General features: G+C 33.8%; 2 protein-coding genes and 1 pseudogene across 3 annotated transcripts; 2 read left to right on the forward strand and 1 right to left on the reverse strand.

The window, feature by feature from the left end:
- Nucleotides 1-1410: 1410 nt before the first annotated feature.
- On the reverse strand, nt 1411-5039 carry LOC143075553 (uncharacterized; annotated as a pseudogene).
- A 2744-nt stretch (nt 5040-7783) lies between these two features.
- Nucleotides 7784-15478, forward strand: LOC143075554 (voltage-gated hydrogen channel 1-like). 2 transcript variants are annotated; one of them, XM_076251023.1, is made up of 3 exons: nt 7784-8118; nt 10905-11055; nt 11932-15478. In XM_076251023.1, the coding sequence occupies exons 1-3, from the start codon at nt 8113-8115 to the stop codon at nt 12234-12236; spliced, it is 462 nt and encodes a 153-aa protein (XP_076107138.1). In that variant the 5' UTR covers nt 7784-8112; the 3' UTR covers nt 12237-15478. The 2 variants fall into 2 exon arrangements, with proteins under 2 accessions (XP_076107138.1, XP_076107137.1); XM_076251022.1 differs by having other exon boundaries at nt 7789-8118; nt 10905-11409.
- Nucleotides 15479-24834: 9356 nt separating this feature from the next.
- Nucleotides 24835-57249, forward strand: LOC143075555 (twinkle mtDNA helicase-like). Its single transcript, XM_076251024.1, has 14 exons — nt 24835-24936; nt 32898-33715; nt 36700-36790; nt 40193-40349; nt 40777-40949; nt 41458-41614; nt 42634-42755; nt 43384-43555; nt 44301-44435; nt 49932-50005; nt 50347-50464; nt 51362-51547; nt 53475-53600; nt 54664-57249. Exons 2-14 carry the CDS (start codon nt 33070-33072, stop codon nt 54868-54870), a joined length of 2364 nt encoding a protein of 787 aa, XP_076107139.1. The 5' UTR covers nt 24835-24936; nt 32898-33069; the 3' UTR covers nt 54871-57249.
- The last annotated feature ends 14840 nt before the right edge of the window (nt 57250-72089 follow it).

The following is a 72089-nucleotide window of genomic DNA, read 5'->3' on the forward strand; positions in this document are numbered from 1 at the left end:
CAAGAAAATGCTTATTTGGGCCCTTTTTGGCCCCCAATTCCTAAAATTTTGGGACCAAAACTCCCAAAATCAATCCCAACCTTCCTTTTGTGGTCATAAACCTTGTGTTAAAATTTCATAGATTTCTATTCACTTTTACTAAAGTTAGAGTGCGAAAACTAAAAGTATTCGGACGACGACGACGCCAACGTCATACCAATATATGACCAAAAATTTTTCAATTTTTGCGGTCGTATAAAAATGAAACCATGCCACATGTAGGTTGGATCTACAGAGCACGAGACCACCCCAATTCAGTGGGGGTATTGCTCAGTCTTTAGCTTTCTATGTTGTGTTTTGTTGACTGTCTTTTCATCCTTTTTTGGCATGGCATTGTCAGTTTGTTTGCATGATTTCAAATATCCCTTTAGTATCTTTCTTTGATTTTGATGGGTCAAGTGTGACCAGTGGCAAAGCTGTCCTATTCATCATATCCTCTTACCATTTATTAGTCATCTATGTTCCTCAAGTTGCCAATTAAGATTTATTGTTAATTTACTCTTGTCCTGAATATGAATGAAATATTTGCCACTGGACATTTAACAAACAAATCAACCTGCACCAACATGTCTACGGTCTTTTTATAGGGTTTCAGACTACCTATATGACCAAACTATGTACATGATAGACCCCAGCTGTGTCACCATGTTTGCACTGTGATCAAAACTGAGACAATTGTTAATCCCATTATGATTAAATTATTTGAAGATCAGATTTTAAATCGGCTATTCAGAATGATGAAGTTATAGCCTTGAAACAAAGACTCCACATTGGATATACATTCACAGTAACATAATAACTGTGTCTGAGTTCCTTATTTTAGATGATGATCAGATACAAGATTGGAGTAACAACATGTACAACTTGGACAAGGTTATAGGTGCCTCTAAACCGAGTTTAAAATGATATTTGCCATGTTGTGTCTGACCTTGAAAACAGGATTTAAACTCTTCCCTTGGTAATGACATTTTACATCCTCATGAATGAGGAATTTGTTAAACATTTTAAGTACATTTATGTTGTCATATGTGCTTTTTTTTTTATGTTTGTTTGGATGCTACATGTAGGTGCAAGTATGTATATCCCATTTAGTGAATCAAATAATTTTATTAATGATTTTGAAACCTTCTTTTTTGTCTTCTTGTCTTGAGTTTACAAATGTATGCAGGATTTGCAGGGTATAATATTTGCATGAAAACATTTATTTAGTTGAGTTGCAGGATTTGCTAGGTATAGAATTTGCATTCAAACATTTTTTTTTTTTGGTTCAGTTGTCTTGTGTTGATGCAGGGTTTGAACTTATACATTGTATCATGTATGTAAAATCATTTTTTTCGTATTTAAAAATTAAAAAGACATTAATATTAAATAAAGTCCTCTTCCCAATGAATTTATTTCACAGAGAATTCAATGATTAAGAATAAATAATATATACATCTATATACAAATCAACAAACAAAATGGCTAGTTTATGCTAAGGTGGGAAATAATTCCATGAATGATTCTTCCCATGGGTTGTCATTTAAGTCTCCAGAAATGTCACTTCCATAGGGAGAACACACATCACTGAAATCACTACCGAATTCTGAGTCCTTAAATATAGATGTCTCCTGTCCTAATTTGTCTGTTGATTCATACATATCTGTAACAGAAAGCGGTGACGCATCTTCTGATCTCTTGCGTTTACGATTTAAACTAGTGTCTTTTGTCACTGAAACTTCCTGTTTGCTTTTAACACATTGTCCATTCTGTGAAATAGAATCAAAAGAGTCCTGTTCAATCTGGTCTTGAAAATCTATTCCAATTAAATTTTCAATGTCTTTTAACAATTCCAAATTGATATCATTGAGGTCAGTTTCATTTATCATGTCTATTGCACTTAATTCGGGTTCAGTTTTAACTGATTCTTCTATTGAGATTTCAGTAGGTAATTCCTGCGTAATATGAACATTCACTTTAGTTTGCGAGTTCGTTTTGACAACAGGTTTTTCAAGTCCAGTTTCAACAGATGAGGACTCATGTTTGTAATAAACATGATCAAATTTTATGAGTTCATTGATGGATTCCAACTCTGCTGATGTGGGCCCCACCACGCCAGAGTTGGCAGTGATTTTGGGGGTATTTCCTTGGGCAGTGAGGATTGAAGAGTCACTTCCTCTACTGGCACCATCTGTGTCTGGTTTTGAGCTGATCTGCTGAACAATGCTAAGCAGAGACTGAAAAGACAAAAGAAGTTTACATTATAAATATTTTAATGGCTAAATTCTCATGATTACTGTGATGAAATGCTACTTAAATATCACACACAACTTTCTCTCGCCTTTTTTAACAGGTCGAAAATGAATTTTAAATTATAACTGCTAACACTACATGTTGAAACAATGGAAGTAATCTTACTATGAAATATAAAGATGTTAAACATGTTAAAACTGAAAGCAAGATTTCCAATTTGTAAAAATAATAGCTAAGTGTTTACACAGACTTATTAAACATGTTAAAGAGGCTTGCGTTTCCTTTTTCTTTATTTTAATTGCAACTTAAAAGTCAAGTTTGTAGTGTCAATTAATGTACATGTTTGCAAACTGCAAACCATGACTTTTTTTAAGTGTTTGATAAATTAAAACATGTGGTATAAAATAATGACAACAATTGTGATTGTTTAAGTATAAAATTTGCTTGTGAATTGTCTGTCTCTTTAGCTTTTTTTTTAAATAATTAGGTAAATTAAATGATATAAATATATTTACCTCATTGTCAGAACAGAGGTTGCGTATGGCATCATTGACTGAGACAACTTCTGAGTTTGTCCCCACGGCAGGAGGTCAAAGGATACTGCAGATCCCGAGGACTCAGACTTTCTCTCAGCCAATGAACCAGGTTGGCCCAGGCGTTCTTTAAGGTGTTGATTTTCTGTAATTAATGATGATGACTGTGTTTTGAGTTTTTTATTTTCATCTTGGAGTCGTTTGTTTTGATCCATCAATCTAGTAACTTGCTGTTCCAGAGTTCCCATCAATTCTTTTTTCCTGTCTCTAGCTGTCTGTGCTGCTACTCTGTTTTTTAGTTTTCTGAAATGAACATAACAATGAAATCAATTATGTAAGCATGTAATATAATTTCAAAAGCTAATCAAATATTGAGCATCATGCATGCTCATTGTTGTGTGCTTAATTAGCAGAGAAGTAGCTGCAAATAGTCAAATATCATAGAAGACCAGTGGCGGATCCAGAAATTTTCATAAGTGGGGGCCCACTGACTTACCTAAGAGGGGGCCCGCTCCAGTCACGCTTCAGTGATTCCCTATATAAGCAACCAAATTTTTTCCCAAAAAGGGGGGCCCGGGCCCCCCCTAAATCCGCCTCTGAAGACCTAATTAAGAGCTACATGGTTCTTCAGCTATGCAGAGAAGCAGCATAAACAAATGTACAAATTTTGTTAAGTCCCTGACCTCCCGCACTTCAGGTGAGTATGCAATGGTGAGTAACCTGAGGAACTTTTGATTTAAATGACCACTAAGTCATTAATTTTTATTCAATATATAGTATACACTGTATATTGCACATGAAAGATGATGAAAAAGTTCTGATAGATAGAAAACCCCTTTCCAAAACCACCTCATAACTTTTTAGAAGTGTCAAAATGTAAATATAACTAGATATCATTGAGATGGGAGCCATCTCTGTGGGCCCCGCTGTGAATAATGTGCATTAAAAAATTGTATCTTTACCATAGGACATGGGTTTGTCAACTGAAATCAAAGTTTTTGACCTTGACCTTTGACCTAGGAAGTTGTAAATAAATTATGACACACCCTTTGGTGTTGGTTTATAAACATGTCAAGTATAAACTTTGAAATCATAACGGTTCTCAAGATATAGAGCGGACACGATCTTCACCACAGGACACAGGGTTGTCAACTGAAACCAAAGTTTTTGACCTTGAACTTTGCCCTAGGCAGTCGTTCATAAATTATGACACACCCTCTGGTGTTGGTTCATATACATGTCACGTATAAACTTTGAAATCATAACGGTTCTCAAGATATAAAGCGGACACGCTCTTCACCACAGGACACAGGGTTGTCAACTGAAACCAAAGTTTTTGACCTTGAACTTTGCCCTAGGCAGTCGTTTATAAATTATGACACACCCTCTGGTGTTGGTTCATATACATGTCAAGTATAAACTTTGAAATCATAACGGTTCTCAAGATATAGAGCGGACACCATCTTCACCACAGGACACAGGGTTGTCAACTGAAACCAAAGTTTTTTTACCTTGACCTTTGACCTAGGAAGTTGTACATACATCATGACACGCCCTCTGGTGGTGGTTAATAAACATGTAAAGTATAAAGTATGAAATCATAATGGTTCTCTAGATATGGAGCGGACACAAAGTGTTACGGACGGACGGACGGACAGACAGACGGACGGACTGACAGACGGACGGACAGACGGACGGACAGACTGATCACTATAGGGCGACCCACCTTTGGCGGGGCCCTAATTAATTGTTCACTAAGGTATAAATGTAATCAGCCTACCTCTCCCTTCATCTTGATCAGTGACAATGTGTACTGTTTGTGACTGTACCATAACCATATGCACAGTTACTACAACCAAATTAGTGATTTGACATTAATTAAAATTAAATGAGATTGACACCTAACTGAAAGGATGCATACCTTCTCAACATTTTCTCCTCCGGGGTAAGGTTTGTCAGCCGACGCCGTTTACGTGGTCCTCCCCCATCATCACTGAAAATGTCTTCGACAGCAGAGGCGTTGACGGTCACCAATTTTGGAACATTACCACTAGATGTGGTTATAACAATGGTTCTTGTTGTATTTCCTGACATTATGTCTTTCGTAGTAACCATTTGTAAGGAATGTGTGGTCAATTAGCCGTCGAAGTCGACAAAATATTATTCTTCATTGCCTAAGTCATTATTGTTTTCTTTTCTGTCTACGTTGTAAAGCTGATGTGGTGTTTTCTCATTGGCTAGTTTCATTTTGACGTATCTAAAATTATTAGCTTTGATTGGTCGTGGACTACTTCCGGTTGATATTTTTAGAAAATGACATTGGAAAATCCCTTTTAGCTAATCACATGTTTACCAACAGGGTAACCAAAGGCTGATGCAATTTAGAGGCCCATAAGGGAAAATATGTTAATTAATTAAGAATGGCCCCTTACTTGAAAACATCCAAATCTATGAAATAAAAAAATTAGGGAGGGAGTTAAGTCAAAGTGTTTTTTCCAATATTTGTTCTTGCCCCTCAAGGACTTTTTTTAGGCATTGTGTGTGTTTTCAGGCAACTATGAATTCAGTAGTCTCTGTATGAACCTCTCGACTAAGATATTTTCAAAACAAAAGTTAAATTTAAATTAGATATATATGTAAATGAGATTAAAATGAGGATTTAGATCAATGTTTATTTTATAGGGAATAATATATGATCATGTATGATCCAGTTCAAGTGCTAACGTTAAATATAAAATTGAGAACGGTAATTATTTTATAGGGAATAATATATGATCCAGTTCAAGTGCTAACGTTAAATATAAAATTGAGAATGGAAATTATTTCAATTTTAATTGTAATAATTTACCCCTGTCCGTCCGTCTGTCCAGGTTTTGACATGGTTGTTTGTCCGGCTTTCTCCTCCTACAGTTTTTGAGGTACAACTTTTGTAGGATGCTCTTTTTTTAATACACATGCTGAAGGTTTGGCATGGTCACATGATTTTTATTTTTTACAAATATTTTGAAAATAACAGGTAGTTGGACTTAAGCTGCAAAGAGATCATGGTTTGTTCAGCTATCTCCTCCAACAGTTCTAAAGTTATAGCTTTAATAATTTCAGTGTTAGATGTTCATACACATCATGAAGGTGTGCATTGCAAAAAGTAAAATCACAAAAATTTAAAACGGAAAGTCCCTAATCAAATGGCAAAATCAAAGGATAAAACACATCAAACGAATGGACAACTGTCATATTCCTGAACAGGTATTACAGGCATTTTCAAATGTAGAAAATGATGGATTGAACCTGCTTTTATAGCGCTAATCATCACTGTTACAGTGACGGATCCAGAACTTTTCATAAGGGAGGGGGACTGACTGACTGGCATATACTGAGGGGCCGTTCTAAGCATGTTTCAGTAATTCCTTTCTAAATCAATCATTTTTTTTTCACGCAAAAGGGGGAGGGTCGGGCCACAGCCCCCTGGGTCACCTATACAACATGATTTAGGTTTCTTTTAATGATTCAGAAAATGGCAGGTGGACTTAATTATTTTGGGTACTAGCTGCATAAAGAGATCATGATTTGTCCGGCTATCTCCTCCTACAGTTTTGGACGTACAGCTATAATATTTTCCAGCCTGTTCATACACATGAAAATGTGCATGGATACAGAATTTTTATTTCGTTTGGAAATAAAATTGCCGGAGAAAGGTGGAATGTGTCAAAAAAGACAACAAACCGAACGTAGAGCAGACAACAGCCGAAGGCCACCAATGGGTCTTCCGTGCAGCGAGACTCTCCCGCACCCGGAGGAGTCTTCTGAGCTGTCCCCTAAACAAATATGTATATACTAGTTCAGTGATAATGGACGCCGGACGACATACTAAAGTCTGAATTATACACAAGAAACTAAAATTTAAAATCATACAAGACTAACAAAGGACTGAGGCTCAGTCCTGACTTAGGACAGTCGCAAAAATGCGGCATGGTTAAAAAGAGTCAGAAATTTTTGTACCGAGAAAAAAGTAAAATCACAAAAAATATACTGAAAGTCCCTATAATCAAATGGCAAAACTAAAAGTTCAAACACCTCAAACGAATGGATAACTACTGTCATATTCCTGACTTGGTACAGGCATTTTCTTATGTAGACGCGAAATGGTAAATGAAACAGAGCGTGCATGAATATTCCTAGTGACATATGCGTCTATGTGAATGCTGCTTCATAATAGTATATATTGTTCTATCTGTTGTTTTGTCACATTGTATATACTTGTTTATGTATTGCTATAGCATATTATTTATGCTTTCACAAATAACATATTCATTCATTCATTCATTCGTTCGTTCGTTCGTTCGTTCGTTCGTTCGTTCGTTCGTTCGTTCGTTCGTTCGTTCGTTCGTTCGTTCGTTCGTTCGTTCGTTCGTTCGTTCGTTCGTTCGTTCGTTCGTTCGTTCGTTCGTTCGTTCGTTCGTTCGTTCGTTCGTTCGTTCGTTCGTTCGTTCGTTCGTTCGTTCGTTCGTTCGTTCGTTCGTTCGTTCGTTCGTTCGTTCATTCATTCATTCATTCATTCAAAAAAAAAAATGATGCTGTTGATCAAATTATGTTTTTTCTTTTAAATTTACACAATGAGGTATAGGGAAAATCTGGATTCAGAATATTCCAAATTTTGAAAGGTAAATCTGAGACAACTGTAACAGTAGTCTCAGGGTAAAATAAGCATACTCCATCTTTTTGTTAATCTTTGAAGTTAAAACGCGCGTCTGGCGTATATATACAATTTTAAGCCTGGTATCTATGATTCCTAAGAAAGCCTAAACTATAATATTTTTATGATGGTTTTATTCCAAAAAAGAAAAAAGGGATTTTTTTATATACAAAAAGGGGCATCTTTCTAATGCCCCCTATGCGCCCCATCCGACTTTTCACGTTATCGTTGATATCCGGAAATTTTATCCCGTGTCCGATAATCAGTTTCAATTTTAGTATATTTTTTTTTAAGAAAATAAACAATAGATTTTTAGATAATTACATTTTTTTCAATTTGTGATAAAATCTTACGACTTTTGAAGAAAGATTAAAAAAGAAATGTCCTTTGATTTAAATCTCGACATAGCGGGAAGCATCTACAAAGGCATCAAATTGTAAACAAAGTGGGTGTCATTGACCCTGCGAATGCGAGCAAACAAAAGTCAGCGTGCAGAATCAATGAGGACAAGGATTTGATAGTAGGACATTGCTTATCAATTGCAAAGCTTTTGTTCTCGGAAGTGGTCAGATGTATGAAGACTATACTTAAGACTATAAGTAATACAGAACCAAGATGAAGGTAATATTATACGTCTCTAATATAATCTTCACTCGTTTTAAAGACAAAGAATGACACTTAAATAAGGGGGCGGATCATTTCTGTTTTCAAGAGTGTAGACATTAAAACAAAGAGATTACACTTGTAAGTCTAAAATCATATAATTATTTGATTATCTGACAACTTTCAATGATACAGAAACTCCCTTTCTTTCAACTTATTTAAGGATATATAAAATTTTGATGTTGAGCAATGACAGCATGTTCAGTCACATAAAACACAGTGCCATTGTCATGATGCAACATGATTGTGTATTGTTGATGAGTATTTTCCTTAATTAAGTCTGTTCGCCCAGGAACATATATATTAGATATACTGTTATAGGGATGGCAACGAGTACTCGAGTACTCGATCAGAAGGCTGAGTACTCGAGTACAGTTTTAGTACTCGGATACTCGTTTGCCTGGAATACATCTTGAGATATTTCTCTTCACATTTCCACTCACTTTAGATCTGTTGAAATATCCCCTTTGTTATACTCAATAAAATCAATTAACAACATAAATATGTTAATCATGGGGATACTATTTGATATTTAGTAGTGCCAGCAACATCCTTTCCTTTCGAGGGAATTTTTTTCATGTGCACTACTTGTATCAAATAAGTCAAACAGTCTTTCATCTGAAATTGTTGACCTTATTATATTTCTAATCCAGAACAAAATCTAAGTGACCTGCGGTGAACCCTACACAACTGATTAGAGACATTTTTAACGGTGTTTGTACACGGATCAACACTCTCATGGATAAATTATTAACTCATCACAAGCTGTAAAAACTTACCTTTGTTTGTTAATCAAGACTTCCATATAAACGTGATTGGTATGAGATGTACTTTGAATTAATTAAATTACTCTATATTTGAAACTTAACTATAATTGCTTAATTTACAATTTAAAGATGGGCGAAAGCAACAAGAGTGACATTCAAAACCAAAAGTCGAAAATAAACTGAAAACGTCATTGCTAAAAAACCCAGAAAATCAGACAAACGATAGTGTAAAAGAACACAGAAAAAGACTGAGCAACACGAAAAAGCAAAAGTAATTTTAAAGTCCAATATTGTTGACAAATTAAGTTGTACTATAAAAAATACCAACTCCTCAGGAACAGAATATACTTATATTGTCTATTTTGTCGGACTTAATATGCAAATATTTTGGATTTAATAGGAATTTGGTTCTAGAACACATACACAAACAATAATTGCTATTATGATAGGTTATTTATAGAAACAGCGGTCGGTAATTCATTGTTTAATTGACACAAAAAAAGAGAACCAAGCTATGTTTGTTGTACGTTTGTCTTTCATTGATATGATTATGAAAGGTTATTACAAAAACACTGCATCCAACCTAAAATATAAACTTTTCAATAGACGTTTAAGATGCTTCCGAGTACTCATGAGATATCATGACCGAGTATCCGAGTATTAAATTTCAGAACTTTTGACATCCCTATTAATTAGACATAAAAATATACATGTATAGGGGAAGGGTTGAGATCTCATAAACATGTTTAACCCCACCACATTTTTGCGCCTGTCCCAAGTCGGGAGCCTCTGGCCTTTGTTAGTCTTGTATTAATTTTAATTTTAGTTTCTTGTGTACAATTTGGAGATACAGGTAAGTATATATGGCATTCATTATCACTGAACTAGTATATATATTTGAATGTCTCGCTGCATTGAAGACCTGTTGGCGACCTTCTGCTGTTGTTTTCTCTATGGTCAGGTTGTTGTCTCTTTGACACATTCCCCATTTCCATTCTCAATTTTTATGTATTTATAGAATGGGTATTTACTATGAAGTGTTTAATATATCTAATTGCATGCTAATATTTATTTGATAAATATTAAATAAAAAAGTATACATAATTGACTAGGTTTGTCAGCTTTCCTAATATACCAACGGTCCAGGTTCTCTCAGGCCAATTCAGCTTACTCATGTTCCTCAACCATAACAGAACATGGCAACTACGAAATAGCCAACAAAGCTGAAAGTGGTGTCAAATAGCATGAAATCAATAATCAAAGTCCTAACACCACAACTTAAATTGTCAGTACTTGTTGACTACTATACATAAATAAATTTTTAGTGATGTTTTGTTTCCTGTCATTAAAAACATTGATACTGAATAAAGTATTACATGTAGATACTAGATTCTTAAACAGTTTTATATATATACATGATACATGTATATGTTGATTTTGATTTTTTTCTTGGATTTCAGTGTTACAAGTAACTACATTGTATATAATGTATATCCCATCAGCCCAGGGCTTATAAAGTTCATCAAACTTTAGATAATGATTATTCTACTCATACTCCAAAAATCAACCAATAAATTACCAGATTTTGTGTGATATGCTAAAATGTTGTACTCCGAACACTTAGCATGCTTAGGTATATTTTTATGTCAGAAAGGACAGGCATCACTTATTATATATAGATGTTAATAAAAAGGATTCTTGGAGATGTGGCCATGGTCTGGGATATACCTCAATTAGACATCAATTCAAGTTGAACATAGACCAGTTAATTAAAACAAATTAGAGATAGTATTGGATATTGGCCAACACATTTATAGAGTTTTAAAATATTTTGATGATGTTCAATTTTATACATTTTGTATATCAAAACTTTCAATTACACATTTATATGCAATTATGCATACTGTGTTCTAATATGTATGAAGTGTACATGTACATGTATGAAGATTTTACTAAAAGTTTTTATTTACTTTACAGATTCAAATGGATGGATTTCACAAAATTTATGAAGACCTTGAAAAAGTTATCGACAAAGAAGATACAAACAGTTCCATTACGTCAGACTCTGATGACGCAAAAACTGACCTGAAAACATGTCGTGAGAAAGTTGAATATGTTCTCAACACAAGTAAATTCCAGATTGTTATCGTGTGTTTAGTAGTTTTAGACTGTCTCTTTGTAATAGCAGAACTTTTGATCGACATGGAAATAATCACTCTGCCGAACCACCATGCAAATGTTGCACCAATGGTTTTCCACTACTGCAGTTTAGCTGTCTTGTCCTTATTCATAATTGAAATTATAATACGCATTTGCGCATTAAGACTCAAGTTTTTCAAACACAAATTGGAAATGTTTGATGCCATTATTGTGATTGTCTCATTTGTCCTTGACATTGTATTTAGAAAAAACGAGGGTCCAGAAAGTGGACTAGGATTGTTGGTTGTTCTCAGGTTATGGAGAGTCACAAGGATACTGAATGGTAATTTACTGGAATTTTATTTTGCATGTGGTACTTAATTTTGGAATAGTTATTTAGATACAGAGCTATGATCAAACCACAATAATAAAAAGGAAACATTTGAATGTTCACACAACAGTGCACACTTTAAAGAACTGAATGAAAATAAATGATTACTACAACCAATAAAATTGACAAGATGATTTTGTTAGAAACAAAAGAATAAGAAACAGTAATATACATTGAATTATTCTGGAGTAACCATATAAATATAGGTCCTTAAAATAGGTAAACAAATCCTGATCAGAAGTGAATTTAAAATATTCATTTAAATTATAATATCATTATTTGTAAGTAGCATTTATTGAAACTTATTCTTTGATAAATGCACACAAAGTTAAATTTCTTAAATTAACAATAGCATGAATAGTGTGTTTTATTTTTTACATGACATTAAGCAGCCACCTTTAAATGCATAAACAATGATGGCTCATGCAATTAGATATTTTTGAACTGAATAATGTATGTATTCTTTCCTTGTAGGCATTGTCCTTACAGTAAAGAAACAAGCAGAAAAGAAATTACAGAGAGAAAGACGATTACGGCAGGCATGTGAACAAGAACTGACGAAATATCGTGAATATTGCACTGCGCAAGAACAGGAAATAGAATTGTTGCGAGGTTTACTTCGGAAACATGGGATAGAAGATATAACAAGAATAGACAGACAGCCGATTGTTGTACGCACCATTGATGTTGTTGCTGAAGTAAACCACCTTGCATCGGAAAAGACTTCTAGTACCGATTCTGGTAGTGAAAGAAATTCTAGTCCACCAGCGAGCAGCTGAATTGTTATAACTTGTATTTTATTTTCTTGAAATGTAAAAAAAATAGTGCTTTAGTAAACAGATACACATATGTCATGTTTGTACAAAGTATAACATCTTGCCATAATTGCATAGCAGTAGAAGTATCATTTTTATACACACAAAAAATGTATTTAAGATAATTATGTATATTAAGATCTACAATGTGTCATTGTTAGTTCATATGCAGTTAAATCTGGTTTAACCAAACTATATTTAAACTGGAAGCCTGTTTTACCTGTAAAACACATTGGCATACAATATTTAATTTCAATTTATTCTGTAACAGTAATGAATTGCTTATTAAGGAGAGTATCCAACACCTTGACTATATGTAATTTAAAGGTTGACGTGAAATATATACAAGAAAGGGTTACTTACTCTATAAAAAGTTTGTCTCGATCTGTAATTTTTGCCTTAATGAAGTAGAGTTATAGAATTTCTCATTGCATTGCAGACCTGTTGGTGACCTTCTGCTGTTGTCTGCTCTATGGTTGGGTTGTTGTCTCTTTGGCACATTCCCCATTTCCATTCTCAATTTTATTTAGAGAACGAGAGACTTTGACATAATGTTAGTTGTGGCAATGATTTCCACAATATATAAGTTTATTGTCAAAAAAGTTTGCAAGGAACATTTTGGGGTGAGTTACATGGAGAAGGTTAGCCCAAAGGCGAAGTATATCTATATACTTCCCAGAATTCAACCCTGCAAAAATAGCAGTGGCAGATCAAGGGGGGGGGGGGGGGTGGGGGTTCTGGGGGTTGGAACCCCCCTTTTTTTTGGACGATTAATGCATTTAAATAGGGACATGTGGTTGGAACCTCCCTCTTTATCCTGGTTTGGGACCCCTCCTTTTAAAATGGCTGGCTCCGCCCCTGAATAGAGAAGTATTAAAAAAATCATTTGAATCTCATACAGTTCCATTAAAATTAATTATTCTTTATGTTTTAGATTTAGAAATGACAAAGTGCCATATTTTTTTTACATGTTTGTAAGGCATTCCTGAGCTTGTAGCTATAGCCACTTACGATCATGGACATGTATGTTATAATTTTTCTCATGAAGGTTGTTTATCTCCAATCAAGGTTGAAAAGACAGAAGTCTACTTTCAAAAACAAATTTAAGAAATTAAAAATAGGTTAATATATTCTGATGAAAATGTCTTAAAAAGGGAAACTATAAAAATAAAATCATAAAATATTTAAAGACTGAATCTCATGTTGAAACAAAAAACATTTGTTAAACAAATTTCAACTGGCACAGCTAGTTGAAAAAAGAAGAAAGGATATTGAAGGATTATTGAACATTTTTGTCATTGTAGATAAAACCCTTACCATAAACATGGTATTATATATTTGAATATAGTCACATTTATTTTTAATGGTCAACTTAAGCTTTGATATACCCACCTTTATATACGTTAAATTTTTTTTTATCTGATTTACTTTCTATAATTACTCTCGTTTAAAAATACCATTGAAATTTCATTAATTGAATGTACGGTACTTCAGAAATAATAACTGACTTTAAGTTCATTTAAAATGCAGTTTTAAATTTGGTTTCTGATTTACATTAATAGATTTACTGTTGTGTCATATTTATAAGAACTTATTATCAATGCAAGTTTGTTCTAGTCAATTCTGACATGAAATAAAAAATGTAATTTATGTTATGATAACTTTAAATGTTTTTGTATGTGTCAATTTCAGTAGCATAATTTAGATTTTACATGCTAAAGAGCTGTTCAAGAATTTTAAATTGTACATGTTATTTTGAATAAGCTATATATATTATTTTGATATTTTTAAAATGATTTGTATCTTTCTAAGCATGAGCCATATTTAATTATGATTTTCATTAACAGTATGCCAAATGAAATAATGTGCTTGTGTTCTTGGTAGAAAGTGGAGATAATAATTAAATTTTGATTTATAGTATTATACACACTGGTATATTAAAAAAAGGCTGTTTTCGTATTCTTTGTCAAAAATTTATTGTAAGGGAGACATAAGTAAGAAAAAGTGCTAACCCAAGTCATAAGAGATTTTTTTTATATTATCGAAAGGTATGTATCAACTGACTTAATAATTGCTTGCTTAACCTCCAGTTGAAAATATTTCATGCATATTTAAGACAAGCAGCTAACTTGAAATAAAATGAAAATTAAATTTGTTATTTGATATCATAATGGGTGTTTTGATCAGAAATTATAGTTAGGTTGCATTTGAAATTTTCTTTAAAAATTTAGAAGTGTGGATTCTGTTTTGAAAAAGAGTAGCAGTGAGCCTTATTTATTCCTAAGTCAACTTTTTGTGTCTGAACATTTATTATATTTACTATATTAATACCATTTTCTTTATTTTAATAAAGCATAATTTGATTTTTATGCCCCACCTACGTTAGATTCTACCTTTACCTACACGCTCAATGCATTCTGCTTTAATATGGACACATTCTTGTTACTTCTGGGTTACTCTCAACTGCTTCCTCTCCTGTGAGAGAATTTTCTTGATAGATTAATACAGTGAATTTCTTGTAAGTGGCTCATGTTTAAAAATGCATTATATATCATTAGTGCTTACGTGTAACGATCTGCATAGTGTTGCTTTATAAACCAGATCTGTATTTATTGATACTGTTTACATATGAAATATTGTTTTGAGTTCCTTTGATGGAATGTATTATTTACTGGTTACACATTTTGGTTTTGAAAAATTCAAAACTGTACTTGCATATAGGGCAATTTGTCCATTGGAGTTGAGTCAATCAAAAAACCATTAATAGTTGTTGTTTTTAAAATACTCTTTATTCTAAAAGCACCTTTGTCCCTTCAGATTTCAGCAGTGATAACTTGTATCTTGCTAATAAATGAATATCTTATTCCTTTACACTTTTCTTTATTCACTTTAAAAAAAAAAAAAAAAAAATTTCTCTTACTGGCGGTCTAATAAAAGATATATTTATATAAGTCTGATGCATTGTTATTTGTAATTTTTCGTCTTTACAATTTTTATAGATATTAATACAATGTACCAACAGAAGGAGATATGTATAATGTTTTTGAAGTCAAACATCAGACTTTAATGGTTGAAGGTAGGATATGCCTGGTGATAATACGTCATGGTTCTACTTAAATATATAATCCATATCTAATACATTATATATTCTTACTTGAATTGTACAAATTAATGAATTATATGTACAAAATAAAATATAAATTGTTTTGTTAGTTTATTTATACATTTTATCTTCATATAATTTAATTTTGGAGGTAACCCGTCTTATGATTGAATGACGTTATTTTGTTATCAGCCCGTAGACATAATTTAGTCATGTGACCGTGACGTTGTCAACGTTTTTACATGGTTTTCTACGGTTTAAAATGGAATTTAGAATTAAATTATAAGAAATGACTGTAATATTTTTTCTGTCTATTCGAGGTAACATAAAAAATGTGGTGCACACTGTTAAAAAACCCACTACGCGCGTTATTCAGTGTGCACCAAATTTTTTATGTTATTTCTTCATAGACAGAATAAATATTACAGTCATTCCTAAATGAAATGCAAAGGTTTACTAGAGTGCCAACCTTGAACGATGTGGGAATCATTTTTAGCTCACCTGGCCCAAAAGGGGAGCTTTTCTCATCACTTGGCTTCCATTGTCGTCTGTCATCGTTCGTCACTCTTCATAGGAGTGATTACTCTTAAATGTGAATTTTTTTCACCCTCTTTTGTCTTTTGAGCAAAAACTGAAGAAGATAGAGAGAAACCAAACAGACTACAAGATCAGTAATACAAGATAAAGAAAAATAAAGATTTTTGGCATGAAGTATATTCTTGTCTACAATGTTGAAGAGTGTCCTTTGTTTGATATGCACATAGACCCAGTTGAGCCTTTAGTTACTGCCTGTCTTTGATCAATTGCTTTTGTTTCTTTATGGTAAAGCTCATCAGATGGAATTGGAATTAATCAACAGAATGGTTTCTTTTTAATTTAGTATTCATCATAAAACTCAAATAAACCATTGGTAGTCATATGATATTATGGTGTTCCCATATCATCTTATTTACAAAAAGAAATATTTGACTTCATTGAGTTGATAAATATTATCAGTGTGATGTGGTAAAATCTATATTTCTCTAAATCTTATATGCAGATCATTTCTATTTTCCTGACTTGTTGATTATTTTTTATTATCAACTTGTGAGTTCGATCTTAGTTGTTCCTTGGCCAAAATATACTTACAATTATATCGGTTATAATATCATATATTCCTGCTGTCCTCTGTATATTCTAATATCATATGACGTCATGTAAAAAGGCAACCATGTCTGATGACTTCACTTATAAAGAACACATCTTTTTGAAGATCTGTGACTAATGAATGTATGATCCAAGCCTCACGTTTTAAAGGAGTAGGTCCGGTAAGGACCGATTTTGGCCTCAAATTTCAGGTTCATCTGACGAAAGATTTTAACCACTTTTTAAACACTTAAGTGTCTATTTTATTTGAATTAATTAGTTTATGTGAAAGATTTTAACAGATTTAGTCATTAAAAACGATCCGATTTAAGCTCAAATATGAAAAATCTACCTAATATGCCGAAAAATGTCACTTTTCAGATGGATTTTGGTAAAAATGAAAGTGACCGCATCTGTGTTCATCCTCAACCTTTATATATGTTATGTATTATCATAAAATACAACTTACATTTCAATATTAAGGATGAACACGAATGCGGCCACTTTCCTTTTACACAAAAACCGTCTAAAATTTAACTAAAATGCTAGAATTATGAGGATTTCAGTAATTTAGCATGACTTAATGGTGCTAGTACCGGATATATGTGCATGGTATTGTCAAAAACAGCCCATATTTATGTAGCAGAAGCATTCTACTGTCAAATAAATAACTAAAGGTTTACATTTTAACAATTTTGTATAACTGCTATATTTTGGGGCCAAAAAGGGGTCTTACTGAACCTACTCCTTTGAATACTTAACTGTCTCAAGTGGAGCTACAAATGTATATCTTATCACACTCGATGCAACAATAGAATCTATGTCTTTGAATTCCTTTGTCGAAGGGGATAAATAATAATCAGTACTATATGAACGGAACAGTAAGGCAGCAACCATTTGATTTTCTGGGGGGGCTATGGTTTTTTTTGGAAAAAAAAGTTTGTTTCCAGTTTTTGGAGAAAAAAATAATTTGTTTTTGATTCTGAGAAAAAAAAATTGTTTGTTTCACCCTCAGCTGCCACTATATGTAATGCTAAAATTGAAAGAAAAAAATTGTTTTCGACTTGTCGTGAAAAAAATAGATTGTTTTTCGCCACAGGCGAAAAAAATAATTTGTCCAGAAAAAAAAACCATAGCCCCCCCCCAGAAAATCAAATGGTTGCTGCCTAAACACAACACAGCCATCAAAATATGAATATATATTACTTAAACCTCAGAAATTAATAAAATTCTGATACATGTAAATGTATATGTTTGGTTGTCAATTTCTACCTGATGCCGCTTGTATGTTTATGTGCTTGTCCCAAGACATTAGTTATAAATAAATCACAGCATTTGGATTGATGTCTCATTGATGTATGCTCCATGTTTCATGGTCTCAGTGACTGATAGTCATTCAATCACAGCATTCAGATTGATGTATGCTCCATGTCTCATGGTCTTAGTGACTGATAGTCATTTAATTGCAGTATTTGGATTGATGTCTCATTGATGTATGCTCCATGTCTCATGGTCTCAGTGATTCATAGTAATTTAATTACAGTATTTTAATTGATATCTCATTGATGTATGCTCCATGTCTCATGGTCTTAGTGACTGATAGTCATTTAACTACAGTATTTGGATTGATATCTCATTGATGTATGCTCCATGTCTCATGGTCTCAGTGACTGATAGTCATTTAACTACAGTATTTGGATTGATATCTCATTGATGTATGCTCCATGTCTCATGGTCTCAGTGACTGATAGTCATTTAACTACAGTATTTGGATTGATATCTCATTGATGTATGCTCCATGTCTCATGGTCTCAGTGACTGATAGTCATTTAATTACAGTATTTGGATTGATATCTCATTGATGTATGCTCCATGTCTCATGGTCTCAGTGACTGATACTAGTAATCATTTAATTACAGTATTTGGATTGATAACTCATTGATGTATGCTCCATGTCTCATGGTCTCAGTGACTGATAGTCATTTAATTACAGTATTTGGATTGATATCTCATTGATGTATGCTCCATGTCTCATGGTCTCAGTGACTGATAGTCATTTAATTACAGTATTTGGATTGATATCTCATTGGTGTATGCTCCATGTCTCATGGTCTCAGTGATTGATAGTCATTTAATTACAATATTTGGATTGATATCTCATTGATGTATGCTCCATGTCTCATGGTCTCAGTGACTGATAGTATTTTAATCACATCATTTGGATTGATGTATGCTTCATGTTTCACTGATAGTATTTTAATCACATCCATTTGGATTGATGTATGCTTCATGTTTCATGGTCACATTGACCAATAGTCATTTAATGACAGCATTTACTCCATCTCTCATGGTCTCATTGACCAATAGTAATTTAATGACAGCATTTGGATTGATGTCTCATTGAAGTATACTCCATTTCTGATGGCCACTGTGACCAATAGTCATTTAATGACGGCATTTGAATTGATGCATGCTCCATGTCTCATGGCCATAGTTAATGACAGTAATTTAATTACAATATTTGTATTGATGTCTCATTGAAGTATGCTCCATGTCTGATGGCCACAGTTAGTGACAGTAATTTAATGACAGCATTTGGATTGATGTATCATTGATGCATACTCCATGTTTCATGGTCTCATTGACCAAAAGTCTTTTAATGACAGCATTTGGATTGATGTCTCATTAAAGTATGCTCCATGTCTCATAGCCACAGTTACTGACAGTAATTTAATGACAGCATTTGGATTGATGTATCATTAATGCATGCTCCATATCTCATGGTCCATTTACCAATAGTCATTTAATGACATCATTTGGTTAATGTTTCATTGAAGTATGTTCCATGTCTCATGGCCACTGTGACCGATAGTCATTTAATTACGGCATTTGAATTGATGTATCATTGATGTATGTCTCATGGTCCCAGTGACTGATAATCATTCAATCACAGCATTCAGATTGATGTCTCATTGATGTGTGCTCCATGTCTCTTAGCCTAAGTGACTGAAAGTCATTTAATTACAGTATTTGGATTGGTGTCTCATTGCTGTATGCTCCATGTCTCATTGCCTCAGTGACTGAAAGTCATTGGATCACATCATTCAGATTGATGTCTCATTGATGTATGCTCCATGTCTCATGTCCTCAGTAAACTGATAGTCATTAAATCACATCATTTGGATGGATGTCTCATTGAGGTATGCTTCATATCTCATGGCCTCAGTAACTGATAGTCATTAAATCACATCATGTGAACTTTCCATTTCTAAGTAGCAACATTCCAGCAGCACCTGCATACGGTGTATATATCTCCCAATTGATACGATATTCCCGTGCTTGCATTTCCTATCATGATTTTCTTGATAGAGGGTTACTGCTCACAAGGAAGCTATTAAACCAAGAGTTCCAAATGGTGAAGTTGAAATCATCCCTTCGTAAATTTTACGGACGCCATCACGAGTTGGTTGACCGTTATGGAATAACCGTTTCACAAATGATATCGGATATGTTCCTTACGTCGTAACTACAATCCCCTTCCCTTTCATGAATGTGACCTACCGAATTAGACTATTTACCGGATTTATAATCACATAAGCAACACGACGGGTGCCACATGTGGAGCAGGATCTGCTTACCCTTCCGGAGCACCTGAGATCACCCCTAGTTTTTGGTGGGGTTCGTGTTGTTTATTCTTTAGTTTTCTATGTTGTGTCATGTTTACTATTGTTTTTCTGTTTGTCTTTTTCATTTTTAGCCATGGCGTTGTCAGTTTGTTTTAGATTTATGAGTTTGACTGTCCCTTTGGTATCTTTCGTCCCTCTTTTGAATTGATGTATCATTGATGTATGCTTCATGTCTCATGGTTTCATTGACTGATAGTTATTTAATTGCAGTATTTGGATTGATATCTCATTGATGTATGCTCCATGTCTCATGGTCTCAGTGACTGATAGTCATTTAATTACAGTATTTGGATTGATATCTCATTGATGTATGCTCCATGTCTCATGGTTTCATTGACTGATAGTTATTTAATTGCAGTATTTGGATTGATATCTCATTGATGTATGCTCCATGTCTCATGGTCTCAGTGACTGATAGTCATTTAATTACAGTATTTGGATTGATATCTCATTGATGTATGCTCCATGTCTCATGGTCTCAGTGACTGATAGTCATTTAATTACAGTATTTGGATTGATATCTCATTGATGTATGCTCCATGTCTCATGGTCTCAGTGACTGATAGTCATTTAATTACAGTATTTGGATTGATATCTCATTGATGTATGCTCCATGTCTCATGGTCTCAGTGACTGATAGTCATTTAATTACAGTATTTGGATTGATATCTCATTGATGTATGCTCCATGTCTCATGGTCTCAGTGACTGATAGTCATTTAATTACAGCATTTGGATTGATGTCTCATTGATGTATGCTCCATGTCTCATGGTCTCAGTGACTGATAGTCATTTAATTACAGTATTTGGATTGATATCTCATTGATGTATGCTCCATGTCTCATGGTCTCAGTGACTGATAGTCATTTAATTACAGTATTTGGATTGATATCTCATTGATGTATGCTCCATGTCTCATGGTCTCAGTGACTGATAGTCATTTAATTACAGTATTTGGATTGATATCTCATTGATGTATGCTCCATGTCTCATGGTCTCAGTGACTGATAGTCATTTAATTACAGCATTTGGATTGATGTCTCATTGAAGTATTCTCCTTTTCTGATGGCCACTGTGACCAATAGTCATTTAATGACGGCATTTGAATTGATGTATGCTCCATGTCTCATAGCCACAGTTAGTGACAGTAATTTAATGACAGCATTTGGATTGATGTATCATTGATGCATACTCCATGTTTCATGGTCTCAGTGACTGATAGTCATTTAATTACAGTATTTGGATTGATATCTCATTGGTGTATGCTCCATGTCTCATGGTCTCAGTGACTGATAGTCATTTAATTACAATATTTTGATTGATATCTCATTGATGTATGCTCCATGTCTCATGGTCTCAGTGACTGATAGTATTTTAATCACATCATTTGGATTGATGTATGCTTCATGTTTCATGGTCACATTGACCAATAGTCATTTAATGACAGCATTTACTCCATCTCTCATGGTCTCATTGACCAATAGTAATTTAATGACAGCATTTGGATTGATGTCTCATTGAAGTATACTCCATTTCTGATGGCCACTGTGACCAATAGTCATTTAATGACGGCATTTGAATTGATGTATGCTCCATGTCTCATGGCCATAGTTAGTGACAGTAATTTAATGACAGCATTTAGATTGATGTATCATTGATGCATACTCCATGTTTCATGGTCTCATTGACCAATAGTCTTTTAATGACAGCATTTGGATTGATGTCTCATTAAAGTATGCTCCATGGCTCATGGCCACAGTTACTGACAGTCATTTAATTACAGTATTTGGATTGCTGTCTCATTAAAGTATGCTCCATGTCTCATAGCCACAGTTACTGACAGTAATTTAATGACAGCATTTGGATTGATGTATCATTAATGCATGCTCCATATCTCATGGTCCATTTCCCAATAATCATTTAATGACATCATTTGGTTAATGTTTCATTGAAGTATGTTCCATGTCTCATGGCCACTGTGACCGATAGTCATTTAATTACGGCATTTGAATTGATGTATCATTGATGTATGTCTCATGGTCCCAGTGACTGATAATCATTCAATCACAGCATTCAGATTGATGTCTCATTGATGTGTGCTCCATATCTCTTAGCCTAAGTGACTGAAAGTCATTTAATTACAGTATTTGGATTGGTGTCTCATTGCTGTATGCTCCATGTCTCATTGCCTCAGTGACTGAAAGTCATTTGATCACATCATTCAGATTGATGTCTCATTGATGTATGCTCCATGTCTCATGGCCTCAGTAAACTGATAGTCATTAAATCACATCATTTGGATGGATGTCTCATTGAGGTATGCTTCATATCTCATGGCCTCAGTAACTGATAGTCATTAAATCACATCATTTGAATTGATGTATCATTGATGTATGCTCCATGTCTCATGGTCTCAGTGACTGATAGTCATTTAATTACAGTATTTGGATTGATATCTCATTGATGTATGCTCCATGTCTCATGGTCTCAGTGACTGATAGTCATTTAATTACAGTATTTGGATTGATATCTCATTGATGTATGCTCCATGTCTCATGATCTCAGTAACTGATAGTCATTTAATTACAGTATTTGGATTGATATCTCATTGATGTATGCTCCATGTCTCATGGTCTCAGTGACTGATAAACATTTAATTACAGTATTTGGATTGATATCTCATTGATGTATGCTCCATGTCTCATGGTCTCAGTGACTGATAGTCATTTAATTACAGTATTTGGATTGATATCTCATTGGTGTATGCTCCATGTCTCATGGTCTCAGTGACTGATAGTCATTTAATTACAGCATTTGGATTGATGTCTCATTGAAGTATTCTCCTTTTCTGATGGCCACTGTGACCAATAGTCATTTAATGACGGCATTTGAATTGATGTATGCTCCATGTCTCATAGCCACAGTTAGTGACAGTAATTTAATGACAGCATTTGGATTGATGTATCATTGATGCATACTCCATGTTTCATGGTCTCATTGACCAATAGTCTTTTAATGACAGCATTTGGATTGATGTCTCATTAAAGTATGCTCCATGTCTCATGGCCACAGTTACTGACAGTCATTTAATTACAGTATTTGGATTGCTGTCTCATTAAAGTATGCTCCATGTCTCATAGCCACAGTTACTGATAGTAATTTAATGACAGCATTTGGATTGATGTCTCGTTGAAGTATGCTCCATGTCTCATGGCCACTGTGACCGATAGTCATTTAATCACAGCATTAGGATTGATGAATCATTGATGTATGCTCCATGTCTCATGACGATAGTTACTGACAGTAATTTAATGACAGCATTTGGATTGATGTATCATTGATGCATGCTCCATATCTCATGGTCCATTTACCAATAGTCATTTAATGACATCATTTGGTTAATGTTTCATTGAAGTATGTTCCATGTCTCATGGCCACTGTGACCGATAGTCATTTAATTACGGCATTTGAATTGATGTATCATTGATGTATGTCTCATGGTCCCAGTGACTGATAATCATTCAATCACAGCATTCAGATTGATGTCTCATTGATGTGTGCTCCATGTCTCTTAGCCTTAGTGACTGAAAGTCATTTAATTACAGTATTTGGATTGGTGTCTCATTGCTGTATGCTCCATGTCTCATTGCCTCAGTGACTGAAAGTCATTTGATCACATCATTCAGATTGATGTCTCATTGCTGTATGCTCCATGTCTCATTGCCTCAGTGACTGAAAGTCATTTGATCACATCATTCAGATTGATGTCTCATTGATGTATGCTCCATATCTCATGGCCTCAGTAAACTGATAGTCATTAAATCACATCATTTGGATGGATGTCTCATTGAGGTATGCTTCATATCTCATGGCCTCAGTAACTGATAGTCATTAAATCACATCATTTGAATTGATGTATCATTGATGTATGCTTCATGTCTCATGGTTTCGTTGACTGAAAGTCAGTCAATCACAGCATTCAGATTGATGTCTTGATGTATGCTCCATGTCTCGTGGCCTCAGTGACTGATAGTCATTCAATCACAGCATTCAGATTGATGTCCCATTGATGTATGCTCCATGTCTCATGATCCCAGTGACTGATAGTCATTCAATCACAGCATTCAGATATATGTCTCATTGAAGTATACTCCATGTCTCATGGCCTCAATAACTTATTTACAGAAATTTAATTGATTTTTTTTAAAAGTGGGGAGAGTTTGTGAAAAAGTGTGGTGGTTTTGTGTGGGGCTATTTGTCCTGCTTCCAAGAAGAAGATGTACTCTACATCCAGTAGAAATTTACATAATTCTTCTTAACTTCAATATGTTGAAGATTACAAGAAGTTACATACTATGGATTTTTTTTAATGTAAGATCAGGGACTTTCTTTACTATTAGAAGTCAGTATAGAAAGTCCCTGGTAAGATGTAAGTTAACAGAGACATATAATACAATATCTCTGGTTGTAACTATTAATACATTTTCAAAATTAAAAGGAGGTCTGAAGTGTCGTCATGTATTTAGCAGATCTTCTTTTTTTGTGGGTAAAATCTTCACAGCATTAGCTGCTATCAAGAGGTGCTCCGAATAACGGAGGAATCTACCAGCAAATACAAAGATACATCAACATTGGTTCCTTTCCCCTTCACTTGTATCTCCCTGGTAAAATGCGGGTTTTCAACTTTTTGTAACAAGTTCAACAAGTTTATTATTAATACAAAATCATATTGACATTCTTTAAATAACAAGGTATAGATCCGTTGATAACATTAAGTTTCATAATATTATGATACGCCAAACGGAATATATTTACTCTAACGTCAGTCACGGTACCCAAATAGCACCGTGTACCCAAATTGCACCTGTTTAGCAAACACAGAAGCGGAAATCTTAGAAGATTTCCTAATGACTAAACAATTTGTATATTTATGATTTGATACTATGCACGTCTTTCAACATAGGTTAAAACTATTTACATATACACCAAACGTTTACAGTATTTAACAACACTCAACAGATGAAGTGTTTGCTGAAAAAGCAAACTGTACGTAAACATCGCCATGCGACGTCATCAAAACGTCAACTTTTTTAAATTAGCAAACTTTATACAACATGTTACAAGTATCCATTTCTTAAAAAAAAAAAGAGAAAGCATGGACTTATATCCAATTGTTCAAAATATTTGAAAATAATAAACAAAAGCTCTGTTATTCGACATGAGACAATGTGAATTTAAGCATGGATGCAATTTGGGTACTCCTCATCACAGAATCATTGATGGTTTAGAGGTCAGTTCAGACCAATTTTTCTATGATTCCATACCGGTATGGATTCAAAATTAAATTGGTGAAACCATTAAGTAAATAATGATACACCTACAAAATGAACGCATAAGGGAAACTCTTGCCTGGAGCATAAATAAACGTAGGTTAAAAAACTGTCAAAAATTATAGGTGCAATTTGGGTATACTCACGTTAACATGAGGGTACCCAAATTGAACCTCTTTTGACAGTTTTTATACGACCGCAAAATTTGAAAAATTTTTCGTCGTATATTGCTATCACGTTGGCGTCGTCGTCGTCGTCCGAATACTTTTAGTTTTCGCACTCTAACTTTAGTAAAAGTGAATAGAAATCTATGAAATTTTAACACAAGGTTTATGACCACAAAAGGAAGGTTGGGATTGATTTTGGGAGTTTTAGTCCCAACATTTTAGGAATTAGGGGCCAAAAAGGGCCCAAATAAGCATTTTCTTGGTTTTCGCACTATAACTTTAGTTTAAGTAAATAGAAATCTATGAAATTTTGACATAAGGTTTATGACCACAAAAGAAAGGTTGGGATTGATTTTGGGAGTTTTGGTTCCAACAGTTTAGGAATTAGGGGCCAAAAAAGGGCCCAAATAAGCATTATTCTTGGTTTTCGCACAATAACTTTAGTTTAAGTAAATAGAAATCAATGAAATTTAAACACAATGTTTATGACCACAAAAGGAAGGTTGGTATTGATTTTGGGAGTTTAGGTCCCAACAGTTTAGGAATTAGGGGCCAAAAAGGGACCCAAATAAGCATTTTTTTTGGTTTTCGCACCATAACTTTAGTATAAGTAAATAGAAATCTATGAAATTTAAACACAAGGTTTATGACCATAAAAGGAAGGTTGGTATTGATTTTGGGAGTTTTGGTCCCAACAGTTTAGGAATAAAGGGCCCAAAGGGTCCAGATTTAAACTTTGTTTGATTTTATCAAAAATTGAATAATTGGGGTTCTTTGATATGCCGAATCTAACTGTGTATGTAGATTCTTAATTTTTGGTCCCGTTTTCAAATTGGTCTACATTAAGGTCCAAAGGGTCCAAAATTAAACTTAGTTTGATTTTAACAAAAATTGAATCCTTGGGGTTCTTTGATATGCTGAATCTAAAAATGTACTTAGATTTTTTATTATTGGCCCAGTTTTCAAGTTGGTCCAAATCGGGGTCCAAAATTAAACTTTGTTTGATTTCATCAAAAATTGAATAATTGGGGTTCTTTGATATGCCAAATCTAACTGTGTATGTAGATTCTTAATTTTTGGTCCCGTTTTCAAATTGGTTTACATTAACGTCCAAAGGGTCCAAAATTAAACTAAGTTTGATTTTAACAAAAATTAAATTCTTGGGCTTATTTGATATGCTTTATCTAAATATGTACTTTGATTTTTGATTATGGGCCCAGTTTTCAAGTTGGTCCAAATCAGGATTCCATATCAAGTATTGTGCAATAGCAAGAAATTTTCAATTGCACAGTATTGCACAATAGCAAGAAATATCTAATTGCACAATATTGTGCAATAGCAATTAATTTTCAATTGGAGTTATCTTTCTTTGTATAGAATAGTAGTTGATAATATATGTTGGAAATTTACCAGACATGACTATGATGTCATTTTCTATTTTTATTTGCCAATAACTTTATGTAAATAACTTCATTGGAAATTTGCCAATATAAAATGTTGCTGATGAAGCTTTTTTTCCTTATCTTATCTAAAATGTTTTTAGATAATGTATGTTGGACATTTGCCAGACATGACTATGATGTCATTTTCTATTTTTATTTGCCAATAACTTTATGTAAATAACTTCATTGGAAATTTGCCAATATAAAATGTTGCTGATGAAGTTTTTTTTATTGTTTTATACAACATGTACAATAAACAATGTATATTCACTTTTACTACCAACCAATCTTTACCATTCAGTGATAACAAGCACTTTATTTTACATTTTAATATCTTATGATGTATTTAAAAGAGTAGTTATTGTTGCAAACTCCATTAGAAATTTGAATTGATATCAGTTTTGGAAAAAGGGAAACGGGGATGTGAAAAAAAGGGGGGGGGGGTTAAATTTTTCTCATTTCAGATTTCATAAATAAAAAGAAAATTTCTTCAAACATTTTTTTGAGAGGATTAATATTCAACAGCATAGTGAATTGCTCAAAGGCAAAAAAAAAACTTTTAAGTTCATTAGACCACATTCATTCTGTGTCAGAAACCTATGCTGTGTCAACTATTTAATTTTAGATTTAAAAAGTTTGAAGAAATCTTTAATTGATTTGTAAAATCTTGACATTTGTTTTGTGTAAAAAAAAAAAACATATAATGTCAAAAATTTGATCACAATCCAAATTCAGAGCTGTATCACGCTTGAATGTTTTGTCCATACTTGCCCCAACTGTTCAGGGTTCGACCTCTGCGGTCGTATAAAGCTGCGCCCTGCGGAGCACCTGGTTTAACCTACGTTTATTTATGCTTCAGACAAAAGTTTCCATTATGTGTTTAACTTTATTTTGTAGATCGTATCATTATAAATTACTATATGGTTTCAGCAGGAAAACTTGTAAGATTTCCACTGCCATTTTTGCTAAATAGGTGCAACCTGCCGGTACTGTGATGTTATACACAACACACAGACACATGCACTTGTTTCGATGGGAAGGTCAGCTACCCATAATTTATCATATATATGGATAGTCGATCTTCCCATGGATAGAAACAAGTGCTTGAGGTACTACATGGGTTTGTTACAATTTGCTGTGTCTACTATCCATCTTTAATGCGTAACCTGTAAAGTTAAATTGAGACCATCAAATCACCAATTGATGCCTTATGAGCTCAAAATAATATACAGTTATCTCCTAATTGTAATAGCATAAGATTAAGTCTCTTTGGACGAGAAAACAGAAATTACATCTGATAATGTTGATAAAAAAAATTATTTATTCTTCAACATGTTCAATGCGAAAAAACAAGTTCAGATATATGTAATTATGTATCTTCTTCATAGTTAGTATTTTAGTTTAATCACGTGTTAATCGCATAATCAAAAACACTTCATGAAAGGGTTATGAACTGGCTGTTTTTGTATTGGCCCTGTTATAGATTCTAAATCAGCTGTACTGGCCCTCGACTACAGATAACCTTAAATCTAAAACAGGGCCAATACAGAAATTGCCAGTTAATAACATTATAAAATTTCATAAAACAGTAGCTGTATAATAACTTCATGTTCAAAACCCTTGGTTTATCTACAATGTAGCAATACCTAAAATCATACCTACAATCTTTGCATGTACTGACATAGTCGTCGTTAATTAATGGAAAACCTGATTTTTTTTCTCTCTTATTCAGTAGTATTATTATACGACCGCAAAATTTGAAAAATTTTTCGTCGTATATTGCTATCACGTTGGCGTCGGCGTCGTCGTCGTCGTCGTCGTCGTCGTCGTCGTCGTCGTCCGGCGTCCGAATACTTTTAGTTTTCGCACTCTAACTTTAGTAAAAGTGAATGGAAATCTATGAAATTTTAACACAAGGTTTATGACCACAAAAGGAAGGTTGGTATTGATTTTGGGAGTTTTGGTCCCAACATTTTAGGAATTAGGGGCCAAAAAGGGCCCAAATAAGCATTTTCTTGGTTTTCGCACTATAACTTTAGTTTAAGTTAATAGAAATCTATGAAATTTTGACACAAGGTTTATGACCACAAAAGAACGGTTGGGATTGATTTTGGGAGTTTAGGTTTCAACAGTTTAGGAATTAGGGGCCAAAAAAGGGCCCAAATAAGCATTATTCTTGGTTTTTGCACAATAACTTTAGTTTAAGTAAATAGAAATCAATGAAATTTAAACACAATGTTAATGACTACAAAAGGAAGGTTGGTATTGATTTTGGGAGTTTAGGTCCCAACAGTTTAGGAATTAGGGGCCAAAAAGGGACCCAAATAAGCATTTTTCTTGGTTTTCGCACCATAACGTTAGTATAAGTAAATAGAAATCTATGAAATTTAAACACAAGGTTTATGACCATAAAAGGAAGGTTGGTATTGATTTTGGGAGTTTTGGTCCCAACAGAATAAGGGGCCCAAAGGGTCCAAAATTAAACTTTGTTTGATTTCATCAAAATTGAATAATTGGGGTTCTTTGATATGCCGAATCTAACTGTCATGACTGTGTATGTAGATTCTTAACTTTTGGTCCCGTTTTCAAATTGGTCTACATTAAGGTCCAAAGGGTCCAAAATTAAACTTAGTTTGATTTTGACAAAAAATGAATCAGTTAGGTTCTTTGATATGCTGAATCTAAAAATGTACTTAGATTCTTGATTATTGGCCCAGTTTTCAAGTTGGTCCAAATCAGGGTCCAAAATTAATATTTGTTTGATTTCATCAAAAATTGAATAAATGGGGTTCTTTGATATACCAAATCTAACTGTGTATGTAGATTCTTCATTTTTGGTCCTGTTTTCAAATTGGTCTACACTAAAGTCCAAAGGGTCCAAAATTAAACTTAGTCTGATTTCAACAAAAATTGAAATCTTGGGGTTCTTTGATATGCTGAATCCAAAAATGTACTTAGATTTTTTATTATGGGCCCAGTTTTCAAGTTGGTCCAAATCAGGATCTAAAATTATTATATTAAGTGTTGTGCAATAGCAAGTCTTTTCAATTGCACAGTATTGCGCAATGGCAAGAAATATCTAATTGCACAATATTGTGAAATAGCAAATTTTTTTTTAATTAGAGTTATCTTTCTTTGTCCAGAATAGTAAGCAAGAAATATATAATTGCAAAATATTGTGCAATAGCAAGATTTTTTTTTAATTGGAGTTATCTTTCTTTGTCCAGAATCAACTTAAATCTTTGTTATATACAATATACAATGTATATTCACTTTTTACTACCAACTGATAAATTATAATAAATAACATTCAGTGATATAGTCCGTTTGACTTCCATACATCTTCAAAAAATAATTCTTAAAATTTCATTTTTAAAGATAAATTTTTTTTTTCTTCATGTATGTTAATGTATGATATATACGAACTCTGACTATGCATATCATAATTTTAAACCTATAATCAAAAAAGTTACTCATTAGGTCTCTATGTTACTTCAATTTATTTTAATATAAAATACTCAATGGAGTACGTATGAGTAGTGTAACAGCCTTCCATTCAAAACAAAAACATTAGACATGTGCTCTAAACCTGTTTTATTGTACCATGTGACTTTACTCATTTAAATAACTCTGGTCATGTGATTACTGAGCTTTCTGTATTCAATGAGAAATACAAAAGCATGCACACATGACCAGAGTTATTTAAATGAGTAAAGTCACATGGTACAATAAAACAGGTTTAGAGCACATGTCTAATGTTTTTGTTTTGAATGGAAGGCTGTTACACTACTCATACGTACTCCATTGAGTATTTTATATTAAAATAAATTGAAGTAACATAGAGACCTAATGAGTAACTTTCTTGATTATAGGTTTAAAATTATGATATTCATAGTCAGAGTTCGTATATATCATACATTAACATACATGAAGAAAAAAAATATTTATCTTTAAAAATGAATTTTTAAGAATTATTTTTTGAAGATTTATAGAAGTCAAACGGACTATAACAAGCAGTTTTTTTTACATCTTAATATTTTATGATGTATTTAAATGAGTAGTTATTGTTGCAAACTCCATTAGAAATTTTAATTGAGATTAGTTTTGGAATAAGGGAAAGGGGGATGTGATTAAAAAAATTGGGTTCAATTTTTCTCATTTGAAATTTCATAAATAAAAAAGAAAATTTCTTCAAACATTTTTATGCCCCACCTACGATAGTAGAGGGGCATTATGTTTTCTGGTCTGTGCGTCCGTCCGTTCGTCCGTCCATCTGTCCCGCTTCAGGTTAAAGTTTTTGGTCAAGGTAGTTTTTGATGAAGTTTAAGTCCAATCGACTTCAAACTTAGTACACATGTCCCCTATGATATGATCTTTCTAATTTTAATGCCAAATTAGAGTTTTTACCCCAATTTCACGGTCCACTGAACATGGAAAATGATAGTGCGAGTGGGGCATTCGTGTACTGAGGACACATTCTTGTTTTGAGAGGATTAATATTCAACAGCATAGTGAATTGCTCTAAGAGAAAACAAAAATTTTAAGTTCATTAGAACACATTCATTCTGTGTCAGAAACCTATGCTGTGTCAACTATTTAATCACAATCCAAATTTAGAGCTGAATCCAGCTTGAATGTTGTGTCCATACTTGCCCCAACCGTTCAGGGTTCAACCTCTGCGGTCGTATAAAGCTACGCCCTGCGGAGCATCTGGTTTACATTTTAATATTTTATGATGTATTTAAATGAGTAGTTATTGTTGCAAACTTCATTAGAAATTTGAATTGAGATCAGTTTTGAAATAAGGGAAAGGGGGATGTGAAAAAAAAATTGGGGGGTCAATTTTTTTCATTTTAGATTTCATAAATAAAAAGAAAATTTCTTCAAACATTTTTTTGAGAGGATTAATATTCAACAGCATAGTGAATTGTTCAAAGGCAAACATATTTTTTTTAAGTTCATTAGACCACATTCATTCTGTGTCAGAAACCTATGCTGTGTCAACTATTTAATCACAATCCAAATTTAGAGCTGAATCCAGCTTGAATGTTGTGTCCATACTTGCCCCAACCGTTCAGGGTTCAACCTCTGCGGTCGTATAAAGCTGCGCCCTGCGGAGCATCTGGTTTCTTTTATAAATGTAAAAATGCCATGCACAGGACATACACTGGAATTTAAAACATTCTGTTATTTTTTCTAAATTTGCTTTGTTTCAAAATAACAAGCTTTTTAAAAGGCTAAAAATTGATAGCATAAATTTTGATGAAAATGGTTCTATCTATGTTTTTAATACTAATAACATTTTGACCTTCTTTCTTTCAAATACCGGTAATTATAAAACATAACAAGCATTGTATATTTTTTTTTAAACGGCTTTGTAAACTATATGTTATAAAATTAAGTACAAAACGTAGAGGTTAGCTCAATAAATGATCAGCAATACAAGATCTATTCTAGGCTTATGTTGGAAATTGTGTGATGATGCACATAGACCTCAGTGAGTGACACAGGCACTTATGATTCTCTTGTTATTATTACAAATCTAATACTGTCAATATTTTTCGCATTTATAAAAAAATTGCAATAATATTTGTATTTTCAGAAGTTAATGAGGTAAATACATTTTCCCTTGATAAAAGTAAAATAAAAAAAATACCAAACTCGGAGGAAAATTCAAAACGGAAAGTCCCTAATCAAATGGCAAATTAAAATAAAAATATTATATAATTATTTACCATTTTGATATTCAGAATTTTCTTTTTTATATTTGAAGGAAGAAAATCAACAACTAGCTAAACACTACAACTGTAAATAATAACAGAGTAATTAAGTTCAATTGGAAGGGATGAAGTTTATTTTAACAAGAGTCGATTTTCCAAAAAGATGTACTGTAAGAAGATAATGATCATATCACAACCAAAGATAAAGCATGTGAGAAAATAAACATGATGAACATTAGTTCTTTTGTATTGAGCAGACTTGTACACACTGATTTACGACTTATTATTCAACATACAAAAGTGAAACATTATTCAACATTAGCTGTCAGAATATGTCATAAAAACAGTGCAGTTAGAAATCCGTTAGTGTATGCATGTAGGGGGTTATCTGGAATCTCAGACGGGGGAAATGAACAAAATGTACCAGGAAAGGATACACAAGACAAATGTGGAGATACAACAAATGATGGTAGTGAGAAAAGTTATGAAACAGTAGAAAATGTGAAAGTGGACATTGCTAAAGCAACAAAAAGTTCTAAAATTACAAAAATATTGCCAGAGAAAACAGCTTTGCCTGATGAGACTGCTATCAATCCACAAACTACAAAAACAAAGAGGTCACGAACTTCAAATAAAAGTACTACTGAAACTATAGAAGGAGAAAAGAAAGAGAAACAAGTGAGAAAGAAAAGAGAATCAATAATTGACAATGAAGATCTTTCAGGGCTAGATACAAATGTAAAAAATCTTTTGGAAACTTACAAATTAAGGCGTATAGCTGGACAAACTTGTGTTATCATCAACTGTCTAAAATGTTCCGTTATCAAGAAACCTGTTGTAAGTGATGCCATATATGTCAATAAAACTACAGGTAATAGTTAAACAAGTGAGCTTGTAATTAAATACTGTATAACCTGCTTAATCAAACACACTGGGGGACTAGAAAACAAGTTGCTTTCTTTAAAAAAAAGAAAAGCAATACATGAACCTAAGACTCCTGACGGCCAGGTCACCAAAATATTGTTGCTAAAATTGTGTTTACTTTTGAATTGAAATAATTGACTGTGAATAGAAGAAGCCAGTTGAAAGTATATATTTACAGCTTCGATTTGAATAGTTATTTTAAAGCTCGACTATCATATTTATTACTTGGTAATGTACATATTTTTTCCGATTATAACCCTTTGGCAAATCCCAATTTCTACTAACCGGATGACTTATGCAAATTGCACAAACCTATCTCAATATAAATTTTTTGCACTCAGTTTGCTTTATAATCTTGAATCCTGGATGCATTTATTTTATCTATCATATCTTTATATTCTGTTTCCTACATGAATACCTTTATATTCTTAACTCGTATTTGAAGCTGTATTTACTCATGGTAGATGTTGTATGTGGTGAAAGCTGTGGCATGCAATTGATTGGGACCTCTTAAGAAGAGACTTATTTTGGTCTCATAAAACATCTTAAAAAAACTTTACTTAAATCAATTCAAACATTCTACAGGGAAACTTAGTTTTGCCGAAGAATTTCTTAATTCAGAAGTTTATGAATACCTGTACACACTTTTAAAATAACCAATTTATATTAAAAGGTAAGTAGATATAAAAAGATACCAGAATTAAAATGATGTACGCCAGAAACGAGTTAAGTCTACAAAAAAGCATCAGTGACGCTAGAATGAAAAAACATAAAAGGCTAAAAAATTACAAAGTTACGGAATCTATTCCTTGGGTAGACAATCCTTAGCTTTTCGAAAAGGTCAAAGTCTATAATAGGACAGTGACTCAAAAAAGAAACAAAAGAGAAACAACTCGAGGTCAGAATACCGTTAGTAATGATGAAAGTCACATGTAAAGCTCTTTCTGCCGTGTCCAGAATTTAGATAACAAAAACGAAATAAGCTTTCACGAGTGAATTTAATTGTATTGCATGCAAGTAGTATTTTAGAGCACGAAATAGTAAATAGAAAGCATCTCACTGATACTCAGGAAAATAATACGCATTTGCGTCAGCACATATCTTAATCTAATAGTTGAATTCGAATGTCAAACGGCCTTCATTAAATGTTTTGACTCCGGATTCATTGACACATTTTATCCGGAATTTTTGAGAACGCAAACCGATAGCGTGCTTTTGAAATGTGATCTATAATGTGAATGAATCAAGACGTGTAGGATAGTTGGTCAACACAATGAATACAAAACCGTACCATAGTACAAATATGTAGATGCTATAACTATTAAAACAAACAAACAAAAATAGAATTAAATTTTTATAATAAACTAACGTTCGTGTTAGTAATTTTTTAAAAAATATATATAATATCAATAAACACGAACGTCAAGTATATACGGATGGACATTTTATTTATCGAGTGAATCTATTTTTAAATTCTAACATTCCACTATGTGAATATATTACTACACAAAATATATGCAAAGACTTCTAAATTCATACTAAAACAGTATAAAATAATCAAAATTATGGTTGTAATTAAATTTTGTTGTGATTGTTGTAAATTATTTGTACGGTTGTTGTGAGTTTAAAATCATGCTTTATGAATTGATAACACTCAAGTATTTTTATTCACGACCGTTTAAAATTTAAATATTAATTTTAATAAATTTATCTTACTTTCTGTTTGATGGATATGCATGTATTACAATACAAAAAAAAATTACTCATAAAACCTAAATACTAAAATGGTATGAAATAATCAACGTAGAAATATAATGATTATTGTTTATAAACATTTTTTTTGTATGATGCAACAATTTATTTAGATTTAATTTTTATGTTTCCTTTAAAAATGAATATTTAAAAATACCAAAGCAGAGTATCTTGTCCTATAAAATACTTATTTCTTAATTGCAACTCTGAAAATATTCTGATTTCAATGTTAAAAATACACAGTATCCTGTGGTTAAATCTTCAAACATAATTAGTTTACATGTTATCGAGACAACAGACAATACCATAATTATAATTGACCTAGATACACACAGTGTACAGTGGTCGTTTTAAAACAAATGTAATTGCGTTGTCAAGGGCCATCAAGGGACCATATCAAAGACGTAGATAACAACCTGTTAAGACCTGTATAAATGACAGAAAACTTTCGAGACGTTCCGAGAATTTTCTTCTGACTTCCGGCCGAGAGATATCGAGTGGCCCATAGACACATCCAAAACTCGCCAATATATAAGCATGAACCCTTAGGGGGTTCATGCAAAAAATGTTGAAAGCAGGGTGTCAGAATATACAGGTTTTTTTGTGTAAGGATAGGCATATTTTGGGACCATGAAAATGTGTTGGTTAAAGCAGGGTGTTTGAATACTCAAGTGTGGGATAAGGCAGGTTACACAGTAATAGAATATGATTGATAATGTTATACATGTATAATGTCCCACAGGTTTGAACAGTGAATTAATGATAAATATGATCAACATACGAGCACGGATTTGCTGCAATATAGCATTTTTGTGCTGATTCGGCATACAGCAATGAGCAATTTCCAATCAATCATGTTGGAAATGTCTTTTTGAGTAATAAAACCCAGTAGAATTAAGAGTAGGAAATATAATGATCTTGAGTTGAAAAAGAATAAAGTACCAAAGTATGTAGTCTTCAAGTCCTAGGATAAAAAAAAAGAGAATGGATCAAGTCTTTTAAAATCTCTTGTTTCATGTTTATATGAATTCTAATTCACAGTCATGACATTGAAAAATATTCAATAATGCAATGAAAATTATTTTAAGTGGCAGAGACTTGAAAAGATTTTAAATGTAGCTGTAACCCTAACTTTGTCAAAATTTTATGCTTCAAGAATTTATATATTTGTTTTTATAGGGTATTTTTCATGTTTTACATGTAAAAAACATGGTCCTTTGACCTCACTACAGGAAAACTTTGAAACATTGATAAAGACAAAAGGTGCAAAGTAAGTATTTTTGAGATTCTTTTTTATAACAATGAAATATGTATTCATTGTTGACTGTATAGGGAGAAAAATATATACCTTAGTGTTCTCAGAAATTTCTTATAACACCCTGTAGGTAAATAGGAAATTATGGGATTACTACGTCTTTCTAGAAACCGTAGCACCACATTCATGACACTATCTTAGTACAAAATGTAGCTACAAGTGTATATCATTGCCTATGAGAAACTAAATTTTTTTTTATGCTATAATACTGATAATATCAATTGTCGTATATTGACCATCCTAGATGATGATATTTTATTAAATCTGATAAAAAAATAAACAATCTTTATACATGTTATATATGTTACAGTAAATAGGTGAAATTAGGAATTACACGTAATTACTAAACATTTCAGTGAATACCTGTAATTACTAGCCAATTTAGTAATTACATGTATTTACCAGTTGTTTCAGTGATTACTGGTATTCACTGATTTTCTTTGTCATTTTTACAGCTATTTACTAACTTGATATTTTTGTTTTAAAATTAAAGATATAATCCAAGATACAAAATAAGAAAGTAAAAGGGTAGGTATTTTAGGGCTGACTTAATCAAGGATTAATGAATATAAGGCACACCTTTAGTGGTTGTGAATTGAAACTGAAAAATGGTTGCTTTAAAAGTATCGAAACTCCCTTAATATCATTTGCAGCATGCAAGACAATGATATCAATCCAAATTTTGAGATATACATTTGTGAGAAGTTTATATAGGCAACTTTGCCAGCTCTTTTTGATGATAAACATTTGATAATGCCAAATTTGGTTGAATAATTCTTAAAATCTCATAATTTCTTTATATTGCAATCTCCATCAGGCATACTCTGCTTACTTCATTTGCTTTAATATTTTATATGAAACAATTAAATCAAAATCAATCATATTATGTCCTTTTTAACCTATTTTTAATTTACTTTACATTATGTTTGAAAATTACATTGTAATTGTTCTGCTCATTTTGGGCTCCGTGATTGGCAAATAAAATATTTGTTGTTTGTTGTTGTTGTTGCATATAAACTTGTACAATGACATAAGTCAAATTCCTTTTTCAAAATAGTTTTATTTACTTCTTTTGTCAGACTGTTGTGATAAAGCTGACATTCTTCACAAACAAATTTATACAATTTGATGGTGTTAAGAGTCACATTTCATTTTTTTGTGTTTCTATTTTTTATGAGTTTTTCAAGACCTCCAAACTCCAGCTTATATACCTGCAACAAAATATTATTATCATTTGTATCTGTATAAGAATGATCTTTTGTGGATTGAATAAGCCATTCCTTTTGATTTTCTTTCAAAGTTGTCATTATGATTATGTTTCTTTTTGTCGAGTCTGCGACCTTTGTCGCAAAAGCGAGATACAGCAAACCATTTTGTCGTCAGCATCATCCACAAGTATTCACTATGTGGTTACAGGTCTTTAAATTTGGTAACTTTCTTAAATTATCCAGGATTTCTACAAAACGTGAACAGAAGCTTGACTACAATTTTGAGATAATTTTCAAAAAGTAGATTTTGTGAAAATAAAATCAAGTTTTTCCGAAGTTTACGGACTTATATGCCAGTTAACATTACATTCACATTGTGGTTAAAGTTTTTAAAATTTTGATAACTTTCTCAGAATATCCTGGATTTCTACTAAAACTTGGACAGAAGCTTCTTTATGATCATAAGATAATATCCAGAAGTAAAGTTTGTAAAACAAACCCCTTTTTGTATATTCCTTATAAATGGACTTGTTTTTCCCCCCAGTCAACATTACATACACTCTCCGTTTAATTTTTTTTAAATGTTTATTAGATTTCATAAACCATCCTCTCTTACAGCACTAGTCAAAAGATTTGATATTTTCCCCCATTTTTGTTGAGCCTGTGACTAATAGCTCAAGTAGGCTAGATACTGGGTTCTGCGAAACCCTTACAATTTTAAATCTGAATACATCGGTAACCTATCTCCAGCTAGGTGTTGAAGGTCACATGAATACGTATTCAATGAGGTCCAATTATTCACTTGCAAGTGCAAAAATCATCAACCATGTTTCTCTGCTTATTTTAGTAAAATAGAACCAGATTGACTGCTAAAAGTAAATTATAATTTCACTATATAATTTTCATTAATGATTTAACAAACAAATAAAAATCATATTTAATTTATTTTATATCTCGTAGCTAATGCTGTTATAACAAAAAAAGTACGTTTTAGGCTGATCACTTTTTAAGAGTACTCACTGATCTTCTATAGCTAGAAGGGCGTATGACATTTGCGCCGATTTTCAAAATTTTCATTCTTTCATTTGCGCCGATTTCATTTTTTCATTTGCGCCGATTTTATATTTGCTCCTAATTAGATTTACAGGTAAGTTAATATTTGTACATGTACTGTACTATACCATTGATAAAATCTGGTTGTTTATTTATGTTTAAGTTAGTTTTGATTCATATTGTTCTGGAACTTCGTTGTACATGATGGACATATTACACACTGAAACGAACAGAGGAGTCAATTCTTTAATCATCGAGGGGCATACATATCGGAAGGTAAGTGTCCTGAAACATAACAACATATCTTTCAAATGTACCATAAATCGTGTAAAGCCAGAGTCACCACGGATTTTATTGTCAAAACACTGATCGAGCATAAACATGTGGCAGATGTCCGAAAGACCGAGGTTAAAGAACTACGGGTACTGTCGAGGAAAAGTCTGGAGGTGTATCTTGTAGGCCTTCTTCCATCTCCCCATAATGAGCAGGGGACAACAGTTATATAAATGTTATGATTGACAATTCATTACATTTGTACAAATGGCTAATGGAAGAGGTCTAAAATGATGAATGAAAAATAACATGACTTGGATTGAGAGTTCTCTTATTTGCACTCATACCCTTCTTATATCTATCCACCTGCAATTTACCTGTAAAAAAATCGGCGCAAATGAAAAAACAAATCAGCGCAAATGAAAGAAAAAATCGGCGCAAATGAAATGCAGATCGGCGCAAATGCAAAACGCCGAGCTAGAATTACCATAACTTTTGATCAGCTTATCATATTTACAACATTGTTTTAACAGTTAGTAAATAGGTGTAAAAATTCATTTTAAAATTAGTAATTACAGGTAATAACTGGGGCGTTTCAGGAATTACTTGTATTTACTAAGTACATCGGGGATTACATGTAATTCCTAAATTTCAGTAATTACATGTAATTCCTAATTTCACCTATTTACTGTAACATATACATCGCAAACAACTGAGTTTGAAGTTGATATAATCTTGTTAGTATAATTATAATACAATTATTTTTGTGTAAAACTGCATATTATATTTTCACAATATTAGTTTGTATGTGTACTGTTTTCAGGAAGAACTTTGTGTGTTTTAATGACAAAGATACATACAATGTTTATGATTGGTCAATACACAATGAACAAGCAGAGGAAGCTCTTCATAAAGGTGAACAAATGAAGAAATTCAAAATAGAGGAATTCAAACAGATTGCAGAAATACTTGGATTTGAAGTAAGAAATGATTTCTGGCCTTTTTCAAATGATATATAAATTCAGTGTTCCTGCCTTCCCCAAATAGAAGGACGGCCCACTCTTGGTGCCCTTTACCCTGCCTTTCTGCCCACCAAAGCAAAAGATTTCCCCCTCTGCCTTTTCAAACTGTATATTTTAATGTTGTGGTGTTACACAACTTTTAAGCATTGAGCTCTTGGAAACATTTTTAAACCAACAACTTCTCATAATCTGAATGTGCCTATCTGAAGTCATATTCCTGTAATTCAGTGTTCATCTTTGACCACTGTCTGTTTTGTACATAGATAAGTCTATTTGTTTTCTTGTTTAAAATGTTTGAAATATTGTCATTTCAGAGCTTTTTATACATATTGTTTTTTCAATTAGTTGATAGTAATTTTATACATTTTTAATTTTCTTTCTGTAGAATATCCAGAAGTCCACACTGGAAAAGCAGAATATTACCTATGAGATAGAAAGACATGCATTATTGATTCCCTACCTGAGTCCTGATGGAGTTCTAATTGACTGTAAATGTTTGACACCATACTTTGATGAAGATGGAGAATTTAATGGTTTATCTTATTCCTTTACTAATGGGTAATTTGTTTTCTATAACATATATATGTGTATATATAAATTAGAAGATGGGATATGAGTGCCAATGAGACAATTCAATATAAGTCACAATGTATCAATAGTTAACACTTATGACTTATACTTCAAAGTATGGCCTTCCACATTGAGCCCTGGTTTAAAAGGATAACCACAGTTCTTTTTTTGCCTTTTTGTGTTACTTAAAGCAATCACCCATGAATCAATCAATGTTCTTTCAGAGGGTGATTTAGAGGGGGGCCCAGAGGGTTAATTTAGAAATATACTGTAACAATTGCAAAAAATAACGAATTTAAAAATAAAAATTGTGTCTATCTGGAAGGGTTCATCTGACCTTGACCTCATTTTGGTAGATCATTGATAATGTTTGAAAGTTGATACATACAGTAAAACCCTAATCTCAAGATCTTTTAATTTGAAAAAAATCTGTTACGACCATTTACACAGGCGAGAGCTTTCAGTTTGTATATTTTTGATTTTACCATATATACAGATCAGGTCAGAGTTCATTATTTGGATGGAGAAAAGAAGATGAGGAGAAGAAACAGTTGATTTTAACAAAGACAGAAAAGGATGCCCTTGTGTTGCAGCAGACTACCTCAGACTATGCTGTATTATCTCTCCCTAGGGAATCAAATCTGCCACAGGAGGTAAATAAACAGATGCCTTATGATAACTGTTAACAGCAGACTGCCTCAGACTATAGTGTGTTTCTCCCATGGGACCAAATCTGCCATATGAATTAATATCAACATTACATATTAAGATACGAATTTGAAATGTTTTAGAATTATTAAAGCACAAAAATATTATTTCAGGAAAGGTTTTGATATATATAACATCCAGGCGTCAAATTTCTTCAAGTTAATGTAGTTTTCTGGTAAAGGTGTGGAAGTAAAGATTTTTTAAAATTCTTTTGTATACATCGATCAGATGGATTGTTTCCAAGATGCAGATACCCCTGCTTTACCTCTGTCCATCCGTCTGTCCCATGAATTTTTTTTGTGACATCTTTCTCATAACAAGGATTTCTGAAATTTGGTTTTAGGGTTTATATAAGTCAGCTAAACTGTGTGATGTGTTCTCAGATTCTTCACTCAACAACTTCCTGTTTACGGAACACTTGTAACATTTTACACTTATTATATATAATTAATAGCCAAGTTGAAAACTTTCGTCACATTTTTCAAAAGGGAATACAATACAAGGATTTCTGAAATTTGGTTTCATGGTTTATATAAGTCAGCTTTACCATGTGATGTGTTTTCAGATTCATCATTCAACAACTTCCTGTTTACTGTACACAAATATCATTTTACAGATGACATCCAAGTTGAAAATTTTCATCACATTTTTCTCAGGAAATACATTACAAGGATTTCTGACATTTGGTTTCAGGGTTTATATAAGTCAACTATACCATGTGATCATACCTGTCAACCTTAACAGAGTGAAAATGCAGACCATGACCTGCATTGACGAATCAAACTTCAGGTCATAAGGGGTACAGATTTTTATTGATAGGTTTATGTTATGCTGCAATAACACCTTCCATGAAACAAGCCACAGAACATTCATTGTGCAAGTTGTTTTTTAGGTATTACCATATCTAGAGAAGTTTGAGAGTGTTATGCTTTGGTTTGGTTATGATTAATTTTTGTTTTTATAGGTTTTGCCATATCTAGAGAAGTTTGAAAGTGTTATCCTGTGGTTTGGTGATGATATTCATTCCTGGGAATATACCATCAAATTTGCCAGGAAACTTGGGGAGAATAGATGCTTGGTTTTTAGGTAAGACTATTTTTAAAAATTTGCTGTTTGATCAAAGTCTATATTTGTCTAAAAGTGGGACGAAAGATTCCAGAAGGACATTCAAACTCATAGATCGAAAATAAACTGACAATGCCCTGGCTAAAAAAGAAAAAGACAAACAGATAAATAATAGTACACAAGACACAATGTAGAAAACTAAAGACCAAGCAACACAAATAGGTTATCTGTACAACCCATAGAACATGATCTACAATTACCTTTTAAACTGTAAGACTTTTAACTTAATTGAATAGATGTAAACTGCTGAAATTAACAAAAAAAACAAAAAAACTTTTAAACAAACTGAGTGATCCATGTTCCATACAAAATAGTTAATATGTTGCTTGTAAATACTGATCTTATCTTTTAAGACATTTTTCTGATAGTATAAATCTATTTTGCTAAAAAGAAGTCCATGTCATGTTTGGCATATGCGCACATTTTTAGAATGAAGCTCTTCCGCACTTCATACAAAATGTACTTCGGTCAACGCTTTTACACCCCAATGAATTTACAAAAAGAAGCATTCAATTCTTAAATACATCATAGATTTTAGTTTATTAATCAAATATATACCTTTAAATGAGATAATTATTTCTTATTTCAGACCTGGTGATGAATGTTCAACTCCTCATGAAATATTGAAAAGTAATTTGAGTATATCACATACTTTGTCTAAAGCTAAACCAATGAAAAATGATCACCTGACTTCCTTTGAGGACTTGAGGTCAGAAGTCAAGGCTCAGATAGCCCAACAAGAATTAGTAGCTGGTGTTCAAGTAAGTATAGGCTGTATAAACTTATTTCCACTGTTTGTATTAAGCTGATTTTGTCTCTGAACGACCTTAGAACTCAGGGGTTTCATTATCTTTCATGTTGACTGGTACTTTCCACGTTTCTAGGTGGTACTTTTCAATTTATTCCATGAATATCTTATATAAGAATTTCTACATTTAGGCGGTACTTGTCAATAGCATAGGAGGTTAAAAGTACCGGGTACTGCCTCCTAATGAATGGCCTGAGAACTGCTCTGTATAACCTTCCAACGTTACTCAACAATAACTTTTTAGTTGTGATGTCAAATTTTGAATTTTATTTCAAAGTTTTACAGGAACTTGTGCAATTTTATGCAATGACAGACATATTTTCATACAAGTATAAATACGGCCATACCAAGATATTTCAAAATAATATGGTTGAAAATGTTTGTGAGCGCTCAATCCTCTCCCTGACCTAGGACAGTAGTGCATTAGCACAAGCTGCACAACGTAAGAACAAACTTTAAAATATTTGTTTTAAAAGTTTTCATTTATCAGATCTACACAAAACAAATAAAGCAGAACTAAAAAAAAAAGAGAAATTTCAAATATTTTTAATGGGATAAAACTTGGGTAAAATATATTGAGAAAAAAAGACTTGCAAATGTTTTCCTTCATTTTGACATTATAAGATGCTATCTTTGCACCTAAATAATTATTGATTATGAGTTATTATTAATTTGATTTATAATTTGTTTACTTCTAGTGGAGGCGTTTTGCCCAGTTTAATAATGTGTTGAAAGGCTTGCGTCCAGGAGAACTAACTGTCATGTCTGGTCGGACAGGAAGTGGCAAAACAACGTTTATGAGTGAATACTCGCTGGATCTCTGTATGCAAGGGGTGAGAATATTGATTGCTAAATACAGATATTTATTATCAGATTATTACATGGCATTTTTCATATCTCATGTATTATCAGCCCTAGGTTCAATATCAGCCCAAGAGCTGCATGGCTCGAGGGCTGATATTGACCGAGGGCTGATATTGACCAAGGGCTGATAATACATGAGATATGAAAAATGACATGTTATGATCTTTTTTATCACATGCTTCAACAATGGAGAAAAATAACAGATTCATATATTGATCCTTTGACGTGGTTCCAAAATAGAAGTTTAAATATTGAAAAGTTCACGGACGTCGGAATCAAGATTTAGTACATTTCATATGAAATCTTTCTATCATATGCTTCAACAAAGAAGAAAAATATTTTAATATGGACGAATCGACAAAAAGAATAATTCAACAATATACATAATGAACACTGTTTGGAAAATTCAACTTTTTATACCCCACGCAACGAAGTTGCTGAGGGTATAATGTTTTTGACCCGTCCGTCCGTCAGTCCGTCAGTCCTGTTTCTTGTCATCGCAACTCCTCTCAAACCACACAACAGAATTTCACGAAACCTTTTCAGATAATAAGGACATACTATGTAGTTGTGCATATCGACGGGAAATTGCGATTCAATTTTTTTTCTAGGAGTTACGCCCCTTTGAACTTATTTACTTTAATGTACTACTGCAACAGTTTGTCATCGCAACTCCTCTCAAACCACACAACAGAATTTCACGAAACCTTTTCAGATAATAAGGACATACTATGTAGTTGTGCATATCGACGGGAAATTGCGATTCAATTTTTTTTCTAGGAGTTACGCCCCTTTGAACTTATTTACTTTAATGTACTACTGCAACAGTTTGTCATCGCAACTCCTCTCAAACCACACAACAGAATTTCACGAAACCTTTTCAGATAATAAGGACATACTATGTAGTTGTGCATATCGAAAGGAAATTACGATTCAAATTTTTTTCTAGGAGTTATGCCTCTTTGAACTTATTTGCTTCAATGTACTTCTGCAACAGTTTGTCATCTCAACACCTCTGAAACCACACAACAGAATTTCATGAAATTTTGTAGATAATAAGAACATACTGTGTAGATGTGCATATTGACAGGAAATTATTAGTCATTATTTTTTCTCATTCAATTTTTTTTTCTTACACAAATTTAATTTCTCAAATGACAATGTGGGGACGTGGGGTATGTGAGCGTGCTCACTAAGGTTCTTTAATTTAAATTAACTTTCTAAATTATGTTTGAAACTTTATATTTTTTTTTTGTTTTTTGTTTTTTATTATTGTCCAGCCTTCGACTTTATTCGAAAAAGCGAGACTAAGCGATCCTACATTCCATCGTCGGCGTCGTCTGTGGCGGCAGCGGCGTCCACAAATATTCACTCTGTGGTTAAAGTTTTTAAAATTTTAATAACTTTCTTAAACTATCCTGGATTTCTACCAAACTTGGACAGAAGCTTGTTTATGATCATAAGAAAGTATCCAGAAGTAAACTTTGTAAAAATAAAATTCCATTTTTTCCGTATTTTACTTTTAAATGGACTTAGTTTTTCTGCCAGGAAAAATTACATTCACTCTGTGGTTAAAGTTTTTAAAATTTTAATAACTTTCTTAAACTATCCTGGGTTAGTACCAAACTTGGACAGAAGCTTGTTTATGATCATAAGATAGTATCCAGAGGTAAATTTTGTAAAAATAAAATTCCGTTTTTTCCGTATTTTACTTTTAAATGGACTTAGATTTTCTGCCAGGAAACAACACATTCACTCTGTAGTTAAGCTTTTTGTCGAGCCTTCGACTTTAGTCGAAAAAGCGAGACTAAGCGATCCTACATTCCGTCGTCGTGGGCGTCGTCGGCGGCGGCGTCCACAAATATTCACTCTGTGGTTAAAGTTTTTGAAATTTTAATAACTTTCTTAAACAATACTGAATTTCTACCAAACTTGGACAGAAGCTTGTTTATGATCATAAGAAAGTATCCAGAAGTAAATTTTGTAAAAATAAAATTCCATTTTTTCCGTATTTTACTTATAAATGGACTTTGTTTTTCTGCGAGGAAACATTACATTCACTCTGTGGTTAAAGTTTTAAAAATTTTAATAACTTTCATAAACTATCCTTGATTTGTACCAAACTTGGACAGAAGCTTGTTTATGATCATAAGATAGTATCAAGAAGAATATTTTGTAAAAATAAATTTCCACTTTTCCGTATTTTACTTATAAATGGACTTAGTTTTTCTGCGAGGAAACATTACATTCACTCTGTGGTTAAAGTTTTTAAAATTTTAATAACTTTCTTAAACTATCCTGGGTTAGTACCAAACTTGGACAGAAGCTTGTTTATGATCATAAGATAGTATCCAGAGGTAAATTTTGTAAAAATAAAATTCCGTTTTTTCCGTATTTTACTTTTAAATGGACTTAGATTTTCTGCCAGGAAACAACACATTCACTCTGTAGTTAAGCTTTTTGTCGAGCCTTCGACTTTAGTCGAAAAAGCGAGACTAAGCGATCCTACATTCCGTCGTCGTCGGCGTCGTCGGCAGCGGCGTCCACAAATATTCACTCTGTGGTTAAAGTTTTTGAAATTTTAATAACTTTCTTAAACTATACTGAATTTCTACCAAACTTGGACAGAAGCTTGTTTATGATCATAAGAAAGTATCCAGAAGTAAATTTTGTAAAAATAAAATTCCATTTTTTCCGTATTTTACTTATAAATGGACTTTGTTTTTCTGCGAGGAAACATTACATTCACTCTGTGGTTAAAGTTTTAAAAATTTTAATAACTTTCATAAACTATCCTTGATTTGTACCAAACTTGGACAGAAGCTTGTTTATGATCATAAGATAGTATCAAGAAGAATATTTTGTAAAAATAAATTTCCACTTTTCCGTATTTTACTTATAAATGGACTTAGTTTTTCTGCGAGGAAACATTACATTCACTCTGTGGTTAAAGTTTTTAAAATTTTAATAACTTTCATAAACTATCCTTGATTTGTACCAAACTTGGACAGAAGCTTGTTTATAATCATAAGATAGTATCAAGAAGAAAATTTTGTAAAAATAAATTTCCACTTTTCCGTATTTTGCTTATAAATGGACTTAGTTTTTTTGCCAGAAACAAAACATTCACTCTGTGGTTTAAGTTTTTAAAATTTTTATAATGTTCTTAAACTATCCTGGATTTCTACCAAACTTAGACAGAAGCTTGTTTCTGATCATAAGATATTATTCAGAAGTAAATTTTGTAAAAAAAAAATTCACTTTTTCCATATTTTACTTATCAATGGACTTAGTTTTTCTTCCAGTTAACATTACATACAGTCTGCAGTTAAAGTTTATACAACATTTATTAGATTCATAAACTATCCTGGATTTTTTACCAAACTTGGAAGCTTCTTTCAATCAAAAGACAGTATCTAGAGGGAAATTTTTATTGATGTTTTTCCTCATTTTGTTGAGTCTGCGATTAACAGCAGAAGTAGGCGAGACACTGGGTTCCGCGGAACCCTTGCAAATTTTTAAAATTTAACTTTCTTATACTATTTTGGATTTGTACCAAATTTGGACAGAAGCTTGTTTATGATCAAAAGCTAGTATCTAGAAGGAAATTGAGTTTTCTTCCAGTTGACATTACATTTAGTCTGCAGTTAAAAGTTTTTAAACAGTATTAGATTCATAAACTATCCTGGATTTTTACCAAACTTGGACAGAAGCTTCTTACAATTTAAAGATAATATCACCAGGAATATTTTATTGATTTATTTCCTCATTTTTGTTGAGCTTGCGATTAACAGAAAGAGTAGGCGAGACACTTGGTTCCGCTTTACCCTTACAAATTTTTTTACACAATATACTTTCCAGTATCCAAATAGTTGTTTTGTACACTACTTTGTAATGTTTTTCACTTAAAACGTAGCATTGAGGTGTATTTTCCGGAATTTGCCGAGTATCACCGGAATGCCATGCGATAACGTTACAGAAAGGCATGTGATAACAATCGAAACGTGATAAACTTTTCAAATCAACCAACTAAGCATCAATTCCAAAAATATGGAGTTAACATTAATTTAATGTTATTATCATACAGTAAAAATCATATGTTATTTAGTCTAAGTATATGATAAAAATAAAATATTTGATTTTATTAACTGATTGATAATCCTTCCTTTGCTATTACTTGTGATCAGTTTTTGAATTGATGTAATGGGCATTGCATTTTGATCAGCATAATCAAGAAATACTTATTAATTTGTGAATGAGTTATCTTGCTTTAAATTTATGTTTAGTATATTGTAGGAGTCTCTGTCTGATTTAAAACAATATCTATTATAAATATTTCTCTGACACATTCCCCATTTCCATTCTCAACTTTATTTAAGGAATGGCTGTAATATTTTTTCTGTCTATGAAGAAATAACATAAAAAATGTGGTGCACACTGAATAACAAGCGTAGCGGGTTATTTAACAGTGTGCACCACATTTTTTATGTTATTTCGAATAGACAGAGAACATATTACAGTCATTTCTTATAATTTAATTCTAAATTCCGTTTTAAACCGTAGAAAACCATTGAAAAACGTTGATGACGTCACGGTCACATGACTAAATTATGTCTATTGGCTGATAACAAAATAACGCCAGCCAATCAGAATACGCGTTACATCCAAAATTAAATTATTTGTCATAGCTCTCTCCACCTTGTTTATACAATTAAAGCATACACCAATCAATCAATGATCTGACAAGAAAAATAGACCTGATATCAGTGGAATCTCATACTTTCATCATTTTCATCCTGAAATATTAAGTAACATTTTACAATAGTAATGTATTTAAACCATTGCACAGGACATGTAAATGTTTAAGACTATTCCATGTCTGTGTGATGGTGGGAAGGGAAGTTAAATTATTGAATGTTGGTCATGGGCCTTTTTTTCAGTATGTGTGCTTCTATTACCATTACGCAAAATTATCTTAAAAATGGTTCTTGGTTTAAGGGATAATTTGAAAGTCCCTTCCTACCCTCCCAAATACATTTTAATGGAATAGACCTAAACTTGAGAATCATAAAATGTACTCATTATTTTTCTTCTCTTGGCTGATTTGAAGCAAACAATGCTTGGAGGTACTTATGTTTTCCTGTTAAAAAATTATGGTCTTCAATTCATTTATTCTGATACAGTGAGTTTATTGATTTTGGTTAAGTATGCATTTTATCACTGTGATATGGCTTGCACTGTTCTAGAGTTATGTTCCTGTATAAATTTAAACATTTCATAATTTGACAAACTTTATTTTGCCTCAACAAAATGTTATGAAACTGATACATGATGATTAATAAGATCAAGAAGGAATTTGGGTTGTTTGACTTTCACTGTCAAGGTTGATCTCTTTATTAAATGAAAAATAACTGAGTGTGCAGTATATTAATTTGCATTGCTGAGTTAATCTTTATTATTTTTAGGTTAATACACTATGGGGCAGCTTTGAGGTGAATAATACAAGATTGGCTAAAACAATGTTAATTCAATATGCTAAGTAAGTATTCATCATTGCAGTGTTTATTTGAATAAGAAACTTTAAGGAAATTGTATAATGGCTAATGAAGGAGGTTCCGGAGGGCATATGCAGAATGGAGTTAAAGGGCTAAAAATAATAGTGAAGACTCGTCCGTCACTGAAGAGTGATGTGATAAATTATAAATATTAAATGATAAATGGTTAAAAAAATCAGGATGATTGCCTAAATTTGACAATTAACAACCCACATACTAAAAAAGAATGTTTAATCCTGAAATAGAATCTTTTTTTCTTAATCTTATGCTTAAATATGTATACTAACTAAAGATTGATTTAGGATATATTGTTTTATATTTTCAGGAAGAAACTCTCTCCAGAAAATTTGAATGAATTTGATCAATTTGCTGATGAATTCCAAAAATTACCAATGCACTTTATGACATTTTTTGGTCAGAATGAAATAAAGAAAGTTATAGATGTAAGAAATATCTGTTAATTTGAGAATAATTTATATATAGAACTAAGAAGATGTGGTATGACTGCCAATGAGACAACTCTGAATCACATAAAAGTAAACACCATACAGCCTTCAACAATAAGCAAGCTATAAAAGGCCTTGAAATGACAAATGTAGAACAATTCAATATAGAAAACTATCGGCCTCATTTATGTACATAAAGCATTTCATCAGCAGGTCATATCTAGCACATACCTTTCTAAAATACTAATAAGTGAAATTTTTTGGGTAAAGTTTGCTCAAAACTCTTTTGTCACTGATTTGCTTGGTATATTTTCCAGGTTTCATATCTACCCTTGAAAACACAAACACCATAGTGCAGTGAAGCAAACATTCTTTCAACTACTCAGATATTCAAGTTACTAAACTGTGTCTATCTATTCTATAATTATTTGAACTGCAATAATGGTTCTTATTAAATACAAATGTGTTCTATTGCTCAGTACATAACAATGTTTAATTTTAAGGTCCACATTGCAAAATAAAAGCAATCTCTACTCTTTTTGGCTCACAAGCACTTTGGTTTTATATGTAATGTATAAATGAAATATATGTATAAATGTACCTCCTACATGAACAATTATGAAAAGCTTGTGTACAATTTCAATAAGAAAAAGCAATTAAAAATTAGTAAACAGCTTTGGGTTACAAACATTCATAGAATTCACTTTTCATGATTTAATGACCTTAGAACAAATATTTAATTGACTACACTGATTGAAATAGGAATGTAAGTTTACTTTGTCTTTTACTGACATGAAAAATAACCAAGAATCTCTCTTCATATTTGACTATGTTAAGAAATGAACAAAAGTCATTTGAAACCTAAATGTGTAATTAATATGTATTTTTTTCCAGACCATGGCACATGCAGTATATATTCACGATACCCAGCATATTATAGTGGACAATTTACAGTTTATGATGGGGAGTGACATGGATGTTACTGATAAGTTTTCCAAGCAGAACTTAGTGTATGCTGCCTTCAGAAGATTTGCTTCAGAGCACAATGTTCACTTGACATTAGTTATTCATCCCAGGAAGGTCAGTATTTATTATTTTTTATACTTCATTTCAAAATGCCAGATTTTATTTGTTTTATACCAGGGAGATAATTTACTCTATCCCATGGATGCGCAGGGTCGTGTTCAATATCGTAGCGGCTACGTAGCTGCTATCAATATCTATGTAGCAGCTAGGCTAAATATTCGTTCAATAGTCATAAATCTACGTAGCCGCTAGGATATTGAATGCAACACAGGAGACAGTTAGTTGAATGTCACCCTCTCGTGCAGACCAATCAAAAATATGAATTTAAAGGACAATAAATTGAAAGTACATCAAATAATAAAAGACAATGCTTGAGTTCTATGTTTTGGCTCAGAACTTTTTCATTGACTGTCAAAATAAAAATAAAACATCTTGCTTCACTTCTGTTGTTTTTTCTAATACATGTAAGGTTCTTATATATGTGACGCCACAGTAAAGAAATTTAAATTTAAAATTCAACTGTAAAAGACAAAAATAAAAGATAATTCAGTATAATCAAGTAAATATCACATGGCTTTGCATCAGTTGACAATGTTTTCTTGGGGTAACAATCTGCTCTATCACCCTCTCAGCTATGTGTTATTTATGTATGGTCCATCTGGACCATTTTAGCTCTTAAACAAAAATTGAATTTTGATATATAACTTTCACATAATATTTATTATGTAATGTGCATGTGGTTCTTCAATTTAAACTTTTGGTCAGAAAAGTTTTTGGAGTTTCATTTACCAAAAAAATTACTTTTCAATTTCATATCATTTGGAGTTATCACTGATCCACAATTCCTTCTTAACCAGTGAAATATTTCAGTCAAAATTTCACAGACTCTTCATGACTTAATGCCATTGTGTGCTATTTAATTTTTGATCAGAATGACTTCTGGGGTTCTTATACAAATACATAGACTATGCCCTTTTTATTATATTATTAACATCTGTTACTCCTCATTAACAAGTGAATTCTCACATTATAATTACTAGAACACACCCGCGAAATCGCGGGCATTCAGAGCGGAGTTAAAAGTATGTAAAGTGTTGTTAGAAGTTTTATACCTCCTCCTTCATTTCCAAAATTTCCAATTTTTGGTTTTCTATCAATTTCAATATGAACATACATTTAGTATGTTATGAACATTTAAGTAAGGAGCCTGTAGTTCAGTGGTTGTCGTTTGTTTGTGTGTTACATATTTGGTTTTCGTTCCTTTTTTGTACATAAATAAGGCCGCTAGTTTTCTCGTTTGAATTTTTTTACATCGTCATTTCGGGGCCTTTTAAAGCTGAGTATGCGGTATGGGCTTTGCTCGTTGTTGAAGGCTGTACGGTGACCTATAGTCGTAAATTTCTGTGTCATTTTTGTCTCTTGTGGAGAGTTGTCTCAACATGGCAATCATACCACATCTTTTTTTTGGTTATCAATGAATTTTGTAAAATATTTAATGAATGGAGAATTTCAGAAAAGGTATCAAAAGTTCACATGAATAATTTTAGCGCTTATCTGTATATTACTATATAAATAAAGTGTATTTACTTTCAATTCTTAGTTTAGTAATCGATCCATGGTGGTCAATTGACATAGTATACAGACCCTCTCCATTTAATCAACTCTGAACAGAATTAAAATACACTTTATTCGTACTATTTGTTTAATAGTAGCGATAATAGTTTGTATTCATTTCTTTGTAGTAACCTTTTAAGGGTTCCCATATCAAAATGGTTAAGTTGTGGTGTCAAGTGAATATAATGAGAGGGATATAAATTTTCAAGCTCCAATCACAATACTTTTAGATTTTTATGCAGATATCAGACATTTATTTTTGGGGACAGATATCATTTATTGAGATTTTCAAGTACACAAAAACTTTAAATAATGCTTATATTTTAAAATTGCTTCTAAAGTGGTATTGAACACTATTTGTAAACAGGAAAATGAAGATACAGAATTAACAACAGCATCCATATTTGGGAGTGCCAAGGCAACACAGGAGGCAGACAATGTTATCCTCTTACAGACCAGTAAAACAAAACGAGGAGGCAAAAAATATATAGAGGTATGCTAATGTGTAAGGCCATAAATATATAGAGGTATGCTAATGTGTATGGCCATGTGAAAATAAATTACAAGTTTACTTAACAACTAGGCAGTGTGAGGATTTGGACATTGTTTTATAATTTTTGACAGTAAAAATATGCACACAAGGTATGAAAATTTGTAAGGGTTCCGCAAACCCAGTGTCTTGCCTACTTTTGGCAGGCTCAACAAAAATCAGGAAACAAATTAATGAAAAAAATCCTCTCGATACTATCTTTTGATTGTAAGAAGCTTCTGTCCAAGTTTTGTAAAAATCTAGGATAGTTTATGAATCAAATAAATGTTTTTAAAACTTTAGCTGCAGACTGTTAGTAAAATATAGAAAACCAGGTAGAAAATTTCCTTCTAGATACTAGCTTTTGATCATAAACAAGCTTCTGTCCAAGTTTGGTATAAATCCAGGATAGTTTACGAAAGTTATTAAAATTTCAATTACTTTAACCACAGAGTGAATGTAATGTTTCCTGGCAGAAAAACTAAGTCCATTTTAAAGTAAAATACAGAAAAAAATGATTTTTTTTTTAATACATTTTTATCTGGATACTATCTTATCATAAACAAGCTTCTGTCCAAGTTTGATACAAATCAAAAACCACAGAGTGAATGTTTGTTGACGACAGAATGTAGGATTGCTATGTCTCGCTTTTTCGACAAAAGTTGAAGGCTCAACAAAAATGGGAGACAACTCTTTTTGAGAGTAAGTTGTAAATTTTTTAAGATAACTTTAATTGTTCTGAGTGATAGGTGAAGAGACTTAGAGTATTGGATATGATTGATGAAAAAAGCTGGCATTGTGTTGTTTAATTTTCACAATTAATCAACTTTTTGTAAAATTTTAATAGAGTTAATAATATTTTGACTTGTAGATAATAATTATGTATATTGCATGTTTTTTGATAGTCATTGAATAAAATCCACAAATCCTAACATTTCTGAAAATGAAAGATAATAAAAGTTCTTTACAGTTCTTAGAAATTTTAATTCTCTTCAAACTATTCATTATAATATGTAACATTTTAAAGGTTACTAAAAATAGATTTGATGGAGAATTGGGAAACATATCACTGAAATTTGACCCGGAGGACTTGACATTGTCTAATGCTGGAAAAAAGGAGAAAAAATCATCTGGAAGAGAAAAATCTGATGAAAAGACGAATACAGAGTATGAAGATTTTAGTGACGAGTATGAAGATGAGGAAGAAGAAAAACAGAAGGAATTTATAATGTGATTAATGTGATATCATTAATTAGAAAAAATTAATGATAGACAATAACATCTGGTTAAAAAAGAAGTAAAAAAGGGACCATTCTCATTCTGTCAAGGTGATAGTTTGTACTGTAGTTTTATAATTTGTGGATAAATTCAATGGCAAAAGTATTAGGATTTTCAAACATTTTTGAAGTACCAGTGAAACAAGGCAAACTTCATGCCTTTATGTTACAATCAAATGTTGCCCATGCGTCTGAGGCACAGAGAAGCAGGTGAAAAAATGTTGCCTTTTCCTTGTGTAATTACAAATGCAAAATTTTGTCCATGTGACTTAGGCATAGAGAAGCAGGTTAAAATATCTTGCCATCTGTTATGAAGCCATTGTGTTCAGATCAGTTCAAGGGTATGGTACAATTGTATATGTTATGTATTGAAAGTTTTATTAATTTGTAATTTTTAAGAATCTGTCAGATGCATAGTACATAAGGTCAGATGTGTATTATATAGAATTTGTATGTTTTATACTAACTGTATTCAGACAGTTTTTCTGTCAATAATATAAATTTTACATTTTAAATGTAACATTGTTAATCTATACCTGCCAATTTTTCTAATCTAATTTTTGTGTAACAACTCTTTTTAAGAGTTACAAGTTTCATTGCATTTTTGATACATGTTTTATCTCCACAAAAAACATTAGTGTCAATCTCTTTGTTTATGCTCCCCACTTTCAAAGCAGGGAAATATTGTACTGGAAAGTCTGTGACTGGTCTTCTTGTTCATTTGTTTGTCCTGTTTTACTTTTGTATCCATTCATGTTCCTGAGCCACCAAAGATATTTTTTTGAAATTTTCACAGAATCTTATTCACATGATGTATTTGCATGCACCTATGCAACATCTATTTCAATTATTCATCCTAATGAATTGTGAACATTGGCTGATCCAGGGGGGGGGGTTCCGGGGGTAGGAACCCCCCCTTTTTTTTAGCCGATCAATGCATTTGAATGGGGACATATAGTTGGAACCCCCCTTTGTCCTGGGTTGGGAACACCCCCCCCCCCTTTTTTTAAAATGGCTAGATCCGCCCCTGGTGAAGGTTACTTCATAATAATAAGGACTTTTTATTATCTGCACAATGTTGTAAACATTTATATCTACCCACCCTTCCTAAACCCCTAACTATAAAATATTAAAAAATACAGAGAATCTGTTAATATATAATTCTATTATGCAATACTTATTTTGATTTCTGGTTGAATTATTTTTGGGTTTTTACCTTGTCAAATCATGAACCTTGCCAATGCTTTATTTTGGGGTATTCATTTTGTATCCTTGATACTTCCTAAACCCCTTATTACAACTTATTGAAGCTTTGGCAAAATTTAAACTTCATTATTATTTTATATGTACTTAGATTTTATTATAGCCTGATATCTAAAACTCATGCAAGTTACAAGGGACAAGGGACAAGGGGTATCATTCTTTTAAGTTTGTCTACAGCACCTTTGATTTCTTGTGGTGTTATGAAGATGAAATTATAATCCTTCCTTTCTTTCTATTTTACACTGCAAGGTTTTTGTACTTTTTTATGTTTAAAAAAATTATGAAATACCAGCATGATCTTTTTGTGCAGGTGATAACTGACTGTTCAGCTTTTCCTTGTGGGCGAATCAAACCATTTTTTTTTTACATATTTTTTTAGTTGAACTTTTGACCAATGGACATTAGTCATGTACCACAGTCATTATTAAATAGACATTCAAGTTTTACAAAACTTAAAAAAATAGAATATCATTTTGCAAAAATCTATAATATTTTTTTAGTACATTTATTTTCTATTATTATGGTGCTTCTCCACTAAGCATTTGGCATTAAGGAGTAAGAACAAAGACTTTTAGGCTACAAATTTGAATAATGTGTTCATGCAGGATGACATGTCTTCCTCTGTGAACTTGTGGGCCAACACGTTAAAAATTTACCTCAGAGTGTTAATTTACCACTAAACAAAGTTCATAATGATACCACATTAACATGTTCATGGTCTAAATATGCATTTAACTTGCCACTGGATAATACACTGCCCTTTATCATCTTACTAATAGTCTATAGATCTGGTCATATTATAACAAGAGTTTTTATTTTGTTCCAGTAAAAATGCTAGACTAAGTTGTCTTGCTAGTTTTATCATGCATCCTTTTTACCATTTTTTCCCCAACAGAATGTTTGGGTACTTTGTTTCACATTCTTGTACAACATACAGGACGAATGTTGCTATTTTTGTAAAATATTTTGAAGATCTTACAGCTTTAAAGAACATGTAATTGATGTTTATAAAATTGTTATAACTTTTTATGGCATTATTTATTGTTATGAATAAAATATGAAATTTTTACATACACCAGTATATTGTTATTGTTTGATACCAAAGAAGATGCATGAGATGGTAAGGCATACTTTTAAACCAACATAATTCACAACTTTAGCAAGTAGCAAAAGAAAGTAAATATAAGTTGTCACAAATATGACCAAATGGGATCTTCTCTTATAAGAACACTTTTATGAAGCAGTTGAAATAAATCATGTGAAGTTGGCAGATCTAAACTAGAATACAAGTATCCCAAGAAAAGTTAAGTTTACAGTTATGTGAGCAAAATTTCATGTTAATTAGGTTCCAGTTATTAGAATGTTTACTACTACTATGGTAGTATTAGGGGTGGGGTGTTCTTGTCTCATAAGAGGTACAAAGATAGAAATGAATTTTAAGTATATTAAAAGTAATTAAGTGGGTTATAATGATAATTTTAAAATATTGTAATATTGAAAAAACAATATGTGTGTTTCTCTCCAAAATCTAAAAACAATGAATTTGGAAAGAAGTGCAACAGAGAATAATACTTGAAAATGGGCTGAATAATATTCTAATATAACTAATAACTATTGGTAGTACATGAACCTTTGACCTATTGTAACTGAATTCTTTGTCCATTTCACTTACATTGTAAGTTTAGCATGTTTGTTCAGATATTGCAAGATGCCATTTGGGATTTACAAACTGAGTTTGGTGCACTGTTAATGTATAATTGAAAATACCAGCATGAATTGGAAGGATTGTATTCATAGGGCTGGCAGTGCATGAATACCAGCAGTGGTAATGTTAACATGATTGTATTCAGTTGACTGGCAGTGCATGAATACCAGCTGTAATAGTGTCAATATTCTTTAATAAGGGTTTACAGTGCACAGTTTTTAAAATTGTTATATTCTAAGGGTAGACAGTGCACAAAAACAAGAAGTGGAAGTGTTAAAATGATTGAATTCCAAGGGCTGACAGTGCCAGCAGTGGTAGTGTTAAAATAGTTGTATCCTTAGGGTAGATAGTGCACATATACTAGCAGTGGTAGTGTTAAAATGGTTGTATCCTTAGGGCAGACACTGCACAAAAACCAGCAGTGGTAGTGTTAAAATGGTTGTATCCTTATGGTAGACAGTGCACAAACACCAGCAGTGGTAGTGTTAAAATGGTTGTATCCTTAGGGTAGATAGTGCATGAATACCAGCAGTGGTAGTGTTAACATGATTGTATCCTTATGGTAGACAGTGCACAAACACCAGCAGTGGTAGTGTTAAAATGATTGTATCCTTAAGGTAGACACTGCACATATACTAGCAGTGGTAGTGTTAAATTATTGTATCCTTAGGGTAGACACTGCACAAAAACTAGCAGTGGTAGTGTTAAAATGATTGTATCCTTAGGGTAGACACTGCACAAAACCAGCAGTGGAAGTATTAAAATGGCTGTATCCTTAGGGTAGACACTGCACAAAAACCAGCAGTGGTTGTGTTAAAATAGTTGTATTTTTAGGGTAGACACTGCACATATAATAGCAGTGGTAGTGTTAAAATGGTTGTATCCTTAGGGTAGACACTGCACAAAAACCAGCAGTGGTAGTGTTAAAATGGTTGTATCCTTAGGGTAGACACTGCACATATACTAGCAGTGGTAGTGTTAAAATGGTTGTATGATCACTATCCTTAGGGTAGAAACTGCACAAAAGCCAGAGTGGTAGTGTTAAAATGGTTTTATCCTTAGGTTAGACAGTGCATAAATACTAGCAGTGGTAGTGTTAAATGGTATCCTTAGGTTAGACAGTGCACAAATATCAGCAGTGGTAGTGTTAAAAGGATTGTAACTTTTTGGTAGTTCGTTTTAAAATTATTGGTTCCTTAGAGCTGGTAGTGAAAACATTCAAGTAGTATTAGTAGTGTAAAATGATAGTAACCTTAGGTTAGACAGTGCATAAATACTAGCAGTGGTAGTGTTTAAATGGTTGTATCCTTAGGTTAGACTGTGCACAAATACCAGCAGTGGTAGAGTTAAAATGATTGTAACTTTTTGGTAGTTAGTGCACAAATACCTTCAGAATTCGTTTTAAAATTATTGTTTCCTTAGAGCTGGTAGTGAAAACTTTCAAGTAGTGTTAACTGTGAAATGAGTGTATCCTTAGGGATAACAGTGTACAGATACCAACAGTGATAGTGTTAAAATGGTTTTGTAACCTAATGGTTATCAGTGCACAAATACCATTAGTGGTAATGATAGAACGAATGTATCAAAAGGGCTGGCAAGTGCACAATTATCAGTAGTGGTAATGATAGAACGAATGTATCAAAGGGGCTGGCAGTGCACAATTATCAGTAGTGGTAATGATAGAACGAATGTATCAAAAGAGCTGGCAGTGCACAATTATCAGTAGTGGTAATGATAGAACGAATGTATCAAAAGGGCTAGCAGTGCACAATTATCAGTAGTGGTAATGATAGAACGAATGTATCAAAGGGGCTGGCAGTGTACAATTATCAGTAGTGGTAATGATAGAACGAATGTATCAAAAGGGACTGGCAAGTGCACAATTATCAGTAGTGGTAATGATGGAACGAATGTAGCAAAAGGGCTGGCAGTGCACAATTATCAGTAGTGGTAATGATAGAACGAATGTATCAAAAGGGCTGGCAGTGCAAAATTATCAGTAGTGGTAATGATAGAACGAATGTATCAAAAGGGGCTGGCAGTGCACAATTATCAGTAGTGGTAATGATAGAACGAATGTATCAAAGGGGCTGGCAGTGCACAATTATCAGTAGTGGTAATGATAGAACGAATGTAGCAAAGGGGCTGGCAAGTGCACAATTATCAGTAGTGGTAATGATAGAACGAATGTAGCAAAAGGGCTGGCAAGTGCACAATTATCAGTAGTGGTAATGATAGAACGAATGTAGCAAAAGGGCTGGCAAGTGCACAATTATCAGTAGTGGTAATGATAGAACGAATGTATCAAAAGGGCTGGCAGTGCACAATTATCAGTAGTGGTAATGATAGAACGAATGTATCAAAAGGGCTGGCAGTGCACAATTATCAGTAGTGGTAATGATAGAACGAATGTAGCAAAGGGGCTGGCAAGTGCACAATTATCAGTAGTGGTAATGATAGAACGAATGTATCAAAAGGGCTGGCAAGTGCACAATTGTCAGTAGTGGTAATGATAGAACGAATGTATCAAAAGGGCTGGCAGTGCACAATTATCAGTAGTGGTAATGATAGAACGAATGTAGCAAAGGGGCTGGCAGGTGCACAATTATCAGTAGTGGTAATGATAGAACGAATGTATCAAAGGGCTGGCAGTGCACAATTATCAGTAGTGGTAATGATAGAACGAATGTAGCAAAAGGGCTGGAAAGTGCACAATTATCAGTAGTGGTAATGATAGAACGAATGTATCAAAGGGGCTGGCAGTGCACAATTATCAGTAGTGGTAATGATAGAACGAATGTAGCAAAAGGGCTGGCAGTGCACAATTATCAGTAGTGGTAATGATAGAACGAATGTATCAAAAGGGGCTGGCAGTGCACAATTATCAGTAGTAGTAATGATAAAACGAATGTATCAAAGGGGCTGACAGTGCACAATTATCAGTAGTGGTAATGATAGAACGAATGTATCAAAAGGGCTGGCAAGTGCACAATTATCAGTAGTGGTAATGATAGAACGAATATATTAAAGGAGCTGGCAAGTGCACAATTATCAGTAGTGGTAATGATAGAACGAATGTATCAAAGGGGCTGGCAGTGCACAATTATCAGTAGTGGTAATGATAGAACGAATGTATCAAAAGGGCTGGCAGTGCACAATTATCAGTAGTGGTAATGATAGAACAATTGTATCAAAGGGGCTGGCAGTGCACAATTATCAGTAGTGGTAATGATAGAACGAATGTAGCAAAAGGGCTGGCAAGTGCACAATTATCAGTAGTGGTAATAATAGAACGAATGTAGCAAAAGGGCTGGCAGTGCACAATTATCAGTAGTGGTAATGATAGAACGAATGTATCAAAAGGGCTGGCAAGTGCACAATTATCAGTAGTGGTAATGATAGAACGAATGTAGCAAAAGGGCTGGCAAGTGCACAATTATCAGTAGTGGTAATGATAGAACGAATGTAGCAAAAGGGCTGGCAAGTGCACAATTATCAGTAGTGGTAATGATGGAACGAATGTAGCAAAAGGGCTGGCAAGTGCACAATTATCAGTAGTGGTAATGATAGAACGAATGTAGCAAAGGGGCTGGCAAGTGCACAATTATCAGTAGTGGTAATGATAGAACGAATGTAGCAAAAGGGCTGGAAAGTGCACAATTATCAGTAGTGGTAATGATAGAACGAATGTATCAAAGGGGCTGGCAGTGCACACTTATCAGTAGTGGTAATGATAGAACGAATGTAGCAAAAGGGCTGGCAGTGCACAATTATCAGTAGTGGTAATGATAGAACGAATGTATCAAAAGGGGCTGGCAGTGCACAATTATCAGTAGTAGTAATGATAAAACGAATGTATCAAAGGGGCTGACAGTGCACAATTATCAGTAGTGGTAATGATAGAACGAATGTATCAAAAGGGCTGGCAGTGCACAATTATCAGTAGTGGTAATGATAGAACGAATGTAGCAAAAGGGCTGGCAGTGCACAATTATCAGTAGTGGTAATGATAGAACGAATGTATCAAAAGGGCTGGCAGTGCACAATTATCAGTAGTGGTAATGATAGAACGAATGTACCAAAGGGGCTGGCAGTGCACAATTATCAGTAGTGGTAATGATAGAACGAATGTAGCAAAAGGGCTGGCAGTGCACAATTATCAGTAGTGGTAATGATAGAACGAATGTATCAAAAGGGGCTGGCAGTGCACAATTATCAGTAGTAGTAATGATAAAACGAATGTATCAAAGGGGCTGACAGTGCACAATTATCAGTAGTGGTAATGATAGAACGAATGTATCAAAAGGGCTGGCAAGTGCACAATTATCAGTAGTGGTAATGATAGAACGAATATATTAAAGGAGCTGGCAAGTGCACAATTATCAGTAGTGGTAATGATAGAACGAATGTATCAAAGGGGCTGGCAGTGCACAATTATCAGTAGTGGTAATGATAGAACGAATGTATCAAAAGGGCTGGCAGTGCACAATTATCAGTAGTGGTAATGATAGAACAATTGTATCAAAGGGGCTGGCAGTGCACAATTATCAGTAGTGGTAATGATAGAACGAATGTAGCAAAAGGGCTGGCAAGTGCACAATTATCAGTAGTGGTAATAATAGAACGAATGTAGCAAAAGGGCTGGCAGTGCACAATTATCAGTAGTGGTAATGATAGAACGAATGTATCAAAAGGGCTGGCAAGTGCACAATTATCAGTAGTGGTAATGATAGAACGAATGTAGCAAAAGGGCTGGCAAGTGCACAATTATCAGTAGTGGTAATGATAGAACGAATGTAGCAAAAGGGCTGGCAAGTGCACAATTATCAGTAGTGGTAATGATAGAACGAATGTAGCAAAAGGGCTGGCAAGTGCACAATTATCAGTAGTGGTAATGATAGAACGAATGTAGCAAAGGGGCTGGCAAGTGCACAATTATCAGTAGTGGTAATGATAGAACGAATGTAGCAAAAGGGCTGGAAAGTGCACAATTATCAGTAGTGGTAATGATAGAACGAATGTATCAAAGGGGCTGGCAGTGCACACTTATCAGTAGTGGTAATGATAGAACGAATGTAGCAAAAGGGCTGGCAGTGCACAATTATCAGTAGTGGTAATGATAGAACGAATGTATCAAAAGGGGCTGGCAGTGCACAATTATCAGTAGTAGTAATGATAAAACGAATGTATCAAAGGGGCTGACAGTGCACAATTATCAGTAGTGGTAATGATAGAACGAATGTATCAAAAGGGCTGGCAGTGCACAATTATCAGTAGTGGTAATGATAGAACGAATGTATCAAAAGGGCTGGCAGTGCACAATTATCAGTAGTGGTAATGATAGAACGAATGTATCAAAGGGGCTGGCAGTGCACAATTATCAGTAGTGGTAATGATAGAACGAATGTAGCAAAAGGGCTGGCAAGTGCACAATTATCAGTAGTGGTAATAATAGAACGAATGTAGCAAAAGGGCTGGCAGTGCACAATTATCAGTAGTGGTAATGATAGAACGAATGTATCAAAAGGGCTGGCAAGTGCACAATTATCAGTAGTGGTAATGATAGAACGAATGTAGCAAAAGGGCTGGCAAGTGCACAATTATCAGTAGTGGTAATGATAGAACGAATGTAGCAAAAGGGCTGGCAAGTGCACAATTATCAGTAGTGGTAATGATAGAACGAATGTAGCAAAGGGGCTGGCAAGTGCACAATTATCAGTAGTGGTAATGATAGAACGAATGTAGCAAAAGGGCTGGCAAGTGCACAATTATCAGTAGTGGTAATGATAGAACGAATGTAGCAAAAGGGCTGGCAAGTGCACAATTATCAGTAGTGGTAATGATAGAACGAATGTATCAAAGGGGCTGGCAGTGCACAATTATCAGTAGTGGTAATGATAGAACGAATGTATCAAAGGGGCTGGCAGTGCACAATTATCAGTAGTGGTAATGATAGAACGAAGGTATCAAAAGGGCTGGCAAGTGCACAATTATCAGTAGTGGTAATGATAGAACGAATGTATCAAAAGGGCTGACAAGTGCACAATTATCAGTAGTGGTAATGATAGAACGAATGTAGCAAAAGGGCTGGCAAGTGCACAATTATCAGTAGTGGTAATGATAGAACGAATGTATCAAAAGGGCTGGCAGTGCACAATTATCAGTAGTGGTAATGATAGAACGAATGTAGCAAAGGGGCTGGCAAGTGCACAATTATCAGTAGTGGTAATGATAGAACGAATGTATCAAAAGGGCTGGCAGTGCACAATTATCAGTAGTGGTAATGATAGAACGAATGTAGCAAAGGGGCTGGCAAGTGCACAATTATCAGTAGTGGTAATGATAGAACGAATGTATCAAAAGGGCTGGCAAGTGCACAATTGTCAGTAGTGGTAATGATAGAACGAATGTATCAAAAGGGCTGGCAGTGCACAATTATCAGTAGTGGTAATGATAGAACGAATGTAGCAAAGGGGCTGGCAGGTGCACAATTATCAGTAGTGGTAATGATAGAACGAATGTATCAAAGGGCTGGCAGTGCACAATTATCAGTAGTGGTAATGATAGAACGAATGTAGCAAAAGGGCTGGAAAGTGCACAATTATCAGTAGTGGTAATGATAGAACGAATGTATCAAAGGGGCTGGCAGTGCACAATTATCAGTAGTGGTAATGATAGAACGAATGTAGCAAAAGGGCTGGCAGTGCACAATTATCAGTAGTGGTAATGATAGAACGAATGTATCAAAAGGGGCTGGCAGTGCACAATTATCAGTAGTAGTAATGATAAAACGAATGTATCAAAGGGGCTGACAGTGCACAATTATCAGTAGTGGTAATGATAGAACGAATGTATCAAAAGGGCTGGCAAGTGCACAATTATCAGTAGTGGTAATGATAGAACGAATATATTAAAGGAGCTGGCAAGTGCACAATTATCAGTAGTGGTAATGATAGAACGAATGTATCAAAGGGGCTGGCAGTGCACAATTATCAGTAGTGGTAATGATAGAACGAATGTATCAAAAGGGCTGGCAGTGCACAATTATCAGTAGTGGTAATGATAGAACAATTGTATCAAAGGGGCTGGCAGTGCACAATTATCAGTAGTGGTAATGATAGAACGAATGTAGCAAAAGGGCTGGCAAGTGCACAATTATCAGTAGTGGTAATAATAGAACGAATGTAGCAAAAGGGCTGGCAGTGCACAATTATCAGTAGTGGTAATGATAGAACGAATGTATCAAAAGGGCTGGCAAGTGCACAATTATCAGTAGTGGTAATGATAGAACGAATGTAGCAAAAGGGCTGGCAAGTGCACAATTATCAGTAGTGGTAATGATAGAACGAATGTAGCAAAAGGGCTGGCAAGTGCACAATTATCAGTAGTGGTAATGATGGAACGAATGTAGCAAAAGGGCTGGCAAGTGCACAATTATCAGTAGTGGTAATGATAGAACGAATGTAGCAAAGGGGCTGGCAAGTGCACAATTATCAGTAGTGGTAATGATAGAACGAATGTAGCAAAAGGGCTGGAAAGTGCACAATTATCAGTAGTGGTAATGATAGAACGAATGTATCAAAGGGGCTGGCAGTGCACACTTATCAGTAGTGGTAATGATAGAACGAATGTAGCAAAAGGGCTGGCAGTGCACAATTATCAGTAGTGGTAATGATAGAACGAATGTATCAAAAGGGGCTGGCAGTGCACAATTATCAGTAGTAGTAATGATAAAACGAATGTATCAAAGGGGCTGACAGTGCACAATTATCAGTAGTGGTAATGATAGAACGAATGTATCAAAAGGGCTGGCAGTGCACAATTATCAGTAGTGGTAATGATAGAACGAATGTAGCAAAAGGGCTGGCAGTGCACAATTATCAGTAGTGGTAATGATAGAACGAATGTATCAAAAGGGCTGGCAGTGCACAATTATCAGTAGTGGTAATGATAGAACGAATGTACCAAAGGGGCTGGCAGTGCACAATTATCAGTAGTGGTAATGATAGAACGAATGTAGCAAAAGGGCTGGCAGTGCACAATTATCAGTAGTGGTAATGATAGAACGAATGTATCAAAAGGGGCTGGCAGTGCACAATTATCAGTAGTAGTAATGATAAAACGAATGTATCAAAGGGGCTGACAGTGCACAATTATCAGTAGTGGTAATGATAGAACGAATGTATCAAAAGGGCTGGCAAGTGCACAATTATCAGTAGTGGTAATGATAGAACGAATATATTAAAGGAGCTGGCAAGTGCACAATTATCAGTAGTGGTAATGATAGAACGAATGTATCAAAGGGGCTGGCAGTGCACAATTATCAGTAGTGGTAATGATAGAACGAATGTATCAAAAGGGCTGGCAGTGCACAATTATCAGTAGTGGTAATGATAGAACAATTGTATCAAAGGGGCTGGCAGTGCACAATTATCAGTAGTGGTAATGATAGAACGAATGTAGCAAAAGGGCTGGCAAGTGCACAATTATCAGTAGTGGTAATAATAGAACGAATGTAGCAAAAGGGCTGGCAGTGCACAATTATCAGTAGTGGTAATGATAGAACGAATGTATCAAAAGGGCTGGCAAGTGCACAATTATCAGTAGTGGTAATGATAGAACGAATGTAGCAAAAGGGCTGGCAAGTGCACAATTATCAGTAGTGGTAATGATAGAACGAATGTAGCAAAAGGGCTGGCAAGTGCACAATTATCAGTAGTGGTAATGATAGAACGAATGTAGCAAAAGGGCTGGCAAGTGCACAATTATCAGTAGTGGTAATGATAGAACGAATGTAGCAAAGGGGCTGGCAAGTGCACAATTATCAGTAGTGGTAATGATAGAACGAATGTAGCAAAAGGGCTGGAAAGTGCACAATTATCAGTAGTGGTAATGATAGAACGAATGTATCAAAGGGGCTGGCAGTGCACACTTATCAGTAGTGGTAATGATAGAACGAATGTAGCAAAAGGGCTGGCAGTGCACAATTATCAGTAGTGGTAATGATAGAACGAATGTATCAAAAGGGGCTGGCAGTGCACAATTATCAGTAGTAGTAATGATAAAACGAATGTATCAAAGGGGCTGACAGTGCACAATTATCAGTAGTGGTAATGATAGAACGAATGTATCAAAAGGGCTGGCAGTGCACAATTATCAGTAGTGGTAATGATAGAACGAATGTATCAAAAGGGCTGGCAGTGCACAATTATCAGTAGTGGTAATGATAGAACGAATGTATCAAAGGGGCTGGCAGTGCACAATTATCAGTAGTGGTAATGATAGAACGAATGTAGCAAAAGGGCTGGCAAGTGCACAATTATCAGTAGTGGTAATAATAGAACGAATGTAGCAAAAGGGCTGGCAGTGCACAATTATCAGTAGTGGTAATGATAGAACGAATGTATCAAAAGGGCTGGCAAGTGCACAATTATCAGTAGTGGTAATGATAGAACGAATGTAGCAAAAGGGCTGGCAAGTGCACAATTATCAGTAGTGGTAATGATAGAACGAATGTAGCAAAAGGGCTGGCAAGTGCACAATTATCAGTAGTGGTAATGATAGAACGAATGTAGCAAAGGGGCTGGCAAGTGCACAATTATCAGTAGTGGTAATGATAGAACGAATGTAGCAAAAGGGCTGGCAAGTGCACAATTATCAGTAGTGGTAATGATAGAACGAATGTAGCAAAAGGGCTGGCAAGTGCACAATTATCAGTAGTGGTAATGATAGAACGAATGTATCAAAGGGGCTGGCAGTGCACAATTATCAGTAGTGGTAATGATAGAACGAATGTATCAAAGGGGCTGGCAGTGCACAATTATCAGTAGTGGTAATGATAGAACGAAGGTATCAAAAGGGCTGGCAAGTGCACAATTATCAGTAGTGGTAATGATAGAACGAATGTATCAAAAGGGCTGACAAGTGCACAATTATCAGTAGTGGTAATGATAGAACGAATGTAGCAAAAGGGCTGGCAAGTGCACAATTATCAGTAGTGGTAATGATAGAACGAATGTATCAAAAGGGCTGGCAGTGCACAATTATCAGTAGTGGTAATGATAGAACGAATGTAGCAAAGGGGCTGGCAAGTGCACAATTATCAGTAGTGGTAATGATAGAACGAATGTATCAAAAGGGCTGGCAAGTGCACAATTATCAGTAGTGGTAATGATAGAACGAATGTATCAAAAGGGCTGGCAGTGCACAATTATCAGTAGTGGTAATGATAGAACGAATGTAGCAAAGGGGCTGGCAAGTGCACAATTATCAGTAGTGGTAATGATAGAACGAATGTATCAAAAGGGCTGGCAAGTGCACAATTATCAGTAGTGGTAATGATAGAACGAATGTATCAAAGGGGCTGGCAGTGCACAATTATCAGTAGTGGTAATGATAGAACGAATGTATCAAAGGGGCTGGCAGTGCACAATTATCAGTAGTGGTAATGATAGAACGAATGTATCAAAAGGGCTGGCAAGTGCACAATTATCAGTAGTGGTAATGATAGAACGAATGTAGCAAAAGGGCTGGCAGTGCACAATTATCAGTAGTGGTAATGATAGAACGAATGTAGCAAAAGGGGCTGGCAGTGCACAATTATCAGTAGTAGTAATGATAGAACGAATGTATCAAAGGGGCTGGCAGTGCACAATTATCAGTAGTGGTAATGACAGAACGCATGTATCAAAAGGGCTGGCAAGTGCACAATTATCAGTAGTGGTAATGATAGAACGAATATATTAAAGGACCTGGCAGTGCACAATTATCAGTAGTGGTAATGATAGAACGAATGTATCAAAAGGGCTGGCAGTGCACAATTATCAGTAGTGGTAATGATAGAACGAATGTACCAAAGGGGCTGGCAGTGCACAATTATCAGTAGTGGTAATGATAGAACGAATGTAGCAAAAGGGCTGGCAAGTGCACAATTATCAGTAGTGGTAATGATAGAACGAATGTATCAAAGGGGCTGGCAGTGCACAATTATCAGTAGTGGTAATGATAGAACGAATGTATCAAAAGGGCTGGGAAGCGCAGCCCCCCCCTCTTTTTACCGACTTTTTTCTCAGTCATTGGCTAAAAATTACCCGTTTCCCTTCGATTTCCTTACTTTAAGAAACATCAGTATTGCTTGAACCTGGAAGCAACTTTTATGCAAAAACAATCTGAGATTGTTGTTTGGGGTGAGCCAAGGCTAGCTCCGTCTTGAAGACTGTACTTTGACCTATAATTGTTAACATTAAATACATTGTGACCGTGGATTTTGTTCTCAAATGATATGGCTAAAATTACCCGTTTTCCTTCGATTTCCTTACTTTAAGAAAGATCAGTTTTGCTGGATCCTTGGAGCAATTTTCATGCAAATAATTATTATCTGTATTTTCTGTATTTAAAGATATTTTTTTCAGAAACTGGTAAGCTCAAAAAACATATAAAGCAAGATTATAAAACACAAGATATTTTTTTTTTATCGAGGATCTTGAATTTCAATATTGTTGAAAGCTGAACAGACATGTATATAACATCAAACAGGGACTTTCTATACTAGTCTAGTATATACTTAGTATAGAAAGTCCCTGCTACAACGAATGGGAGTATTTACCTACTAAGGCATTGACCATAATGTTCTCGTACGATCGGGAAACTTAAAAAAGGATCCAACAGCTGATTCAGACGGTAACGAATTTCCGATATCTTAAAAGATTCACAATACAAAAGGAACTTCCTCTGCTTAAATAATTGAGCCCCATAATAAATGTGAATAGCTAAGTTTTTATTCAAAATTATCGAAAGCAAAGTTTCATATGTGTTCTCATACGAATACTGACCCCCTCAATACTGAATAACAGACGGACGGCCACACGAACACATAAAAATAAAACAAATACTGAAACGGTTTACTTTCGATCAAAAATCCGAAAAATGACAGACATATCACGTATCATGATAACACTGTTAAAACTGTTAACTTGTGTTGTTTATAATATAAATTCAAGTTCTTCGTGTTCATATTGTCAATATTTATTTTTTTTTTACTTTAAAAAAAAATGTTGGTGTAGAAAATTCAGGGGAGGCACCTCCCCTGCCTCATAGGTAGTTACGGCCCTGACAATTATCAGTAGTGGTAATGATAGAACGAATGTAGCAAAAGGGCTGGCAAGTGCACAATTATCAGTAGTGGTAATGATAGAACGAATGTATCAAAGGGGCTGGCAGTGCACAATTATCAGTAGTGGTAATGACAGAACGAATGTAGCAAAGGAGCTGGCAGTGCACAATTTTTCAGTAGTGGTAATGATAGAACGAATGTATCAAAAGGGCTGGCAGTGCACAATTATCAGTAGTGGTAAAGATAGAACGAATGTATCAAAGGGGCTGGCAGTGCACAATTATCAGTAGTGGTAATGATAGAACGAATGTAGCAAAAGGGCTGACAAGTGCACAATTATCAGTAGTGGTAATGATAGAACGAATGTATCAAAGGGGCTGGCAGTGCACAATTATCAGTAGTGGTAATGATAGAACGAATGTATCAAAAGGGCTGGCAGTGCACAATTATCAGTAGTGGTAATGATAGAACGAATGTATCTAAAGGGCTGGCAGTGCACAATTATCAGTAGTGGTAATGATAGAACGAATGTATCAAAAGGGCTGGCAGTGCACAATTATCAGTAGTGGTAATGATAGAACGAATGTATCAAAAGGGCTGGCAGTGCACAAATATCAGTAGTGGTAATGATAGAACGAATGTATCAAAAGGGCTGGCAGTGCACAATTATCAGTAGTGGTAATGATAGAACGAATGTATCAAAGGGGCTGGCAGTGCACAATTATCAGTAGTGGTAATGATAGAACGAATGTATCAAAAGGGCTGGCAAGTGCACAATTATCAGTAGTGGTAATGATAGAACGAATGTAGCAAAAGGGCTGGCAGTGCACAATTATCAGTAGTGGTAATGATAGAACGAATGTAGCAAAAGGGGCTGGCAGTGCACAATTATCAGTAGTAGTAATGATAGAACGAATGTATCAAAGGGGCTGGCAGTGCACAATTATCAGTAGTGGTAATGACAGAACGCATGTATCAAAAGGGCTGGCAAGTGCACAATTATCAGTAGTGGTAATGATAGAACGAATATATTAAAGGAGCTGGCAGTGCACAATTATCAGTAGTGGTAATGATAGAACGAATGTATCAAAAGGGCTGGCAGTGCACAATTATCAGTAGTGGTAATGATAGAACGAATGTACCAAAGGGGCTGGCAGTGCACAATTATCAGTAGTGGTAATGATAGAACGAATGTAGCAAAAGGGCTGGCAAGTGCACAATTATCAGTAGTGGTAATGATAGAACGAATGTATCAAAGGGGCTGGCAGTGCACAATTATCAGTAGTGGTAATGATAGAACGAATGTATCAAAAGGGCTGGCAAGTGCACAATTATCAGTAGTGGTAAAGCGTGTTATAAATGGTGAACCCTAAGGGCTTGCAGTGTACATGCAGATCATATACCAGTAGAGCGAATAATAAAGTGAATGTATCATAATGGCTGGTAGTGCACAAATATCAGGACTGTTAGAGTTAAAATGTCATTTTTCCGGCTCCATTGATTTTTACAAAATGCAAAATTGTTTAAAATACTAATGTTATGTTGCAAAGAAAGTGGCATGATCTCCGATCATGCAAGCTCTCCCATTGCAAGGCTAAATAAAACCATAGAAACATCTAAACTGGTCCGCCGTTCTATCGATAGCTTCGCGATAAGTGAATACAACAGGGATCCAGTTTAGGAAACATCAAACAAACTAATCACTAAATCATTCACTATTACTACAGCAGTCTCTAAAATCACCGCAAAGGACCTCATATGTGCACGATATACTACAGTAGTATATTATCTAAATGACACCAGCATTCCATGTTCTTAATGAATGTAAGACAGAAAGTCACAGGACAAAAAGTCACAATTCAGTTTTGAGATTATTTTTCTTTGGACAAGAAAACATTTATTTCGAAAATATTTTTTTATTTTTCTTAAAGTTTTATATTTGAAGTAACAAGTTTTTTTTCAATAAAAATGGTTCATTCAACCTGTGCCAACATGTTGAAATTTAGGTATAAAATTGTATGAAAATATGTTGGCATAGGTTGAAAAAAATAATAGATTAAGTGTTATAAAAACAAAAAGACTATTTTTGTTACTTG

The sequence above is a fragment of the Mytilus galloprovincialis genome, chromosome 5, assembly GCF_965363235.1.
Source record: "Mytilus galloprovincialis chromosome 5, xbMytGall1.hap1.1, whole genome shotgun sequence".
NCBI classification, from domain to species: Eukaryota; Metazoa; Mollusca; class Bivalvia; order Mytilida; family Mytilidae; genus Mytilus; species Mytilus galloprovincialis.

What these genes read in the sequence shown, in the direction of transcription:
- LOC143075554 (XM_076251022.1), top strand. An exon ending in AGTCACAAGGATACTGAATG is followed by an intron (nt 11,410 to 11,931) that starts GTAATTTACTGG and finishes CTTTCCTTGTAG; the next exon opens with GCATTGTCCTTACAGTAAAG.
- LOC143075555 (XM_076251024.1), top strand. Translation starts at nt 33,070, where the DNA reads ATGATGAACATTAGTTCTTTTGTATTGAGCAGACTTGTACACACTGAT. An exon ending in CAGAAATACTTGGATTTGAA is followed by an intron (nt 40,350 to 40,776) that starts GTAAGAAATGAT and finishes TTCTTTCTGTAG; the next exon opens with AATATCCAGAAGTCCACACT. An exon ending in AATTAGTAGCTGGTGTTCAA is followed by an intron (nt 43,556 to 44,300) that starts GTAAGTATAGGC and finishes GTTTACTTCTAG; the next exon opens with TGGAGGCGTTTTGCCCAGTT.